Source organism: Camellia sinensis, chromosome 4 (assembly GCF_055761805.1).
Source record: "Camellia sinensis isolate YWXY chromosome 4, ASM5576180v1, whole genome shotgun sequence".
NCBI lineage: Eukaryota > Viridiplantae > Streptophyta > Magnoliopsida > Ericales > Theaceae > Camellia > Camellia sinensis.
In genome coordinates, this window is record NC_138964.1 from 32,746,636 (window position 1) to 32,818,724 (window position 72,089).

The 72,089-nt window shown below is 37.8% G+C and overlaps 1 protein-coding gene, 1 long non-coding RNA gene and 1 pseudogene across 4 annotated transcripts; 1 reads left to right on the top strand and 2 right to left on the bottom strand.

Moving 5' to 3' along the window:
* The first annotated feature begins 21,688 nt into the window (after positions 1-21,688).
* On the top strand, positions 21,689-25,183 carry LOC114309440 (metal tolerance protein A1). 3 transcript variants are annotated; one of them, XM_082924573.1, is made up of 3 exons: positions 21,736-22,079; positions 23,498-23,937; positions 24,025-25,183. In XM_082924573.1, the coding sequence occupies exon 3, from the start codon at positions 24,064-24,066 to the stop codon at positions 25,159-25,161; it is 1,098 nt and encodes a 365-aa protein (XP_082780699.1). In that variant the 5' UTR covers positions 21,736-22,079; positions 23,498-23,937; positions 24,025-24,063; the 3' UTR covers positions 25,162-25,183. The 3 variants fall into 3 exon arrangements, with proteins under 3 accessions (XP_082780698.1, XP_082780699.1, XP_082780697.1); XM_082924572.1 differs by lacking the exon at positions 23,498-23,937 and having other exon boundaries at positions 21,689-22,079; XM_082924571.1 differs by lacking the exon at positions 23,498-23,937 and having other exon boundaries at positions 21,773-22,079; positions 24,010-25,183.
* Positions 25,184-26,552: 1,369 nt separating this feature from the next.
* On the bottom strand, positions 26,553-27,054 carry LOC114309456 (ras-related protein Rab11C pseudogene; annotated as a pseudogene).
* An 18,291-nt stretch (positions 27,055-45,345) lies between these two features.
* LOC145823291 (uncharacterized) lies at positions 45,346-47,106 on the bottom strand. Its single transcript, XR_014365579.1, has 2 exons — positions 46,656-47,106; positions 45,346-45,529 (listed from the first exon to the last, which is right to left on the bottom strand). It is a non-coding gene; the product is annotated as an uncharacterized LOC145823291 (long non-coding RNA).
* Between the last annotated feature and the right edge of the window lie 24,983 nt (positions 47,107-72,089).

Sequence of the window (72,089 nt, forward strand, 5' to 3'; positions counted from 1 at the left end):
ACCAAGCTTCAGCAGCTCTTGGCTTGAAAAAAGGTGCTCCTAAGCCCTGCAAAACCAGCGCCAAGTGTTGGAAAGGATGGTGGTGGTGTGGTGCTATGTGGTGGTGTAGAAAGGGGTGTGGGATTTGAGGGGTTTTGAGGGTTGGAGTGTAGAGAGAGAGAGATGCAATGCAAAAGCCTTCAAGCAAATTTTGTAACCCTTCAAATGGGAGCTGGAGGGCCTGGATATATAGGCAAAAGAGGGGGGAAAAAAGGGGGGGAATGGAATTCAAATTTCCCCCCAAAAGTTGACCCCCCCGATACAAAATCTGGGGGGAAACAGAGGGCATTTTTGTAAAGTACCTGGAGAGAGGATCATGGCCGACCGGTTTCCTAGGGTTTAGGTGGCCGGTCGACCTTCCCCATGGCCGGTCGGCCAAGGGTCAAAAGGGTCAATGAAGGTTAATGGCCGGCCATGCCAAAAAGAGGGCCTCTCATGTGTGCACAACACAACCATGTGGTCAAAAACTGGAGAGAATGAACCAGGAGAGAGAAAAGACCACTTTTAGGAGGGGTTCAAAAGGGTCACACACAATTACTGGCCAGCCATATGATATTGGTGGCCTCCCAGGTGTGTACAACACAAATATGTGGTTTAGGGCTGGAAAAAGTGGCCTTAGGGTGGTCAACATTGGCTTTCAAGTGAGAAAAACGGGCGACGGAGGGCGATGGAGGAATAAAACTGGTTGTCAGAACAATTACTGGCCTCCCACCCTTCTACGACCTTCCTAACAATGAAACGGAGGTCCCTGCCAAAATTGAACTCAAACCGATGCAAAATGGAGGTTCGGGGGCCGAAACGCGCAGCCCGAGGCCCCGAAAACTAACTGTTAGGCACCGGAAGTGGTGTTCGACCACGAAGTTGGTTTTTCGGACCGCAATGTCCTTCAAAAGGGAGTAAATAAGATGCATGCCAAAAACCGGAGCAAACGGAGGTGGTTAAGCGGTCCTGAACTGAGGCACACGGCCAACGGCTCCGAAAAAAACTAGAAATCGGACTCCAAACGGGCAAAATAGCCTACGACCACGAAATGTAGCCTACGGCCACTGAGAGATGATCTATGAGACCTCTCTCTCCCTTCTGGAAGAGAAATAGAGATAACCGAGCCTAGTTCGTGAACCGAGGCAAAGCACGCAAGAGCCCCAAAGTCCGAAGGCAAGGCTCGCAGCCGAAACTTTGAAACCTCAGAACGAGCACAATATGCAACATCACCAAGCGCTCAATCGGTGGCGTCTGAGTCTTAAGGTCGGTCAAAAATGGGGTGTCTACAGTTGCCCCTCTTTGACAGAACTCGGAAGTCATAAGTGACGGGAGTGAATGTCAAAGCCCAGAGACGACCCATTTTTGACAAAGCCGAAGACTTAGACAAACATACAAAATAACAAAGATGTGCCCACAGGCGTGCCCGCAGGCAGGGGCAAAATGAAAAATGATATGCACAAAGCCAAATGTAGCTCATGATCATGCAAATGCAGCAAGCTGTAATGAGGCAAGTATTCGCAAATAGATGCAACAGTTTTAAGCAAGAATGCAAAGCAACAACTACATTTTATGCAGTTAGGAATGTAGAGAATTTATTCAATTCTCGTCGCGTCTCACACGGAGAAGATACGATACCTGCGCAATTTGTCTGGTCGCACCAGCCTCAAATGAACTGTACATACAATATTGTGCCTGCAAAAGAAAGAAACTCAACAAGCACAACAGATCTAACAACATAGGTTCAATGTGATATCGAATACAGACAATCGCGGTGCCAATGGAAAAGTGCATCGCAATGCGGGAAAGAACGCGTGTGACGACGCGAGTTTAAGCATGGAGGCTCGGTGATATCAAAGAGACGTCCATAACAATGCAAGTATGTGCATGAGAATGCAAGTCACATGCATGATAACGCAGAACAAGCGTAAACCAGCATGTATGTTTGTCACAAAACAACGAGCAAGGAAATGCGCGTTTCGGCGAGGGCGACTCGATCGCGGCCTCCGGTTCACCTCCCGGAGAGGTTACAACATGTTCAAAAGGATATATCTCACTTTCGATGAGTAATGATGAGACACGCATCGGAAGTTGAAGCTGAGGTTCCGGCAGAGCGATTTCGCGACACAAAGTGCACTTCTCTTGTACTTTTTCAGGTCCCGGGGACTCCAATCCTCCCCAAAATTTGCAGGGACCTTGAGGGGCATGTGGGGAACACCACCGGCCATCTTTATTGGGAGAGGGAGGCCACCGGCCAGTTTTTGAAAAGGGAATGGCCGGCCTGCCACTTTGCCAAATTCGGGGCAATTTTGTACTTTCACCCTCTTTTCTTTAAATCCACTCATCCAAACACTTTGTGCTCACAAGTGCAGCTCCGAAATCATTTCCCCTAGCTTCCCAAACCATTTTCTCCCTCAAATCTGTGCTCTATACGTGTTTTCCAACGTTCCACGCAAGTTATTTTCGCGAAATCTTTCAGTTTTGAGCACTTTGAACCGATTAAATTTTGATTTCGGGGCTTCTTTTCTCATTTTCGCCACTTGAGGTGAGTTTGTCTCAATATTTGGAAGATTTTCTCAGGAGTTGACTTTTGTTGACTTTTTCATTTCCCGAGAGTTGACTTTTGTTGACTTTTTCCAATTTTGGCTCATTTTTGCCCCTTTTGCAGATTTTCTGAAACAGCCAGTCATTTCCCCCACGGCGGAGGTCCTCCAGACGCCGGAGATGATCCCGATATCATGGCTTTGCCTCCGAGGGTTCGACCCTTCATACCCAAGAGGTACGACCCACCGGCACATATTCTTCCGCGGGCTATTTTCTATCACTTCACCGATTTCGACGAGCGAGCACCCGGGGATCTCCTTCTGCGGGAGCCAGAATATCACCTCCCCCATGAGGCACGAGAGGTATTTACTTCGTTTTTACCTTTTCTGTAACATATTATGAATTTTTCATGCATTCTGTTTGCACTCTGAACACACGGTTCAATCACTTGAATTCCTGAACACTCAGCCCATAAATTGATTGTGAACACACAGCACACATCGGTTGAGGGTTGAACACGCAGCCCACACACTGATTTTCTAAATACATAGTCCGAATTGAAGGTGAACATGCAGCACACACTGATTGAGAGTTGAACACGCAGCCCAAAACACTGATTTTCTGAACACACAGCCCAAATTAAAGGTGAACACGCAGCACACACTGATTGAGAGTTGAACACGCAGCTCAAAACACTGATTTTCTGAACACACAGCCCAAATTAAAGGTGAACACGCAGCACACACTGATTGAGAGTTGAACACGCAGCCCAAAACACTGATTTTCTGAACACACAGCCCAAATTGAAGGTGAACACGCAGCACACACTGATTGAGAGTTGAACACGCAGCCCAAAACACTGATTTTCTGAACACACAGCCCAAAACACTGATTTTCTGAACGCACAGCCTAAATTGAAGGTGAACACGCAGCACACACTGATTGAGAGTTGAACACGCAGCCTAAAACATTGATTTTCTGAACACACAGCCCAAATTGAAGGTGAACACACAGCACACACTGATTGAGAGTCGAACATGCAGCCCAAAACACTAATTTTCTGAACACACGGCCCAAATTGAAAGTGAACACGCAGCACACACTGATTGAGAGTTGAACACGCAGCCTGAAACACTGATTTTCTGAACACACAGCCCAAATTGAAGGTGAACATGCAGCACACACTGATTGAGAGTTGAACATGCAGCCCAAAACACTGATTTTCTGAACACATAGCCCAAATTGAAGGTAACATGCAACACACACTGATTAAGAGTTGAACACGCAGCCCAAAACACTGATTTTCTGAACGCACAGTCCAAATTGAAGGTGAACACGTAGCACACACTGATTGAGAGTTGAACACGCAGCCCAAAACACTGATTTTCTGAACACGCAGCCCAAATTGAAGGTGAACATGTAGCACACACTGATTGAGAGTTGAACACGCAGCCCAAAACACTGATTTTCTGAACACACAGCCCAAAACACTGATTTTCTGAACGCACAGCCCAAATTAAAGGTGAACACGCAGCACACATTGATTGAGAGTTGAACACGCAGCCCAAAACACAGATTTTCTGAACACACAGCCCAAATTGAAGGTGAACATACAGCACACACTGACTGAGAGTTGAACACGCAGCCCAAAACACTGATTTTCTGAACACACAGCCCAAATTGAAGGTGAACACGCAACACACACTGATTGAGAGTTGAACACGCAGCCCAAAACACTGATTTTCTGAACACACAGCCCAAATTGAAAGTGAACACGCAGCACACACTGATTGAGAGTTGAACACGCAGCCCAAAACACTGATTTTCTGAACACACAGCCCAAATTGAAGGTGAACACGCAGCACACACTGATTCTGAACACGCGGCTCACTTACTTTACTTTGTGCGCAGCCTATTCATTTTATTTGCACGCAGCTTATTCATTTTATGCTGAAACATGTATTCATTCTGAATGCAGGTGACTTCTCGCACTGTGCGGGGATATGGCTCTACCGCGGCGAGAGATTGGTACGCCGAGCTCCCGGAGGCTGTTCGGGATTTGGTTGACTTGGCGGGGTTTGGGCCCTTCTGTACTGGGCTATCTCGTTGTCCTGCCAGGAGGACGTTGATGGCCGCCTTGGTGGAGAGGTGGTGGGACACCACTAACTCCTTCCATTTTTCTGCCACGGGGGACTTGACTATGACCTCGTTTGACTTTGCCATACTCACTGGCCTTGACGTGGGAGGTTGGCCCATCCCTTACGACGAGGACATGGGCCAGTCGGAGGCTGCTTGGATATATTTGCTAGGGGCTCGCCCACCTGTTGATAGACCATCGGGGAGAGTCCGATACACCTGGTTCTCTTCCCATTTCCAGCGGGTGGAGATGGAGCCCGGGACTCCTGAGGAGGCAGCACAGTATGCCCGCGGCTTTCTGATGTTCCTCTTCGGGACCACTTTGTTTGCCGATAGGGGGAACACTGTTGGGCTTTATCTGTTGAGTGCTTTGGTGGACCTGTCACAGGTCAGACGGTATGACTGGGGTGGCGCCGGCTTGGCTACCCTTTATTACTACATGAGCGCGACCTCCCGCGGGCGGGGGGACTTACTTGGCGGCTATTGGAGAGCCTGGGAGGTACTTTCTGCCCTCTTGATTTACATTTCTGCTCCTCATTACCTGCACATTGCACACACGGCGCACTTTATACTCTGTATCGTGCACTTTGCCCTCAGCACTTCGTATTCTGCTTTGTTTTCCACAGTTGTGGGTCTATGTGTATTTCCCGATATTGGCCCCGGAGTTGGTGGTAGTGGGACCTCTCGTGACCCCGTACTCACTTGTATTTGAAGGCCAGCATCGGCCAAGACCTCGGGAGTTTCTCCTTTATCTGCGGCAGTACTTCGACATGGTGCGGTCGACGGAGGTATTTCAGAACTCTCAGTTCTTTTTGTTTTCATCTTTGATTTGTCCTGTACATTTTCGATTTCTGCTTGGTTTATGCGTCTGTTATCCATAGATTACATGGCAGCCCTGGGCGCCTTTAGGTGAAGGTCTCCGATTCCAGTTTGTCGGAGGGTGGGGTGTTTCTCAGTACAGGATCCTGTTCGAAGGGCCAGTTGGTAAGGCCTGGTTTTTGGGGGACCGCTTCTTGCGTCAGGTCTGGAGGTACACTTCTTAGGACCCTCCCTCAGCACCCCCAGTCGATATGCGGATTGCTGATAGGCTCTCTTCCTGGGATGTTGTTAGTGCTTTGCTGGGTACTGATGCTTTGCTACATCTTGAGGAGGGGGATTACACTACTTACCGTCACATATACCTGATGTCTCCATTGACGAGTGTTCGTACTCCGACGATAAGGCCTACTGGCATGCCATCTTCGAGCCAGGCCCGGGCTCGGGCTGTAGACGCCCTTTCTACCAGCAAGACAGGTACATCTAGAGGTGGGGGTGGATTGGTTCCACCGATTCCTCCGACTTATCCTCATCCTAGATGGCCGGACATGCCGACCGAGTTGATGGGGTGGCAATATGGGACTACCTCTCCGATTCCGATCCCGATAGAGCCTCCGATGCCCGGCCATCGATATATTAGAGACCCCGACTCACCACCGGTATATTTTATGGCTTTGATTCATTACTCAGATACTTGGGCATTCATTCCTTTACTGATACCCTTGCCTTTGCATCTGCAGCCCCCTGTTGAGTACATGGATCAGGTGCTCGAGATGGTAGCCTCACTTGAGGGGATGGTTCTGCGGAGGGAGGCGCAGTTGTCCATCATGGGCTTCCAGGTACCCTTTAGTTTTCTGGCGTTTATCATACTTCTGATGATATGTTGATTTCTACTGCATTGATAGGCTACTTGTGTAGAGCACATCTGACACACACCTCACTTATACACTGTGTTTACATGTACCCACTTCATGTAGTTTTCTTGTATCTGCATTTGATGTACATATTTGGACTAATGTATTTAAATTGAACTCTTTATTCTCAGATGCCCCCGGTATATGCTCAGCCACAGGCCGGGCCACCTGGGCCTTCTCAAGGAGGTGGACTATCCGGGCCTTTTCGAGGAGCTGGGCCATCCAGGCCTTTTCTAGGAGCTAGGCCATCTGGGCCTTTTTCGGGGAGCCGGAGGGGGGGTTGTCTCGTAGACGCAGAGCACACATTGTAGAGGAGGAGCCCGGTGAGGATGAGGAGGAGGAGGTTGCAGATCGTTAGTCGGAGACATCTGCTGACAGAGAGGACGGCTCTGGTCTTGGTTCCAGGAGTGGAGGCAAGGCTGAGGGGGATCCCGAGGATGACGACTCCAATTCAGATGATGATGATGGCGATGGTGGCGGAGAGTCTATTTCGCAGAAGAGGGCGAAGAGGGCCTCTTATTCCTGCTCTTGAGAGCACAGATGCGGTTGTTTCCTGTTTTATTTATCTTTTTGCTAGTAGTTGTAGCACATTGTACATTATTGGGCAGTTTTATTCTTTGTAAAACTTGTGCCTTAGTCTGTAAAATGTTGTAACAAGTGAGGCATGATGGAATGAAACAGCCTTTGAAAAAAGTGTTGTATTTTAAACTCTTAGCATCATATCGCATCATTTTGCACCATAATGAGATTGAATGGAAATGTGCATTGTGAATTTTGCCCAGTCAGGTAGTGAACCGACGCAACAACTTAACTTTCTAAGATATAACAAAACCTTAGCAAGTTTACAACTCGATAAGCAAAACACAATAGTGTTGACAACTCAATAAACAAGACTCAAACAAAAATTGCTTAAACAAAGAGTAACAACTCAAAAACAAGAAACACGACAGCTCGACAAACAATTCGATAAGCAAAAACGACAACTCGATAAACAAAACAACAACTCGATAAACAAAACTTAACAAAACAAAGTGTACTTCGGACGATCTAGGCAACGGAACGCATCCGAAACAGAGGGAAATAGAGGCCTTCGACACACCCGTTGCATGGAAATGCTTGAAACTTTCTCTTGGAGGGTAAAACAGGGCTAAAGACACACATTGGAGCATGGCCGGCTACTTTTGGGAGCCGGCCGGCCAGATTTATTGCAAAGGGAAGGCCACCGACCAGGTTTTAAAAAAAAAAAAAAAAAAGAAATGGCCGGCCTGCCAGAAAAGGTGGCCGGCCGGCCACTCAGCTCAGCAACCGTCAAATTTCTGACACTTGTCCCCCGAATAGTGTCTTTTCTTCTTTAAAAGCCTTAGCCCCGTGGTTCATTCAATTCATCTTAGTTTTGCACAAAAATGGAGGCATTTCTCGTTGAAAATCTCACAGCTTGGATCGCTTCTCTAGATGGTTCGGAAAAGTTGAACTTCTGGGGTTTCGGCTTGAATGCACTGTTCGCGCTGAGTCACACTCCGCTGCACCTTCCTTTCCTCCATGCCACGGCGAGGTTTTGGAACCCGGTGACGCATGTCTTTAGCTTTGGCGGGCAAGTGGTATGTCCAACTTTTGAAGATTTTCAAGTTTTGATGGAATTTGAATGTCATGAAGATATCTTGCCCTAGTTCCGCTTTGGCCACGCCCAAGCTTTAGGGCGGATGTGTGGACTCACCGCGCATGACGCTCGGTCTCTAATCTGTAACGGGGAACTGGATATCCTCGATTTGATTCATCGCTTTTCTGACGCTGGTGACCGCAGCAACCATTATTGGCAAGGTTTCCGGCAACACGCCCTTTGCTTGTGCCTGCTGTCTCACTTTCTGCTTTTCCCGGGCTTTGGCGGATTTAGCATTTGTCTGATTGAAGTTGCTCAAGGCTTGAAAGAAGGAAAGAGCTGCATTGCCATGACCTTGGCCGAGACGCTGATGGGCTTGGATGCTATCTATTGCCGGGAGACGACTAGATTTTCTGGGAGTCCACTGCTGCTGCAGGTAATGTTTCTCACCCAATCTTACATATGTATTTGCTCACATCACTCGGCCCTCAGGGTCGGTTTTTCTCACAAAAACCCTTTTCTCACTTTTCCCTCACCGTACATCTCTCTATTCTTTATTCTCTCATTTTTCATCCCTCCCCAGGTATGGTTGATGGACAAATTACAGGTTGTGGACTCTTGCCCAGCCTACTCAGCTCGAGGCTATTTCTTTCGACAGCGCCTAGTCGATGCCCCTGATGAAAGGTGGTGGTTTGACTGGATGTGCAATTTGTCTGCAGGTCGCATTGCTTGGCGTTGTCCTTGGCTCAATCTCCCGGCAATGAGCTATAGCATGTCCCGGCTGATCGGGATCCAGTTGATTGGTCTGACCCACTGTGTGTTCAACTTTCCGTTTTGGTTCCTGTGCCAGTTCGGTCATGATCAGATTTGCCTGCCAGAGGGAATTGAGTACCTGGTTGCTTTCCCGGTCCGAGGTGCACAGCTTGCCCGATATGCCACAGCATGGAGGACTAGAGAGCTCCTGGCCCCTGCTCTCACTTTTAGTTGCACTTTGTTTGACGAGTGTTGGGACTGGCTTAATGAGGAGGCACAGGTCGGGCCCAGCTTGGCATCAGAGGCTTCGACCAGCTCTGGGAGGGGGCGTAGGGATACTTGACTTGACTATGCCCCGGATTTGTTGCTTTATTAGTACTTTCAAGTTTTCTTTATGAATGTAATAAAAAGCAACTTTGATTGTATGTAAGAGTAGGAGAACTCTGTTTTGAAATCAATGAAATTGAAGGTTGTGGTACTGAAAATTTTCCGCTTTGGTCCAAAAATGGTCTTAGTTGTAAAGAGATTAATTTGAACAAAGTCAACTTTTATTAAAACTTTTCAAAGCCGTTTTCGATATGGATCAGAACTTGACACGCCTGAGATCTGTCACTGAGATGCACAACCCCGGATCCCTGCAACTGGAAAGTTGCCCCTAGTCTGAAGAGTACCACGGCACTGCATGGCAACGGAAAGTTGCCCCTAGTCTGAATAGCACTGCACCAGAGATTCCAATGGAAGCCCTCAAATGCTGATAGACAAAAATGACTGAGATGATCAAATGGATAGGGTTGATCGGGGAAAAGTTTATAGCTGAACTTCAGGATGAAGTTGCCTACGTATCCCGAAGATGGGAATCAAGCTTTACGTAGTTTAGGCTTAGGTTCACTCGAGTATTTTCACTCTCCTTTTACGCTCTAACTTTTGCCAAGGTCGCCCTTTGTGGGTTTTCAACCTTGCGAGCTCAGTTTTTATATTTTCCAATTTTTTGTGCTCTAACTTTTGCCTAGGTCGCCCTTTCGGGTTTTCGGCCTAGCGAGCCTCTCAGGGGTAATATTTCTTCAACTTGTCCATGTTGATCGGTTGGGAAAATTCCAGGCCATCTAGGTCCATCAGAACCACGGCTCCACCTGACCAGATAGCTTTGATGATATAGTGACCAGTCCAATTAGGTCTGAACTTGCCCCTTGGGTCGTGGATAGGAGCTCGGTTGTCCTTGAGCACCAAATCTCCTTCCTTTAGATTCCTGGACTTAACTTTCTTGTTGAAAGCCCGGGTAATTCTACGCTGATAACCTTGAACATGGTACAGTGCTTTCAGTCTCCTCTCATCAAAAAGCTTGAGTTCCTCAAACCTGCTCTACTGCCAATCTGCTTCGGCTATTTGACACTCAGCCAATACTCGCAATGACGGAACCTCAATCTCGATAGGTAGAACGGCCTCCATCCCATAAACCAATGAATACGGAGCCGCTCCGGTAGAAGTTCTGATTGACGTCCGGTAGCCCCACAGAGCAAAGGGCACCTTATCTGGCCAATCCCGGTAGGTTTCCACCATCTTCTGCAGTATGTGTTTGATATTCTTGTTGGCGGCCTCAACCGCTCCGTTGGTTTATGGCCGGTATGTGGATGACTTATGAAAAGCCACGTTGTATTTTTCCAACAAGCTAATCACTTCCTTCTTGAAGTGGGAACCATTATCTGAAATGACCTCGTTCGGGACCCCATAGCGACAGATGATGTTACTTCTGATAAACTTCTCAACGTGCGACGCCTTCAACACCGCATAAGACTGGGCCTCAACCCACTTTGTGAAATAATCTATCGCGACCAGGATGAACTCATGCCCATTCGACCCCTTCGGAGTGACAGCCCCGATCACATCAATTCCCCAGACTGAAAATGGCTATGGCGAAGTCATGTTGTACAGCTTTGACGGCGGGATATTCATGCGGTTTGCATGAATCTGACACTTGTGGCATCGCCGGACAAAACCGATACAATCCCCCTCCATGGTGGACCAGTAGTAACCCTGTCTGAGGATCTTTCGTGCTAACATTACTCCGTTCATGTGTGCACCGCATTCTCCTCCGTGGACGGCCTTCATCAGGCACTTCGATTCCTCGGCTTCGACACACAACTTATGCATTCCCAGATGACCTCTCTTATACAGCTTATCCCCACAGATGATGAACTGAATGGCCATTCTTCTAATTGCCCTTTTATCCTTGCATTTACCCCTGGCGAATATGCTTCCTTCTCCAAGAAGTTCCAAATGTCGTAACACCAGGGGTTTTCGTCCTGAACCTCATCTATAGCAGCAATCGACTCATAGGCTGGCGCAAATTTATGGTCAATGATGACTGGACGCAACCGGACTCCAAACGGGATGTCTATCATGGAAGATAGAGTTGCTAAAGAATCTGCGAACCTGTTGTTCTGTCTTGGAAGATGAGCAAAGTTTAGCTTTTCAAACCGAGGAATTAACAAGTCCAGGGTCTGGTGATACATCATCATTTTTTTTCTTTGACCTTCCAGTCTCCTTTTGCCTGAGACACAACAAGGTTTGAATCCCCGATGACGTCCAACCGTCTTGCTCCTAGTTCTAGGGCCGCTTCTAGACCGGCAATGCATGCCTCATACTCTGCTTCGTTGTTCAAGACTTTGAACCGGAGTTTGAAGGCTAGAGGGATACGGGAATTGTCGGGTGCTATCAGCAACACTCCTATCCCATACCCATACTGATTTGATGCTCCGTCAAAGTACATCGTCCAATACTCGTCGTTGATGTGCAAAATGGCTTCATTTGGGAATAAGTATTCAACTGCTTCACCTCCTTCCACTGGATGATCGGCTAAGAACTCTGCCACTGCTCTTCCCTTGACTGACTTGCGTGTCACATATTTCAGGTCGAATTCGGAGAGCAACAGCAACCAACAAGCTAGCCTACCCGTAAGTGCCGATTTCTCGAAAAGGTATTTGATGGGATCTAGTCGTGAAACCAACATTACGGAGTGAGCTAACAAGTAGTGCCACAGCTTCCTGGTAGCCTCTACCAAAGCTAAGCAAGCCTTCTCCAGCGGAGTGTAGCGGGTCTCGTAATCCAACATCTTCTTGCTCAGATAGTAGATGGCCCTCTCCACCTTATCCTCTGATTCTTGTACTAGTATGCAGCCCATTGTAGTCTCAGTCACTAAAAGGTACAATATCAACGGTTTCCCTAGCTCTGGTGGTGACAACACGGGCGGGTTCTGTAAATATTCCTTGATCTGTTCAAAAGAAGCTTGGCATCGGCCGTCCCATTGGAATTTCTTGCCTTTCTTCAGGAGACCAAAAAGTGGTTCACAAGTCAAGGTTAATTTCGAGATAAACCGTCTTATGAATTGCACTTTACCCAGAAAGCCTCGCACCTCCTTTTCAGTCCTTGGTGGTGGCATTTCTAAGATGGCCTTGATTTTTGAAGGGTCGACCTCGATGCCCCTTTGTGTAATCAGAAATCCCAGCATTTTTCCCGCTGTAACACCGAATGTACACTTCTGAGGATTTAGCCGCAATCGAAATTCTCTGATCCTTTGAAAGAACTTCCGTAAGGCGGTGTAGTGGCCTAGATTTACGGCAAATCGTTTTGAGAAAACAGATTTTGAAAGAAGTGTCAAACATAGACTGCTTTCCCAGATACAGAGTCGCCACCTAAATGTTTTATTTTGGGGAAATTTAGGAAACCCTGACTCGTTTGCCTAAGGCCACGTGTCCGTCATCACCAAAATTGCCTCGGCTCGGGAACTTGGGTACGATTAGGGAAGGTCACTTCGTGAGCACCCCCGCTTGTCCGATCAAAGATCGGCCTCTACTAACCATGATATCTGTTTTTGAAAACATTATGCGTTCTTATTCCGGTTATTAGCCTAGATTTACTATGTGGTGCGCACAGCATACAAGTATAGACTGGATCGTCTGAATTGGAACAAAACATTTCATGTTTATTTTTTAAAGTGGTTTGATGGTGCTATCGGCAAGTAGGCTAAGACGTGGATTTGCCACCCTCGGGTGAGCTTAGAAAAACATGATTTTGCTACTATCTAGTGGGCTTAAAACACACATTTGATGAATTGTTCCAATTCAAATAACCCAACCTTCACCCACAGGCATTCAGGCAGTTACATCACATAAGCAATTAGCCTCATGGTAAGCATGCTATTCATGGCAGTCACTCACACGCATGCAAGGATGCTAAAGCATAAAACTTACCGAGTACTCCAAGCCAAAACAGAAGCTAATTAGAAATCCATGCATGATCCTAATTATACGGAAATGCCTAATGCAACACATGCAAAAATGCAACTATAGCAGGTTCGGCTATTCTAAACATGGCATATGAAATGCTACAGCTAACATGTATTCAACTTGAAATTGAAAATACAATGCAGTTAGTATGATGCGCCGAGCCCGGTGCATGCAAAACAGATGAATGAATGCAAACATGCTATCATACTGTATGCTAATTGGAACATGCCCTAATCTAACCATCATAAGCGGGTAAATAAAAGGGAGAAAGACGTGGGGTTGGAAGACATACATCACACACACGCACACTTATTACAACATTGCCCTCGCGCAGAGGGTCCGAATAAATAATATACAGTCCCAAATGAATAATTACAGTCCAAATATGTACAAAACCCTAATTAATTAACAAATTAAATTAAGAAAGCAATAAATTGGCATGCAAGCCAGGGATTGCCTCAAATCTGCTCCGGATGATGAATGATGCATGCTCGGGTTGCCTTGTGCGGAGAATCCCTCGCGATGCCCCGGTTTGCCTCTGTTTGCAATTGTTCTTGGAATGCGTGCCAAGCTCCGGAAGGCTGTCGATTTCTGATTTGCTGTAACAGAGAGCAACAAAGGGGCATGGCAAAGTATTTTCACATATGTATGCATGACTACTCTTCAGGGAGTGTAGTCCTCAGTCCTCGTGCCACCAATCACGCATATCGATGCATGATGGCTGAGGAGTCGAATTGCACGACTCAATATGAAATGAATGCACATATAAACACAACAAAACCTAAACTCCATCATGGATAATTCGGAGTGTCGGTGACTGGGAATTGAGACACGTTCCGTCACTCGAAGTACGAAACGTCCCTCATTTCCCGTGCTCGGGCTAACTCCTATCCCAAACACAATGCGATATGCATGACATGCATGAATGCAACTAATATACAACCTAGCATGCACAATGCTATGGAATGGCATACACGATGCACGAGGTAACATGGCATACACAATGCGCTAACATGCAACCTAGCATACACAATGCTATGAAATGAAATGGCATACACAATGCAATATGGGCTTACACCAACGTGAGTGGACCTCAGCTGCACTCACATAGGAGGCCATACGATGAAAATGAGACAACTCGAAATGCGTGCCCACGTGCACGCGAACCAAGGATCGACCCTAAGGCACCAAATGCCACTCTAACAAGACATGGCAAGGCATGGAATATGGCATACTAGCATGCAAATTTCAGTAGCAAAATATGATGCAAAACGGCCCTAGAACATGGAAACATGGCACCCGATACATGGAATGAGACCCGAAACATGAAATTAGGTACATGGAATGACCTATGGCTATGCAAAGCATGCATTATTCGAACATGAAGTGTGAAGACAGAATCAAGAAAGTCCCAAAACAAGCATATTTACAGTTTTAAGCAAGGCCAAAAAGTGAACACAAATAGGGCTAAGTTAACATGCAAAAATGGCCCCAAAAGAGAGATAATGAAGCAAGTAGCAGCATCTGGCCCTAAATGGACAAGAGCCCTTCAACAAAGTTTAAGAGGGGCTCAAAATGAAGCACTTTACAGTTTACAACAAGCCACTAAAACAAACACAAGTATGGCTTAAACTATTGTGCAAGAAATGGGCTGAAAGGGAGACAAAGAAGCAAGTGATGGTTTCTGGCCTCAAACAGAGGAGGGCCCTTCAACAAAGTTGAAGAGAGGCCCAAAACATGGTATTTTACAGTTAGTGACCAAACCCAAAACAGTGCACATGCAAACTTAAAATACTATGCAAAATAAGGCCTGAAAAGAGGTTTAAACACAAAGAGCAAAAAGGGAGCTTCAAAAAGAAAAAGTCCCTTGATAAAACATGAATAGGGGGTCAAAATAAGGCTATTTATAGTTCGGACCAGAGCCCAAAAATACAAGCACAAGGGGCTAACAAAACATGCAAAAATATGGCCAAAAGAGGGATAAAGAGGCAAGTGACAAAATGAAGCCTCAAACAGTGAAGAGCCCTTAAGCCACTTTTCAGTTTATGAACAAGCTCAAAACAGTTTACAAATGAGCCTAAAATACTGTGTAAGAATGAGGCATACAAGAGAGGTAAAGAAGCAAGTGGTAGCTAGAGACCTTAAACATGGAAGGACCCTTAATTAATCATAAAAAAGACATCAAAACATGACTATTTTCAGTTAGGGTCGGAGCCCAAAAATGTAAGCAAGTATGGCTTAGATATAGAACAAAATAAAGCACAAAAGAGGGAGAATGAAGACTCACCCTTGTAGACCAAGCTTCAGCAGCTCTTGGCTTAAGAAAAGGTGCTCCTAAGCCCTGGAAAACCGGCTCCAAGTGTTGGAAAGGATGGTGGTGGTGTGGTGCTATGCGGTGGTGTAGAAAGGGGTGTGGGATTTGAGGGGTTTTGAGGGTTGGAGTGTAGAGAGAGAGAGATGCAATGCAAGAGCCTTCAAGCAAATTTTGTAACCCTTCAAATGGGAGCTGGAGGGCCTGGATATATAGGCAAAAGAAGGGGGAAAAAAGGGGGCGGAATGGAATTCAAATTTCCCCCCAAAAGTTGGCCCTCCCGGATATAAAATCTGGGGGGAAACAGAGGGCATTTTTGTAAAGTACCTGGAGAGAGGATCATGGTCGGCCGGTTTCCTAGGGTTTAGGTGGCCAGTCGGCCAAGGGTCAAAAGGGTCAATGAAGGTTAATGGCCGGCCATGCCAAAAAGAGGGCCTCTCATGTGTGCACAACACAACCATGTGGTCAAAAACTGGAGAGAATGAACCAGGAGAGAGAAAAGGCCACTTTTAGGAGGGGTTCAAAAGGGTCACACACAATTACTGGCCAGCCATATGATATTGGTGGCCTCCCAGGTGTGTACAACACAAATATGTGGTTTAGGGCTGGAAAAAGTGGCCTTAGGGTGGTCAACATTGGCTTTCAAGTGAGAAAAACAGGCGACGGAGGGCGATGGAGGAATAAAACTGGTTGTCAGAACAATTACCGGCCTCACACCCTTCTACGACCTTCTTAACAATGAAACGGAGGTCCCTGCCAAAATTGAACTCAAACCGATGCAAAATGAAGGTTCGGGGGCCGAAACGCGCAGCCCGAGGCCCCGAAAACTGACTGTTAGGCACCGGAAGTGGTGTTCGACCACGAAGTTGGTTTTTCGGACCGCATTGTCCTTCAAAAGGGATTAGATAAGATGCATGCCAAATACCGGAGTAAACGGAGGTGGTTAAGTGGTCCCGAACCGAGGCACACGGCCAACAACTCCGAAAAAACCGGAAACCGGACTCCAAATGGGCAAAATGGCCTACGACCACGAAACGTAGCCTACGGCCACTGAGAGATGATCTACGAGTCCTCTCTCTCCCTTCTGGAAGAGAAACAAAGATAACTGAGCCTAGTTCGCGAACCGAAGCACAGCACGCAAGAGCCCCGAAGTTTGGAGGCAAGGCTCGCAGCCGAAACTTTGAAACCTCAGAACGAGCACAATATGCAACATCACCAAGCGCTCAATCGGTGACGTCTGAGTCTTAAGGTCGGTCCAAAATGGGGTGTCTACAGGTCGTTACTGCCTGCTTTTCCTTCAGGTCCGTTTCTTGTTTGGTTGGTCTGTTGTTACCTCGGCTTCGCTTCGGCGAGCCGTTTCCTTTCTCCTGCTTTATTTCTTTATTTCCCGACATATCCTCCTCGGCTCTGGCATATTTCTCTATTCTTGCCATGAGTTCTTCCATGCTTTTTGGCAATGTCTTTGCCAAAGATTTCCGTAATGGGCAGTCATCTTTCAGGCCGTTCTTGAAGGACACAACCGCCACCTCTTGGTTGCAATCAGGTATTTGATTGAGCACCTCGTAGTACCTTTTTGCGTAGGCCCTAAGGCCTTTATCCTTGGCGATCTTTAAAGCCATCAGTGCGTCAATCCTCAAGGGCTGAAGTTTATTTGTCACAAACCTGGCCACAAATATCTCGGCCAGGCCTTCCCAAGTCTTTACGCTTCCCTTCGGTAGTTTATGGAACCAATCTGATGCAATTTTTCCAAAGGACGAGGGGAATACTTTGCAGAGCAACGGCTCGTTCCCACTATATAATGCCATTGAATTCAGGTATAGCCCAACGTAGACATTGTGATCTGACTTACCATCATATATTTGGAACCTCGGCATACTAAATCTCTTTGGTGCTTGAAATTTGCCCAGTTCCACTGAGAATGGTGTCTTTGGCTTAACCGGGGAAGTTACCTCGGCTTCAGCATTCTGTTGTTTCCTCTTGAGGTATTCTCTCAAGTCTTCTTTACTCCTCCCTGGAGCTCGGCTATCTTTGGACTTCAATCTTTTTGGCACACTACTTTCAGCCTCGTGGTGGGCTCGTTTTGATCTCTCTCCATGTGTTGTGTCAAAGCAGAGCGCCTGCCCTTGAACATGCTGATGTTCTTTGGGCTCTGGGTCCTTCGTCTAATACGTCATTCGGGACTCCTCTCGTCTTGGCTCCTCTTGTCCGACTTCCCTGGAAGGTCGGTGAGAGTGCCTTCCGCTCCTGGTGTGCTGAGGGACTTCGGGGATTGCTCTTCTTCCCCTCTTCTGTGTATTAGTTGCGGGCATCGGCGTATCCTGCAGCGGGTATGGTGGCTGCATAACATTATTTTGCATCATGAAGTTGACGACCGACTGAAGGTCTGCTAACTTGTTTGCCAATTCTTTTACTTCCTCATCCCTCCGTAGGCACCTATCCCTCCATACCTGAAGGTTATCTTCGTTATAGTACTTGCCTTGTTCTGTCCTCTTCGAAGTGTCGCCCTCCTAGCCGACGTCTTTCGCGCCGTGGGTCTAGTTATGAGTTTCTGCATTGTGGTTGTCTCCTTCAATGTCAAGGTCAATTGGTCTGCCACTCCCAGCAGGAGTGTCGCCCCCAATGTTTTCCTTCTGTCTGTTACTGGCCATCTATTCTTCTAAGTTTCCCACAGACGGCGCCAAATTGTGTGGGTAATTTTCTGACCACACTGCCCGCCTAGTAATTAGCTGGAGAGCACCGGCAGAATAGATGGTTTCAGCAAACCTGCAACAGAAAGAAAGGGCTCCGGCAGTGGCTCTTCCACCCGGGGGCACTCCGACGATCAAGTCAGTATATCTCTCAAAGATAATCAAGTGCTAAACTCACTATTCAAAGCATAAAACTGCGTCCCTTAGACCCACGGGGGTGCCTTATTTTTATAGCCAACTCAATCCTGATCTCACTAGAAGCTTGACTTCTAGGGACTCCCATTCAGCGCTTATTTTGGATTTCTCAAGAGATAAAAATAAACTCCCTAAGAGCTTTATCCTTATCTTGGCTAAGTCTTCTCTTTACTCTAGGACTCTTGTCCCTTATCTTTTATCCATTTATCTTGGATTTTGATATCTTCGGAGACAATCTCGGCCAAGCTGAGATAACCTCGGCGTCACAACCTGGACACGTGCTACCTCGGCTGACACGTCGGCGCCACCTTACCACATATTGGTATTCAGAAAATACATCCCCACAAATTCATATTAAAATATAATACAAATTAAAATTTATGAATTTAAATCCCCAAAAATGACCCGACCTACTTTCAAGAGATATTCACCTGGCCAGCCCGAGCATGGAAGATTGGAAAAGTGGGTCGGACTAGGTTTGACCCAATTTACAGATAGGGTTTATCCTTATTTGACCTTTATTTAACGAGGGATTTTATTTACATTTAAAAAATTATTAAATATTCTTAATTTCTCAATATACTCAGTTCAATTATTTGGATTTTATGTTACTCTCAGTACACCTTATAATTTTTTCTCCAATGACATTTGAAGGTACACCTAAATGAGAACAAACTCATCATGTTCAGATTTACAATACCGAACAATATTGTTTGATTCGGACTTTCAGATCTGAACATATTGACTTTGTTTGGACTTGAAAATCTGAATAACAATGACGTTAAACATGTTGAATATTCATTTTCACATATAAACAAAGAACAAAAATCAAGAATTATACTTTAATATTTATATGGATACTTACCTTTTTGTTGATGGGTAGTTTCAAAAAATAGTTTTCATTATTATTTTTATCTATCATTTGATTTTATTTAAACTTTCTTCTATTCGCAAAGATAAGAAACAATGATATTGATTATAATAGTGAGTTTTTGATGGGGTGGTTTGGAATTTTGGAATGAGAAAGAAAAAGAAAATAATTAAAATTTGAGAAAGAAGATGAAAAATACGTATATATGATTATAATGTATCATGAAAAAAAAAATTAAAATGTAATACTATTTATTATTCTTATTAATAAATTTACATTAAAATATAATAAAAATTAAAATCTATACTATATATTAAGCAAAATGGGGTTTTAACCCCAAGCCTTGTGGGAGCTCCAATCTCCCAATCTAAATTTTTTGATTTTTTTATTTTAAAAAAAAAAACCTTAGCATTTATTAACTTCTCCCAACTCCCAAGTCTTACCCTCATAATAACACTTTAATGCATTAAGAACAAGTATAAAAAAAATTCTTTGAAATCCAACATATATGAATTCTTTGAAAAGTCCGAACACATATGATTATTATCCCTCATAATAATAACACTTTAATGTATTAAGAATAAATATAAAAAAAATTTCTTGAAAAGTCCAACATATATGATTATTATCAAAATATTAAACTTTAATATAATATACTTTAATATAATATAATAAAAAAAGAAGACATTCAATTCCTTAAAAAGTCCAACACATATGATTATTATCAAAATATTAAATTTTAATATAATATAAAAAAGGAAAAAAAAGAAAACATTTAAAAAAAAAACATTTAAAAATCTCAATTCACATATATAGATAATTGTAAATATATTAAGAAAAATGGGGTTTCTAAACCCTAAGCCTTGTGGGGGCTCCAATCTCTCATTCATAATTTTCTAAATTTTTTATTTAAATCTCTTGATCAGTATTTATTAACTTTTTCCAATCCACATGTCTGAATTTATTGATTTGGTCAAAATCCCTGATTAGCATTTAAAATCCCTTCATGCAAATAATTATAGATACAGCCCGTGTATAGTTACTGCAGTAGCCTTTTTAATTTCTCCTGTACACTATGGTTAGTGATAAGATTGTTAAATTATTTTTATAAAAAATCTTAAAAAACATAATTTATATATTAAAAAAAATTAAAACAAATATAAATATCTATAATTATCCCGTGCATAGCATGAGTGATAGGCTAGTACTATATATTAAGCAAAAAATGGTTTTTAACCCCAAGCCTTGTGGGAGCTCCAATCTCCCAATCTAAATTTTCTGCTTTTTTGATTTAAAAAATAAAAAAAAAAATTTAACATTTATTAACTTCTCCCAACTCCAAAGTCTTACCCTCATAATAATACTTTAATGCATTAAGTACAAGCATGAAAAAAATTCTTTTAAATCCAACACATATGAATTCCTTGAAAAGTCCCAACATATATAATTATTATCCCTCATAATAACACTTTAATACATTAAGAGCAAACATTAAAAAAAAATTCTTAAAAAGTCCAACACATATGATTATTATCAAAATATTAAATTTTAATATAATATAATAAAAAAAAGAAGACATTTAATTCCTTGAAAAATCCAACACATATGATTATTATTAAAATATTAAACTTTAATATAATATAAAAAAGGAAAAAAAGAAGACATTTAAAAAAAAAACATTTAAAAATCGCAATTCACATATATAGATAATTGTAAATATATTAACAAAAATGGGATTTCTAAACCCTAAGCGTTGTGGGAGCTCAAATCTTTCAATCTTAATTTTCTAAATTTTTGATTTAAAAAAAAAAAACTCAGCATTTATCGATTTGGTCAAAATCCCCTGATCAGCATTTATTAATTTTTTTCAATCCACATGCCTGCATTTATTGATTTGGTCAAAATACCTGATTAGCATTTAAAATCCCCTCATACAAATAATTATAGATACAACCCATGCATAGTTACTGCAGTAGCCTTTTTAATTTCTCCCGTACATTATGGTTAGTGATAATATTGTTAAATTATTTTTATAAAAAATCTTAAAAAATATAATTTATATATTAAAAAAAAGTAAAACAAATATAAATATCTATAATTATCCCGTGCATAGCACGAGTGATAGGCTAGTCTATATATGAAGGAAAATGAGATTTCTAACTCCAAGTCTTGTGGAGCTCCAATATTTCAATATAAATTTCCTAATTTTTTGATATATTAAAAAAAAAAAAAAAACCTTAACATTCATTGATTTGGTCAAAATCTCATGATCATCATTTATTAACTTTTTTTTAATCCACATGTCTTTTCACATGCGTGCATTTATTGATTTGGTCAAAATCTTTTAATCAACATTTAAAATCCCCTCATATAAATAATTATAGATACAATCTATGCATAGTTATTGCAGTACTTTTTTCAACTTCTCTTAAACACTATGATTAATGATAAGATTGTTAAATTATTTTTATAAAAAAAATTTAAAAAATATAATTTATATATTAAAAAAAATTTAAAATAAATATAAATATTTATAATTATTCCGATGCCACGGTGATAGGCTAGTTTTGATTAAACGTATTTAATAAATTTTGAATGCAAAAAAGCGTTGTCAGCACATTGGTGTAATTATTTGAATATGAAATGAAACTCTGTCTCCTCTTTCATTCATTCAGGCTTGGTATTATGTTGGCTAAGATCGATCGAAACGAACCTCTTCTTGTTTTTCTCAATCGTCGTCTCTGCAAACCCTAGCTTTTCACTCTCTCTGCGCTTCGCATTTTCGAACCCTAAGCATGGCTTCCGGATCATCGGTTCGTAACGACTACTCTGCTGCGAACGGGTTCGATTTCGCCACCACCGATGACATTCTCAGCTCGTACGAGGACTACGGCAATCAGAATAATTCTAATGGAAGTTACTCCGATTCCGCGATCGGATCCAATTCTGCCAAGGTATTGTTCTCGTATGCTCGCTATTTATTGCTTTGATTGCGAGTCGAAATTGTATTGTGTGATTGGTAGTTTAGGGTTTCTTGGATTTTGATTTGGAATACTTGAGTAGTGTTTGAGAATTATCATTTGTTATTATGTTCTGCGTCTTTTCCTTGTGTACTGATTGGAATTAGCGTGGTAAAAAGTTCTTGTTGATTCCGTGTTGCTGTAATTGAATGTTGTGGTTTAGGAGGACTTCAATTTTTGTGCTTGCAAGGTCGATTTTGTTTGGGCTTTTTGAGCATTGTTTTATGCTTTTGAAGATATAAGGGTATGTGCTACATGTTAGTAAATGGAAGTTCTAGTTGATTAATGAGGATTAGAGTCAAGGAATGCGCATTACTGCAGCTTGCAGCTTGGCGAGGAGGAAGATGTCATTTGTGTGGCTGTGATTGTGGATTGGTGAAATTAAACTTTCTTTTTCATTTACTTGAATGGAGAAAACTCTTGTTGAATAACAGTGAACATGTTATGATCATATCAATGATATGTTCAATAATTAACATTCATCTCATATATTCAATATATAATAGGTGTTTGCCAACAACCAATTTTTTTATTTTTTTTAATTCTGAGACATCCTAATCCAGATGAAGCATTTCTAGTCAATTAGAACCAAGTTTTCGTCAACTAGGACTAAGTGTGGTCGATTAGGCCCCCTAAATTTCTACTAGCACCATAGGACCAACTTGGAACAACCATAACTTTATCATTTTGTCTCTGATTTGGGTGAAATTTCTGTCTAAAACTCTAGAAGTCTAGTTTCATTTGAAATTGGTTTCACTTAAAGATTCAAATTAGATCCTGAGTTACAGTTTTTGGAAGGTCAGGGAGTTGTAGCAAGTCTCGCCCTGAGGTGAACAAAGCTGGTAGCTTTTGATTGGGAGGGAAGGAAAGCGACCCCCAGAAGAAAGGAAGAAATGACTTGAAAACCAAGCAAGCTAAACAAGCTAAACGATCAACCAATCTTACTCTTGGTCAACCGAGATTAACCTGCTAAAAATATTCGAAGGTCTACTTCATGATCCTAGACGGCTCTACCCATGGCATTTTGGTTTTGTTGTTACTTGGCAAGTTGGCATCCTCCTTGTTAATGAAGTTTCTTATTGAGTTTTTCCTTAGCCTTTATCATTTGACTCTTTAATTGTGTGCTTTGAAGTCTTCAAGTCCTCGAGGCTTGTATGAGCTTTCCCATCCCAAATCTTTTTTTTTGGATATTCAATCGAAGTGCACCCTTGCTACAATACAAGTCATGGAATTTCCAAACAATGCTATTACTGGCACTTGCAAGTTACACTAATTGTAATCAAGAATGCTGCAGATCACTGGATTTGTAAATTTTGTTTGTATGATTTTTTTAAATAAATTGGATGGTACAGGTGCCAAAAAGCTTGGAATATTCACCATAAGTCGTAAAATTTCTCATGGGACTAGTTAAAGGTCAAGTAAATCCTGTTGTGCGACAATTCTCGAGAGATTTTAAAAAGAATCAGGCATCAGACATGTTTCTATGTGAATTTGATGATTTGCATACCTTGATCACACTCTCCAACAAAGTAGTTACTGGCTTGAAAATTTCTGATGGGAATGGTTTTGCTCCTTCAAGCATACAATACCAAATGTGATGGTACTGGGTTTTGCATAACACTTGGAAGCTACTGTTGGGCTTGGGGTTTATTAGAGACCATGACCAGTGATTGCTCCATCCTTAATTTCAGATATGACTTGTTCATTTTAAAAATTACATTTGAAAAATTCTACATATTCATTGGATAAAGAAAAAGTTGATGGTTTGGCTGAACTCTATTTATTTGTAAAGGTATTATATGGTGATATGCTTTTAATTTACTTTTACTTTTGGTTTTTAAATTTGTAATTAATTTAATCCAAGCAAATGGAATACCAGGAAGTCTCCAGTTTGAGAAAAGATCATCGTGAAGTTGAGATGACAGTAGCATTTGAAGAAAATAGTGATCCTCCTTTGCCGCTACATTGCAATCATGTTTGTGCATTCTCAACAAAAGAGTATGATAATTTAGCGTCAAACCAACGATCAAAATCGATAGTGAAACTATGCGGGCTTATAATTTTCTATATTATTATTATGGCAGTTGAGGTAGTAGGAGGCATAAAGGCCAACAGCCTTGCAATTCTTACAGATGCAGCACACTTGCTGACTGACATTGCCGGAATCTCTCTTTCCCTTTTCACTGTATGGGCTTCAAGTTGGGATGCCACTTCACACCAGTCTTTTGGATTCAATCGTCTTGAAGTCCTCGGGGCCCTTATATCTGTACAACTAATTTGGCTCATCTGTGGGGTTTTAATTTACGAAGCAGTTGACAGAATTCTTCATAAAAATGCAACAGTTAATGGGAAGCTCATGTTTGCAATTGCTGCACTCGGTTTTGTGATCAACTTCATTATGGTCGTATGGCTCGGTCACGGACATGGTCACGGTCACGCTAATTCTCACTGTCATTCTCATTCTAATTCTCATCATGCTTGCACAGATACAGATCATGAGAAGGAAGAATTATGCACAAGGGACAAAGAAGAGAGTGCTAGTTTGGTTGCTAGTATGCCAGAGAAGACCGAAAGACTGAACATAAATGTTCAAGGGGCTTACTTGCATGTCATGGCTGATCTGATTCAATCAGTTGGGGTGATGATTGCCGGATCGATCATATGGGCGAAGCCCAAGTGGTTTGTAGTCGATCTGGTTTGTACCCTCGTCTTTTCTATTTTCGCTCTTGCTGCTACTATACCAATGCTTAGAGACATTACTTGTTTATTGATGGAGAGGACACCAAGTGAGATTAATATTGCTAGTCTTGAAAATGGTCTTAAATGTATCAAAGGAGTTGATGATGTTCATGACCTGCATGTTTGGGCCATTACAATTGGTAAAACTGTATTGACTTGCCATGTAATAGCTGAGGCTGGTGTTAACTCAAATGAAATCCTTGTCAGGATTAAGGATTACTGTGAAAAAACATACGACATTCATCATGTAACCATACAAATTGAACAGGAACTATAAACTCTATAGTTTGTATTCTTTCTTTTCGAGTTCCTTTTTCTTTGTTTCTTTGCTTATATGAAGATAGTTAGTTAAACCACCTTGATTCTGTTAAATTTGAGATTACAGAATAGTAGTGTTTTGAGGATAAAGTAGTTTATAATTTATAATCCAAAAATAACCGGCCATTATTAATTTAATTGTTTTTTTTTATTATTTTTTCACCGTCTAAATATACTTGCCAATTTCAATAGTGGGTTTTTTTTTTTTTTTTTATAAATAAAATTAAATAAAGTGCCGTAAAATAAAATAAGAACACTTACCTTTATCTTCATCAACTACCTTTAGACCTCAGGATCCTAATACGCTTCCTCCCCAACAACTGTGCATGATAGAAGAGAGAGATTTGAACACATGACATAGTGCTCTGGCCATAAATTAAAGAGGTGAGTAAATTTTGGGCTTTTAACTCATCTTCAAACGGTAACATTTTATCAACCGTCCATTTCCTCCATTCTTTGGAAAAACTTGCATTGGGTAAAATTTTAAAATTATGATTTGAGAATAGAGTTGTATTTTAAGTTTATGAGTTTTGGAATTATGATTTGAATATAAAAAAATTATTTGGTTATGAGTTTTGAAAAGAGTTTTGAATTGAGTTTGTAATTTTTGATGTGACATATGATATTTGATTAAAAAACTTATAATTCATAATCAAACACACAATCTAAAATTCTATTCAAAATTCATAAAAAATTTTAAAAAAATTCCGAAATTTTTTTTATTTAAAATATAAAAATAACAGGTGTCAAAAAAAAAAAACGCGAACATTGTTCTGGTCAACCGGCTGGACGTCCGGGAAGATGACCGAGTAAATGTGTTTTCAACAATGTGTGTGGAATCAATTTTTAAAAACTCTCACCAAACACCACATTCAAACCAATGGGTGGAATTAGGATTCCAAAACTCTACCAAAGAGACATCTATCAAGATTCCCGAGCTCTACTTGGAAGTTGAATTGTCATCTATCAAGATTCAGCAGTTCCATTGCAAAAACTCCAAAGCAAAGATTCCAAAAAAAGCTTGGAGCAGATGACATGAAATGATGACGAAATAATATTCTCATAAAGATGGCATGGTTTTCATTACAAAAGTAATCCAACAAACATCAGTCGAAAGGGAACACTAAACTTACAATACCACCAATTTTGCCGTGCAGTATCTCCCATTTGAGATATTCAACTTCCCACCCAACAGCCGCCTCAGTATCAGTCATTTTCCGCTAACCATATTTTTAGTTCAACTGTCACAGGCTTCATCACCAACTTGGAAAAAATATTCCACGAGTCTCTATCTTGCCTAAAAATGGGGCGAAAAGGTATTGAATCATTGGTTCTTATATTGAATGTCAACTAAGTAGAACAGCAACCTCCCTTTGTATTCACTGATGCGTCGCTGACATTGCTAGTCGTCCCTTGACCAGGAATTGCAGTGGCAGTGGCTGCTTCCTTGGCTGCCAATGCTTTTTTGCTTATGATGTGGTATATGTCCGTCAAAATGGTTTGGAATGCTTTGTCGATGTTGAGTGCTTCCAATGCTGATGTCTCAAAAATGAAAGTCCTTCCTTCTCAGCCAAGACGTGACCATCCTGCTCTGAAACTGCTCTGAGATGGTTTAGATCATACTTGTTTCCAGCCATCATGATTACAATGTTTGAATCTGCATGGTCACTTAATTCACGGAGCCGCCTCTGGACATTGTCAGAGGTTTGCCTCTTAGTTATGTCATAGACGACAAATGCACCTACTCTTGGTACCTCTCCTGGCCAGCAGTATCCCATATCTGTGCCTCAACTGTGTTTCCCTCTACCTGTATCAGAGAAATTGGTAGAATATAAATTAGAATTGGCTTCATTTCTTAACCTACATGGGAGAGAAAAATTAGGGAGAAGAAAACTCATTTCCAATTTTGATATGAAACAAGTGCCACACATCTTGTAATATATATTCAACATGCGGGCATAATTTCAAACTGTACGTACAAAAAGTAAATTGCGAATCCAAACTATTATAGATTAGCATATGATTGTAGGTAAATAATTGAGCCAGCAAAGCCTTAATGAACTAACTGTGCTTGGAATGGCTAGAAAAGTCCGCTTACATGGTATAAGCAAATAATAAAGCTGGTACTTCTAAAATTCCTAGTTTTCTTGCCGGGGACTTACGTGTAGGTCCTAATAAGTGGACTTATTGTCCAATAGGTCCTATGATAATTAATCATATTTTTCATTAAACACTATTAAAAATGTCACTAATTGTTAATTTTTAACGACAATATGAAAATTTTGTCACAAAAAATGTTACCAGTTATAAGTTTTAGTTACAGTTTAAAAAAATCGTCAAAAAAAAGTGTCATTAATCCACAACTTTTAGCGACAATTTGAAAATTCCTCACAGAAAAAGTCACTAATTGTAAGTTTTAGCGACAATTTATAAAACCATAACAACAAAAAGTCACTAATTGTCAATTTTTAGCGACATATGTAAAATCGTCACAAAAAAAATTATTTTTAGCGACGATTTTACCAAGACTTATTTTCAATAAAATTTGATGGGAATTAAGTCTAACTATAAGGACGTATTGGTAGTTTACTGATTAAGGCCGAAATGTACATCATTGAGGCTGTTAATTAGAATCTCTTAATTTCACTTGTTGGTCAAACTGTATATTTTATGTGTGTTGAGTGTCAATCAGGTTGTACATCGTTGGAGCATAAATGAGCAAAAAGACAGAATTTGGGTAGAGTTGACTTCCCCGCACGTGCGTTGACTTTCCTGCACGTGCATTGACTTTTTTTGGGAAAGTCAAACCGACGTTTTAAACCTGTTTGGACGAGATTGGAAGTATAAAAAGGCAAGTAAAAGGCTGGATTAGGGTTCGGAAGTTGTTTTGACAAAAAGAGAGAGGCTAGGGTTTGGAAAGGAAGAGAAACAAAAGCTCCAAGATGTCTCCCATGGTGGTTCCTTCTCCTTCTACCTCCTTCCACTCCTCCATGAGTGGCTAGTCTTCTTTTCTAGGGTTTTGATGAAACCCTAGCCATGTAATTATGTAGTTTTCTTTTTGATTTTTAATTATGTAAAGGTTTGAACATTTGTATGGTGATTTAGAAGTTTGTTTTATATAATTTTCATTATTCTTTCGAATATTTGACTTTCTGTGATTGTTAAATGTTATCCATACAATTATTTTCTTTTCCTTCACATTCAAGGTATGGGACGAATCATACTACGAGGAACGAGTCGTATCACTATCTTAGTTTAGAGTGAACGGTTCGTATTACTTGAGTGGTTCGTGCTCGTACATTGAATGTGATGATCTTCTTGTTAAATGCTTTGAACTTGTAGTTGCGAAACATTAATCTGTTCAAACCATAGCATAATTGATTTCAATTGGAAATCCTAATTATGTGGTTAGTGGTGAATTCTCTACCCTAGGATTTTTTCCCAATTCAGTAAACCCAATTTCATTTATTATTGATGATTTAATTCCTTAGTTTAATTTACTCGTTATTAAATTAGGTTATAAACAACCAATCTTTTTATCAAAATTAATTTAGGAATTTGACAATTAAATTAGTTTAATTTCACAATAGTCCCTGTGGATCGATACCTGGACTTGCCATTATTCTGATTGAATTTGGTATAGTTTAGTATTTAATTTTGGTGTGTTCAACGACCCACCAAATTTTGGCACCGTTGCCAGGGACTTCTGGCGAAATTAGTTAATTTAAAGTTACATTCTTATTTTAATTTTTAGTGTAGGATTTTATGCTTTTGGTATTGCTAAGTGTGCAGAGCGTTTGAAATTGGAGCTATCACTGAAGTGCAAGCGGAGCACAGCCGAGCTTCAAAAATAAAAAAAAAAAACGCAGCGCTAAAGTGAGTAAACAGAAGCAAACACTCACAAGCAAAGCACCAAAGTGCTAAAACGGAAATCAAAGCTCAAACAGAGATTGGAGACAACGTCTACACGTCAAGCATCCGCAAGACGAGTAAAGCGTTTTCGTTAAACCGCTGTGAGTATTTCTTCCTTTGGTATTTTGCTTTCATACTTAGTGCACAGAGTCGGAACTTGTGTGTGTGTTTGGGTAGTGTATACACGGGCGTCGCTCTTGTCGCCCTGAATTGTGGAGTTTGGACCTTGAACTAGAAAGGACCCTTAGGAGACTTAGGACCTCTGCCCGTATTCCTAGGCTTGAATATTCATACATTGAGCCATTAGAGATGGCAGATCCTAATGTCCCGAATGTGCCCAATTGGACACTTAAGGATTATTTTACACCCACTGCATATACATCACCATCATGCATCCAATTACCCAATACCACTGTTGCTCATTATGAGATTAAGTCCAGCACTATACAAATGCTCCCATCATTCCATGGACTAACTCATGATGACCCTTATAAGCATTTGAATGAATTTCTGGAAATTTGCTCGACAGTGAGGATCCAGAATTTCACAAATGAGGCCTTAATGTTGCGATTGTTTCCATTCTCGTTAAAGGATAAAGCCAAACACTGGCTAAATTCTTTACCTGTTAATTCAATCACAACTTGGGACCAATTACAGCAACGGTTCTTGGAGAAGTACTTTTCCATAGGTAAAACCAACCAGCTTAGGCGAGCTACATCACAAACTTTGCTCAAATGGATGGCGAGCAATTCCATGAGACGTGGGAAAGACTTAGAGACCTTCTCCAACAGTGTCCTCACCACCAAGTGCCTAATTGGCAACTTGTTCAAACATTTTATTATGGCTTAATTGAGCCGCACCGCCAAATGGTGGATTCGTCCTGTGGTGGGACATTTATGTCTAAAAATGATGCCGAGGCATGACAATTGTTTGAGAACCTAAGTGATAATTCCCTTCACCATGCATCCGCAGCCCGGCAAGTTTGGCAACCCGTAGTTGGAGCCCCGAAAAGAGGGGGCCTTTATGAGGTCGGGCAAAACCTAGAGTTAGCACAACAAGTAGAGGCACTGTCCCGCAAGATGGACCAATTATTAGCTATGGGACATGCCCCTACCCAGCAAGATCAGCCTCAATTTCACGAGGCATGTGTTATTTGCGCGAGCCCTGCTCATGACTTGAGTGAGTGCCCTTCGGCATCTCAATTTCCGGAGTTAGTCCAAGAGCATGTGAATGCGGCTCAAGGATTCTCCAACCCGGGTAATGATCCATACTCCAACACATACAATCCGGGATGGAGAAATCACCCTAATTTCTCATGGAGACCCCCTTCACAAAGCACTTCTTACAATCCGCCACCACCAAGGCAGAATTTTAATAATTTTGCCAACCAATCGCCCTACCGACCACCGCAACCTTATCGACCCCCACAACCGTACCGGCAACCACAACCCCCGCCCGTTTCTCAGGGCAACTCTGCCTTTGAGACTCAGGTTTTGGAAGTTCTCGCAGAACTTAAGGGGTTAGCACCGGTAGTTCACTCCCATACTCACTCTATTGCCAAGCTAGAGGCCCAATTGGGTCAAATGGCCAATAACATGAATCGAAGAGAGGAGGGAAAATTACCAAGTCAAACTGTGGCCAACCCTAAGGGACAATACGGGGCAGAGAGTTCGGGTGGGAATGGTAAGCAACATGAGCAAGTGCAGGCGGTGGTTGCTTTAAGAAGTGGTAGGGAGTTAGAGCCTCAGTCAGTTGCGCCTGATGCAACTAGAGTTAGGAAGGGTGACCACGGTGGTTCACCTAGAGAGAATAAGGGTGAGGGGGAAACACTTTAGAGGGATGACTTAGTCTCTAACGCTTCATTTGAGCCCAAGGCACCATATGTGCCTAAGGCACCTTTTCCCCAGTGGCTTGATACACTGTCCCCTTTTAATAAGAATGCGGTATCTATGGAGGCAATGATGGAGGTCTTTAAACAGGTAAAAATCAACCTCCCCCTGTTGGAGGCAATTAAGCAAATACCATCATATGCCAAATTTTTGATGGACCTTCGTACGCAAAAGCGTAAATCTAGGACACATGTATCCCAAAAGGTCCTACTCACGGAGCAAGTAAGCTCTATCTTGTTGAATGACACACCTCCTAAGCTTAAGGACCCAGGTGCCCCAACCATTGCATGCATTATAGGGGACCACTTCATTGATAGGGCCTTATTGGATTTAGGGGCTAGTGTTAATTTGTTGCCGTACTCTGTGTACGAGGAATTTGGGCTTGGCGAGTTGAAGCCCACTACTGTTACTCTTCAGTTGCCTGACCGGTCCCTCAAAGTGCCACGAGGCATGATTGAGGATGTGCTAGTTAAGGTTGATAGGTTCTACTTCCCTGTTGACTTTTTGGTTTTAGATATGGAACCGATAGCCAGTTCAAGGAAACAAATCCCGGTGATTTTGGGTCGACCTTTCTTGGCTACGGCCAATGCATGCATTAATTTTCGGACCGGGGTTATGGAAGTTTCATTTGGTAACATGCAAGTGAAACTTAATGCTTTCCAAGCATCACAACAACCTCATGAGAGAGAGGAGTGCTTATTAGTGGATGTTGTGGAAGAGATTGTTGAGAAGGCTTTGCCCTCGATTCTTGTAGAGGACCCTTTGGAGGCTTGTCTAGCTCATTTTGGGTTTGAAAATTTTGATATAGATTGGTCAGTTGAGGAGGTGAATGTCTTGCTTAATTCTTCTTCTACACCGGATTTTCCTCCATGGAAAGCCCGGTTTGAGTCACTTCCTCTTCTGTCGAGAGAGCCTGCCACACCATCTTTGGTCACACCATCTACACTTGAGTTGAAGCCACTTCCGGCCACACTCAAGTATGCATTTTTAGGGCCCCAAGATACTTTACCGGTCATCATTGCATCTGACTTGACTACAGTGCAGGAGACTCAGTTAATGAGTGTTCTCGTGGCACATCAGAGTGCTATAGGGTGGTCAGTGGCTGATTTGAAAGGGATAGATCCCTCCGTGTGCATGCATTATATACACCTAGAGGAGGACACCAAACCTTCTCGCGAAATGCAACGGAGACTGAATCCTAACATGAAAGAGGTGGTGAAGAAGGAGGTTTTGAAATTGTTGGATGCGGGTATCATATACCCCATCTCAGATAGCAAGTGGGTGAGTCCCACACAAGTAGTGCCCAAGAAATCGGGCATCACTGTTGTTGAGAATGAAGGATGAGAGTTAGTCCCCACACGAACCACTACTGGGTGGCGAGTGTGCATTGATTATAGGAGACTAAATTCCTCGACTAGGAAGGACCATTTTCCCTTACCTTTCATTGACCAAATCCTAGAGCGGTTAGCGGGGCAGGGTTTCTATTGTTTTCTTGATGGCTATTCGGGGTATAATCAAGTCCCGGTGTACCCCGCTGACCAGGAAAAGACCACATTCACATGCCCTTTTGGCACTTTTGCTTACAGGCGCATGCCCTTTGGGCTGTGTAATGCACCGGCGACCTTCCAACGGTGTATGATAGCCATTTTCTCCGACATGGTGGAGAAATTCTTAGAGGTTTTTATGGATGATTTTTCGGTGTTTGGACCGTCTTTTGAGGAATGCCTTAGGAACTTGACTAGAGTGTTAGAACGATGTATTGAGGCAAACCTAATCTTGAGTTGGGAAAAGAGCCATTTTATGGTTCGTGAGGGTATAGTGTTGGGACACATTGTGTCCCCTCGAGGTATAGAAGTTGACACGGCTAAGGTTGACCTCATTGCAGGCCTTCCTCCACCCAATTCCGTGCGTCAAATTAGGTCTTTCCTAGGGCATGCAGGTTTTTACCGTAGGTTCATCAAAGACTTTAGTAAGATATCACGTCCTTTGTGTAGTTTACTAGTTAAGGACGCGCCTTTGTCTTTGATGAGGCATGCTTAAAGGCATTCGAAACACTAAGAATGGCCTTGACTACCGCCCCAATCATGAAATCACCAAATTGGTCTCTTCCCTTTGAAATCATGTGTGATGCCTCCGATTATGCTGTCGGGGCTGTGTTGGGCCAAAGGGTCAATAAGGCACCATTTGCTATATATTATGCTAGTCACACTCTCTCGGATGCTCAATTGAACTACACTACTACCGAGAAAGAGTTGCTAGCTGTGGTCTTTGCCTTAGACAAATTTCGGTCTTATCTCCTAGGTTCCAAGGTCATAGTCTTCACTGATCATGCCGCTTTGCGGTATTTACTATCTAAGAAAGAGACCAAACCTAGGTTGATTAGATGGATTTTGTTGCTTCAAGAATTTGATTTAGAGATATGTGATAAGAAAGGATCTGAGAATGTGGTGGCGGATCATCTCTCCCGAATCCTCGTTGAGTATAATAGCGACCCTCTTATTTTGCATGATTCGTTTCCGGACGAACAACTTTTTGAGCTTTCACAAGCGAGCCCCCCGTGGTTTGCACATATTGTGAATTACTTGGCCGTTGGGCAAACTCCGCAGAATTGGTCTAAGCAAGACAAAGACCGATTCTTTTCACAGGTCAGGTATTACTTTTGGGAGGATCCGGAGTTGTTTAAGTATTGCTCCGACCAAGTAATCCGACGGTGTGTGCCGGAGAGTGAGGTGCATAGCATTCTTACATTTTGTCATTCTTCTGCATGTGGCGGTCATTTTAGTGGGCATAAAACGGCCACCAAGATTTTACAAAGCGGGTTTTATTGGCCCACAATTTTTAAAGATGCCCATCAATTTTGTAGAACTTGTTTGCGCTGTCAGCAAATGGGTTCGATGTTTCGGTGTGACATGATGCCAATGTCCCCTATTCTTGTGGTAGAAATATTTGATGTTTGGGGGATTGATTTTATGGGCCCTTTCCCGTCGTCGTTCGGGTTTGAGGACATTCTCTTGGCAGTAGATTATGTGTCTAAGTGGGTGGAGGCAATAGCTACCCGAACAAACGATCATAGAGTGGTAATCAAATTTTTGCATGAAAATATCTTTAGTCGTTTTGGGTTTCCTAGAGCCATAATAAGTGATCAGGGTACACATTTTTGTAACCAGTTCTTTGAGTCGGTAGTTAAGAAATACTCTATCACCCATAAAGTTGGCACTCCATACTACCCTCAAACTAGTGGCCAAGTAGAAGTCTCAAATAGGGAGGTAAAGCACATAATTGAGAAAACGGTGAGACTGGATAGGAAAGATTGGTCACAACGGTTAATTGATGCATTATGGGCTTACCGCACTGCTTATAAGACACCCATTGGGATGTCACCATATAGGGCGGTGTTTGGCAAAGCTTGTCATCTCCCGGTTGAACTAGAGCATCGAGCATTGTGGGCCATAAAGAAGTTTAACTTCGATATGGCCGCGGCTGGGCTCACTACAACAAATTCTAACAGCTACACACACAAAAAAAAAAAAAAAAAAAAAAACTGTCGTACCTATTGGCTAAAATGTTGGCTTATTTTTCCTACGAAGGAAAATATCATAAATGCGAGCGTGCCAGCAAGGATTGAAAAATCCTTACAGATTAAATTCAAGCCAATTATCAAGCGATTGTGTTGACGGTTCTTTTGCCTCAACGAAGAGGACTTCAAGATTGCCAAGTGTAAAGAAAAGAAAAATTAAAAGAAGAATGGGGAACGGAGAAAGATGATTGAGTGAACAATCAAAGTAATAATTACTTACCTCTACTCCTATGCTTCGAAAAGAAAGTGCATAAAATGCTTCGAAATGGAAATGCTGAAAATAAATGCTTCGAAATATAAATCTATGTTAAACTACTCCTAAGATAAGGAAAATAACAAGAAATATTGAAATCAAGTGTCTTTGATTATGAATTCTGGCCCCTTACAATGTAGCCATTAATGGCTATTTATAGAAGAAAAAATACAGCAATAACTACTTAGTAACTACCCATTTCTTCCATCTTCATTCTTGTCTTGCCACGTGTCCTTCCACTCATCCACTTTGTCCTCCCACTCATCCACTTTGTCCTCCATATTCTCCATTATCTCTATAACTTCTTTTAACTTCCAAATGAATAAGAGGATGCCACGTGTCCTGCAAATATATAAATAATAAATAATAATAAAAATTGCAGATTTATGGTGTTAACATTACCCCCCGCGGCCCTTAAAAATGATGTTTATTTGAATTTTTGAAGGGCCGAACCAAGCACATGACTAACCTAAGCAGCAAAGTGCCTCGAATGATGTAACAACACCAATAAAGTGCTTCGAATGAGTATGAAATTATGACAAGATGACTCGAATTATTACTAGTAACAAGCTTCGAAAGTGATATAAAGAACCAAAATCATTCTTCGAAGGTCGATGGAACCGACCAAAGACGAATTACATCCTCAAAAATACTCGACAAAGCTTCGAAGGTTCATAACCTTCATTATTATTTCTTCGAAGCTGTTGTTGATACAAGATAGAGTGCTTCGAAGCTTACAAAATTATAGCAAAACGGCTTTCGAAGCAACTTATGGCAAAACGGCTTTCGAAGCTGTTTTTGGCCAACATTGTGGTTATTCAAAACTTATATGTTCTGGTTCACACAGAATTAATGAAAATATTAATTTTGTGCTTCGAACCAATTATTAATTCTTCGAAGACACCAAAACTGTTGTTCTTCGAGCCAACTTATGATGCCAAAAACAGGCATTATTCGACAACTAATTAATTGTCATTTTACATATATTTGAAGAGATGTACACATTTCGAAAGTTTTCAAAGTTTTATACAGTTTCGAAGGTGAAGTAATCAACCTTCGAAACAACTCTTGATGTTTCGAATGTATCTTCAAAGCTTTATACAGCTTCGAATGTGAAGTAATCAACCTTCGAAACAACTCTTGATGCTTCGAATGTATCTTCGATGCTTTGATTGTGTACATACAAACAACTGGCCATCAATTTGAAAAGATAAGCCATTCTCAACCATTTATTTAAATGCAAAGGCTTTTTCTAGCCAAGTTCATGCATTTTAAATGGTCATCCCTTGTTCTTAGTGCTTCGAACTCATAAGAACAATTTGTTAATTTTATTAACCACATCATCATAATTATATTTTGATGTGAACCACAAATCCAAAAAGGATTTTGAACACCAAAAGTCATGGTATAGCGCGACCATGAAAATTCATACTTTTTGACATTTTGAAAAATATCAAAAATTTTGAATTCATGAACAGTGGCTTGTTCATTATTCTTGACCATGTTTGGTTTAAAAACATGACTTTCGCCAAATTGATTTTCATAATTCTTTGGCAAAGTGGGTTGTTTTTCCATGTTAGCCATTAATGGCTTATGAAAATCTCCCATAAGAATGTTATTTTCATGACTTGACTCTCTAAAAATTGGTTTTTGGACCCCCCGAGTCATGTATGAAATATCATTCTTAGCCAAATTTGGCTTAAAAATATGCTCTTTCGTTATGTTAATTTCATAATTTGGCTCTTTAAAAACGGATTCTTGAACCCCCCGAGCCATTGACGAAATCAACTCCTTGCTTTTGCTATTTTTAACCATGGAAAAATTCTGAAAAAATTCACCAATTCCGGCCATTAAGGCCTCAGTTAAAGACTTGGTAGTGAGAGTTGATAACTCATCATTCCATTGGCGAATTTCCATATCAAGTTGATGAATTTCTCCAATTAAATGGTGTCTTTTTTCTTCCACCAAATAATATTGTAAGGGATGAAAATTTATTTCATCAAGAAAATGGATCTCTTCTTGAAGATCCAAAATTTCTTGCTTACGCCAATAAATTTCATCTAGGCTATTTGAAATGGACAAATCCAATTCATTTTTCATTTATTACACTTGACGTCCCACTGGGCGTGCCAAAAAATATTGGCTAAAATGTTGGCTTATTTTTCCTACGAAGCAAAATATCATAAATGCGAGCGTGCCAGCAAGGATTGAAAAATCCTTACAGATTAAATTCAAGCCAATTATCAAGCGATTGTGTTGACGGTTCTTTTGCCTCAACGAAGAGGACTTCAAGATTGCCAAGTGTAAAGAAAAGAAAAATTAAAAAAAGAATGGGGAACGGAGAAAGATGATTGAGTGAACAATCAAAGTAATAATTACTTACCTCTACTCCTATGCTTCGAAAAGAAAGTGCATAAAATGCTTCGAAATGGAAATGCTGAAAATAAATGCTTCGAAATATAAATCTATGTTAAACTACTCCTAAGATAAGGAAAATAACAAGAAATATTGAAATCAAGTGTCTTTGATTATGAATTCTGGCCCCTTACAATGTAGCCATTAATGGCTATTTATAGAAGAAAAAATACAGCAATAACTACTTAGTAACTACCCATTTCTTCCATCTTCATTCTTGTCTTGCCACGTGTCCTTCCACTCATCCACTTTGTCCTCCCACTCATCCACTTTGTCCTCCATATTCTCCATTATCTCTATAACTTCTTTTAACTTCCAAATGAATAAGAGGATGCCACGTGTCCTGCAATTATATAAATAATAAATAATAATAAAAATTGCAGATTTATGGTGTTAACATTACCCCCCGCGGCCCTTAAAAATGATGTTTATTTGAATTTTTGAAGGGCCGAACCAAGCACATGACTAACCTAAGCAGCAAAGTGCCTCGAATGATGTAACAACACCAATAAAGTGCTTCGAATGAGTATGAAATTATGACAAGATGACTCGAATTATTACTAGTAACAAGCTTCGAAAGTGATATAAAGAACCAAAATCATTCTTCGAAGGTCGATGGAACTGACCAAAGACGAATTACATCCTCAAAAATACTCGACAAAGCTTCGAAGGTTCATAACCTTCATTATTATTTCTTCGAAGCTGTTGTTGATACAAGATAGAGTGCTTCGAAGCTTACAAAATTATAGCAAAACGGCTTTCGAAGCAACTTATGGCAAAACGGCTTTCGAAGCTGTTTTTGGCCAACATTGTGGTTATTCAAAACTTATATGTTCTGGTTCACACAGAATTAATGAAAATATTAATTTTGTGCTTCGAACCAATTATTAATTCTTCGAAGACACCAAAACTGTTGTTCTTCGAGCCAACTTATGATGCCAAAAACAGGCATTATTCGACAACTAATTAATTGTCATTTTACATATATTTGAAGAGATGTACACATTTCGAAAGTTTTCAAAGTTTTATACAGTTTCGAAGGTGAAGTAATCAACCTTCGAAACAACTCTTGATGTTTCGAATGTATCTTCAAAGCTTTATACAGCTTCGAATGTGAAGTAATCAACCTTCGAAACAACTCTTGATGCTTCGAATGTATCTTCGATGCTTTGATTGTGTACATACAAACAACTGGCCATCAATTTGAAAAGATAAGCCATTCTCAACCATTTATTTAAATGCAAAGGCTTTTTCTAGCCAAGTTCATGCATTTTAAATGGTCATCCCTTGTTCTTAGTGCTTCGAACTCATAAGAACAATTTGTTAATTTTATTAACCACATCATCATAATTATATTTTGATGTGAACCACAAATCCAAAAAGGATTTTGAACACCAAAAGTCATGGTATAGCGCGACCATGAAAATTCATACTTTTTGACATTTTGAAAAATATCAAAAATTTTGAATTCATGAACAGTGGCTTGTTCATTATTCTTGACCATGTTTGGTTTAAAAACATGACTTTCGCCAAATTGATTTTCATAATTCTTTGGCAAAGTGGGTTGTTTTTCCATGTTAGCCATTAATGGCTTATGAAAATCTCCCATAAGAATGTTATTTTCATGACTTGACTCTCTAAAAATTGGTTTTTGGACCCCCCGAGTCATGTATGAAATATCATTCTTAGCCAAATTTGGCTTAAAAATATGCTCTTTCGTTATGTTAATTTCATAATTTGGCTCTTTAAAAACGGATTCTTGAACCCCCCGAGCCATTGACGAAATCAACTCCTTGCTTTTGCTATTTTTAACCATGGAAAAATTCTGAAAAAATTCACCAATTCCGGCCATTAAGGCCTCAGTTAAAGACTTGGTAGTGAGAGTTGATAACTCATCATTCCATTGGCGAATTTCCATATCAAGTTGATGAATTTCTCCAATTAAATGGTGTCTTTTTTCTTCCACCAAATAATATTGTAAGGGATGAAAATTTATTTCATCAAGAAAATGGATCTCTTCTTGAAGATCCAAAATTTCTTGCTTACGCCAATAAATTTCATCTAGGCTATTTGAAATGGACAAATCCAATTCATTTTTCATTTATTACACTTGACGTCCCACTGGGCGTGCCAAAAAATATTGGCTAAAATGTTGGCTTATTTTTCCTACGAAGGAAAATATCATAAATGCGAGCGTGCCAGCAAGGATTGAAAAATCCTTACAGATTAAATTCAAGCCAATTATCAAGCGATTGTGTTGACGGTTCATTTGCCTCAACGAAGAGGACTTCAAGATTGCCAAGTGTAAAGAAAAGAAAAATTAAAAGAAGAATGGGGAACGGAGAAAGATGATTGAGTGAACAATCAAAGTAATAATTACTTACCTCTACTCCTATGCTTCGAAAAGAAAGTGCATAAAATGCTTCGAAATGGAAATGCTGAAAATAAATGCTTCGAAATATAAATCTATGTTAAACTACTCCTAAGATAAGGAAAATAACAAGAAATATTGAAATCAAGTGTCTTTGATTATGAATTCTGGCCCCTTACAATGTAGCCATTAATGGCTATTTATAGAATAAAAAATACAGCAATAACTACTTAGTAACTACCCATTTCTTCCATCTTCATTCTTGTCTTGCCACGTGTCCTTCCACTCATCCACTTTGTCCTCCCACTCATCCACTTTGTCCTCCATATTCTCCATTATCTCTATAACTTCTTTTAACTTCCAAATGAATAAGAGGATGCCACGTGTCCTGCAATTATATAAATAATAAATAATAATAAAAATTGCAGATTTATGGTGTTAACATTACCCCCCGCGGCCCTTAAAAATGATGTTTATTTGAATTTTTGAAGGGCCGAACCAAGCACATGACTAACCTAAGCAGCAAAGTGCCTCGAATGATGTAACAACACCAATAAAGTGCTTCGAATGAGTATGAAATTATGACAAGATGACTCGAATTATTACTAGTAACAAGCTTCGAAAGTGATATAAAGAACCAAAATCATTCTTCGAAGGTCGATGGAACCGACCAAAGACGAATTACATCCTCAAAAATACTCGACAAAGCTTCGAAGGTTCATAACCTTCATTATTATTTCTTCGAAGCTGTTGTTGATACAAGATAGAGTGCTTCGAAGCTTACAAAATTATAGCAAAACGGCTTTCGAAGCAACTTATGGCAAAACGGCTTTCGAAGCTGTTTTTGGCCAACATTGTGGTTATTCAAAACTTATATGTTCTGGTTCACACAGAATTAATGAAAATATTAATTTTGTGCTTCGAACCAATTATTAATTCTTCGAAGACACCAAAACTGTTGTTCTTCGAGCCAACTTATGATGCCAAAAACAGGCATTATTCGACAACTAATTAATTGTCATTTTACATATATTTGAAGAGATGTACACATTTCGAAAGTTTTCAAAGTTTTATACAGTTTCGAAGGTGAAGTAATCAACCTTCGAAACAACTCTTGATGTTTCGAATGTATCTTCAAAGCTTTATACAGCTTCGAATGTGAAGTAATCAACCTTCGAAACAACTCTTGATGCTTCGAATGTATCTTCGATGCTTTGATTGTGTACATACAAACAACTGGCCATCAATTTGAAAAGATAAGCCATTCTCAACCATTTATTTAAATGCAAAGGCTTTTTCTAGCCAAGTTCATGCATTTTAAATGGTCATCCCTTGTTCTTAGTGCTTCGAACTCATAAGAACAATTTGTTAATTTTATTAACCACATCATCATAATTATATTTTGATGTGAACCACAAATCCAAAAAGGATTTTGAACACCAAAAGTCATGGTATAGCGCGACCATGAAAATTCATACTTTTTGACATTTTGAAAAATATCAAAAATTTTGAATTCATGAACAGTGGCTTGTTCATTATTCTTGACCATGTTTGGTTTAAAAACATGACTTTCGCCAAATTGATTTTCATAATTCTTTGGCAAAGTGGGTTGTTTTTCCATGTTAGCCATTAATGGCTTATGAAAATCTCCCATAAGAATGTTATTTTCATGACTTGACTCTCTAAAAATTGGTTTTTGGACCCCCCGAGTCATGTATGAAATATCATTCTTAGCCAAATTTGGCTTAAAAATATGCTCTTTCGTTATGTTAATTTCATAATTTGGCTCTTTAAAAACGGATTCTTGAACCCCCCGAGCCATTGACGAAATCAACTCCTTGCTTTTGCTATTTTTAACCATGGAAAAATTCTGAAAAAATTCACCAATTCCGGCCATTAAGGCCTCAGTTAAAGACTTGGTAGTGAGAGTTGATAACTCATCATTCCATTGGCGAATTTCCATATCAAGTTGATGAATTTCTCCAATTAAATGGTGTCTTTTTTCTTCCACCAAATAATATTGTAAGGGATGAAAATTTATTTCATCAAGAAAATGGATCTCTTCTTGAAGATCCAAAATTTCTTGCTTACGCCAATAAATTTCATCTAGGCTATTTGAAATGGACAAATCTAATTCATTTTTCATTTATTACACTTGACGTCCCACTGGGCGTGCCAAAAAATATTGGCTAAAATGTTGGCTTATTTTTCCTACGAAGGAAAATATCATAAATGCGAGCGTGCCAGCAAGGATTGAAAAATCCTTACAGATTAAATTCAAGCCAATTATCAAGCGATTGTGTTGACGGTTCTTTTGCCTCAACGAAGAGGACTTCAAGATTGCCAAGTGTAAAGAAAAGAAAAATTAAAAGAAGAATGGGGAACGGAGAAAGATGATTGAGTGAACAATCAAAGTAATAATTACTTACCTCTACTCCTATGCTTCGAAAAGAAAGTGCATAAAATGCTTCGAAATGGAAATGCTGAAAATAAATGCTTCGAAATATAAATCTATGTTAAACTACTCCTAAGATAAGGAAAATAACAAGAAATATTGAAATCAAGTGTCTTTGATTATGAATTCTGGCCCCTTACAATGTAGCCATTAATGGCTATTTATAGAAGAAAAAATACAGCAATAACTACTTAGTAACTACCCATTTCTTCCATCTTCATTCTTGTCTTGCCACGTGTCCTTCCACTCATCCACTTTGTCCTCCCACTCATCCACTTTGTCCTCCATATTCTCCATTATCTCTATAACTTCTTTTAACTTCCAAATGAATAAGAGGATGCCACGTGTCCTGCAATTATATAAATAATAAATAATAATAAAAATTGCAGATTTATGGTGTTAACAGTACCTAAGACATGAACTTAAATCACAATGAGGGAGGAAAGTGAATAGGAAGAGAAAATTTATAATTTTCCTTTCAGTAAATCATAGGTTACTACACATTACTTCATCTCAATTTTCATTTCACTCTTGTTCACGTCTCTACTTTATCCCTAGATACATAGATATTTATAGTATACTAAGAACATGAGCCAAGTAATGCACATGAACCAAGACATTAATCAGTCATGACCCTTCTCCTCATAAATAAACATTATTTGACTACATATATAAACATGAACCACTTCATGCATGTATCATGTATGTATAGATATTTAATTATCTAAATCAAGTTTACTTCTCAACATATGGAGATTTACCCGAATAGCTGATATTAAAAAAAAAAAAAAAAAAAAAAAAGCCTACTGTGCTACAACGTACAACCACATGGTGTCAGCATTAAATTTCAAACTTGGAGCAAGGTGTAAATCTACATAAATGAAGTTTGCCATACTGCAAGTTTGCAACAACTTACTCAAAAAGCATTTAATGTCCGATATACACAGGCACAAAGTTATATACATATGTGTGCAATATTCATAATATCAATGATTGATCACTGAATTTGTTCAGCTCAAATTCATTTGAAAGAGATTCTTCCCAAGAAGAGTTTTCAATTCGGGCGAATTCAAGTTGAACAAATTTGATGGATGTAGTTGTATTGTTTATTATAAGGGTCAAACTTTTTTTTTTTTTTTTTTTAATTTCTCCAAAATATTAAGATCATAGTACAAATTTGAAAAATTAACTACGATTGTATTTTATTAAGTAAATTATAAATACACTTCTTTAGTTTTGCTTAAAATAGAGATTGTCTTTTGTGATTTGAAAAATTATAAATATTTGTTAGAATTTTTTATTTAAAAAAATTAATAGAAAAAGTGAAATTTCTAACTACTCTTCTATATAACAATAAAATTTCCTGAATTATTAATTAAAATATATTTTTGTCCTCATTAAAAATTATTAATTTGTTAGATTTTTATAATTGACAATCCCGTTTGACAAAACTCTATTCAGTTGTAATTTGATTCACTCTTTTGTTTCAAGATTGCTAGAACTCCTTTTAGTTGTAATTTTATTCGCTTTTTTTTTTTTTTTTTTTTGTCATTTAATAAGGCTATGAGTGTTTAGATACAAATCCAATCGGCATTGTGCTTTTGTTGGGTTTGATCGCTCGAGCAGTGAAGAGGAGCATCCCGTATCTCTGTTTGCAAACTAAACTTCTGGGAAGTAAGTTTCACCGCTTGAGTGGTGAATGTTGCGCTCGAGTGGTCAACGCATATGTTTTGTACCGTTTTTACTCACACTGCTCAAATGATGAAGTATGCACTTGAGCTGTCTTCACAATTCAGTTTACTATAAAATGTGCAATTTGCTATTTTTAGGATTCATGTCATCCAGAATATTAAAGAGAAAGAAAAGACAAAGTGTTTTTATTGGAGGTTGTTTTATGAGTTTCATTGGTGTATAAAAGGTAATCGATTGATCAACGAATTACAAATTGTCAAATATCAAAGGTTGTTCTTATTATTTTGTTCACAATAGAGAGAAGTTTTCTTTGGTGGATTCCGGGAAACTTGAGTTTGAAGCTTTGGTCGATTCAAGAGTAGCTCATCGTCGTGAATTCAACAATGCCGTTGTGGATTCAACATTGGGCAAGACAATTTTTAGGTGAAGATGGTGATGAAAGAGGCACATCAGGGTCAGTTCAATTTAGGTGTAAATTCACTAGGTAATTTAGGGTACACTTGTGTAATTCATTTTTGTCATCTTACTAGATTGTTTTGTGGTTTTGGCCTGTGATTTTTTTTATCACAATTGGAGGCGCTCCAATTGTGATTTTCTCCACATTAAATTGTTATGTCGATTTGTCTTTGATTGTTTGGTTAAGATTGTTATTCATTATTTAAAATTGAAACATAATCACAAATCAATATCACAAAAAATTAATTTTTTTCATAATTGACTTGATAATTTATTAATAAAATGGATTATTTGTTATGTGATTATAAATTTGAAGAGCGGACGTAATTTTTAGAGTCATAGGGACAATATCTATTTTAAGCAAATCTAATTTTGATTTATCCTATTTTATATGTTGCCTAGTAAGTTTTAGGGTAAATTACAAACATATCCCCTAAAATTTATTTAAAATACGAATTGCCCCTATAATTTTGGAAATGACATTACATTCCTTCAAATTTCTAATCACATAACAAATGACACATTTTATGAATAAATTATTAAATCAATTAATAGTTTTTGGTGTAAAAAATATATTTCAATTAATAATTATGATAATTTTATTATTACAGGAGAGTAGTTCAAAATTTCATTTTTTTCATTAATCCTATTAAATAAAAATTCTGACAAGTGATATTTGTAATTTCTAGAACTATATTGGACAATTCGTATTTTAAGCAAATCTTATGAGGTATATATGTTTACCATAAGTTTTATATAGATTTTTTTCTTTTTTCTTTTTTCTCTGTTTTTTTCTCTTTTGGGCATCAGATTCATTGAATCAATATATCTTAAAGTATTTGGTATGAAATGTAATAGTACACATATAAATGTTATATACCCTAAGAGTGGGGTAAATTAGGGATGTGTAACGCCCTCAAATAATTCACATAAAATGACTGATTAATCCATTCAATCAAATGATCTTAATTCTCCAATCACCACCCTACTGATAAAACCTTCTACGTTTATATTCCATATCATATGAGAGATTTATAAAAGTGTCCCACGTACAAATACATATTCAATCTCCTTTACAGCATAAATCTATAGCTTGCGAGACAAGTAAAATAAGAGGAACAAATGCAAAATAAGGCCCCTTGGGCTATAAATTCCAAAGCTTAAGCTTGGTTATAGATGAAAGTTTATCGAACCCATACACGTAAAACCCTTGGCTTGTCAAAACATACAGAAAAAAACAAACAAAAGAGTCTTGCACTCTCGAACATTCACTCGCCTCCAGTTAGGTGGAATCACCACAATTTTTCCTGCAACAAATCCAGTAAGGGTGAGCCATAAGCCCAGTAGATAATTCTTAACAAAGTATATTCATTTTATACAACCTTGTGAAATGGATGAAAATGAAATGGATGAAATGTCATGACATGCACAGAATCAATGTCTTTCTCATTTGAAAAGTTCATGCTCAATGCTCATTTGGAAGTACAATCAAAACCAATCGTTTCATTATAATTTCAAAGAGGGTTGGTAAATACGACTTAGATAATCCCTAAACTGGTTTCTGCAAATAGGCATATCAAGCACTACCAATTGCCACTTTATCGACTCTTAAACAGAAAGAAATTTGGAATCTACCGCGCAGGTTTCTAGACTTTCACCAAGGATCTCAAGCCAATTTAATTCTCAAATTATACCTCCTAGTCAGACTTACCACTGTATTTACCCCAAAACAGTTCAATAACAACATTTCTCTTGCAAAACGATTTCTTTCCCAAGGAAATATTCTCAAATGCTAGTTCAAAAGCAATGACAATAAAAATGAAAATGAATGGAATGATAATGCATGATTATATCAACATATTATAATTATCAATTTCTTAATTACACCACACAATCTTCCATTGTGATTAAGTTTTCCATATCTTTTCTCAACATTTTAACTCACATGTATTCCAAGAGATAAATAACAATATTACATTTCATGTGCTCGTTCTTTCAAAATACTCAAGATAATATGTTATTTTACCCTTATTTTTTTATAATAAAAAAAAGGAAAAAAAAAATCAATCTTTCCCCATTTCTACGGAATTACAGCATTAAGTGTGAGTATAACAATTTCTCCATCATATCCACAACAATATCATACCAAGCATGAATTTATAATGTTTCAACAATTTCTCCAAATCTCCCATTTTCTAGGGTTTCACAAAAAATTTAGGTTTCTCTTATTATTTGAAGGGGTTTTTCTCAAATATCACCCACAATCATCAACATAGCTCACACTCTAAAAAATTTGAAGAAATATTAGAGAACCCACTTTTAAAATCACCAAGAGTTCTTGATTTCAAAATCACAACTCAAAATATAAGAAATTTGCTTCAAAACAAAGATAGACTTGTAATTATATATATATAGCTCTAAGAACATCCCTACCTCAAGTTATGAACAAAGAGAAGAGAAGAAACCTCTAAAATTGACGGTGTCGAAACCTGATCTCTACCACACAAGATGTAGCCCTTGATAAGCTTTCCAAATTTGATGAAGGAACTTGGGTCAAATATTCAATGGAATTAAAGAGATCAAAAATTTATGATGGTGGTTGAGTGTTTTGTGAAGAGAGGGGAAAGGAAATGAATTTTAGAGAGACAGAGAAATGATATAAACGAAAAGGTACTCACTTGAAAGGAAGAAAAAAGAAAAAAAAAAATTATGACAACCACTTTCTGGCACATGTCGGTCCCTTGACCGTACATTCGATTAATTAAGAATGGAACTCTATAAATTCACCTCTTTACCGCACGTGCAACACCCATTTCAGCATGTGCGATACTCTCCTTGCATGTGCTATCCACACCTACAATTATCTCATAATGCAACCATTGCCCCTGCTTCCTTCCTACACATGTGGCATCCCATCCACACGTGCGGCTACACTCCCCACATGCAGTTTTGCTTATCAAAGAGATCTTAAGCTTGCCTAGATGTTTTCCTCCACTCTAGTCCCTCCTCCGCACCCGAAACATGGAAATTTTGATTCCTAAGACAAGATTAGACCCACACAAGAAATTACGAAGTGCAACAAACTCATGCGGTTGACGAGACCTTGGATTGGCTTCGAATTTCCGAAAAAGAGAAATTAAACATGATTAAGAGGAGAATAAAGTAGGTTATATACCCGGGACATCATAGGATGGATCCCTTTACATATTTCTATTGAATAATTCCATATTAGTTAAGGTCCTTGAATTTCAAATTTTTGTAGGATAAGAAAAGGTTTTGAGATAAATGGTCAAAAATACTCTAAAACTCAAAAAACACTACACACATTTTAGATTATGTCTCTCTCTTATTTTTCTCACTCTTTGCACATTTCTCTCTCTCTCTCTCTCTCTCTCTCTATCTCTATCTCTCTATCTATCTAAATTGCTTCAACCATTTTCCTATCGCCGCTATTACCGCTACTAACGTTCATAACCACCGTCTAGATCTAAAACAAATTGCCTCCATTCCCATTTACAATCCATATTTGAACCGAGTGTCAAGGTGTCATTCATAGCTACAAACTCGTTGTTTCCTTTTCCATATCTACTACCACTGCTTCTAGATCTATTATGCCACTTCCAGATCCATCACTACCGCCATCTAGATCTAAAATAAATTGCACTGTTAGTAATCATACTCTAGAACTTTGATTTCTATTCTTTCTCTCTACTATTTTTCTATTTCTTTTTTTGTTCAAAACAGTTCTATTTCGCTGTCACATAATGAAATTTCATCATTATAGTAAAATTTTACTTTGAGAAATTTCACTGAGTCGAATTTTATTGTCATGATGAAATTTCACTTCGTCAGAGAGTCATCAGAGAATTTTATTGTGCTAAGACAGTGAAATTTCACTTCGTCGGAGGTTTGTCAAAAATGGACTGGCAGTGGTCACCGAAAAGTTGTTGCCGGTGGTTGGAGGTGGTCCCAAAAATTAGAGGTAGCAGCTAAAAGTGGTAGTGGCAATTTTGATTGGAGGTGGTGGAAAAATAAAACATGACTAAGGATAGTTTTGTCTAAAAAAAAAAAAAAAAAAAAAAAAAAAAAAAAAAAAAAAAGTTAGTATCCTTACACTAGTAAATATATTTTAATTGTTCTTAAACTAATACAAAATATTTTGTAAGGAGTTGAATAAAAAAAACCTTAAGAGTAATATATTTCATAATATTAAATATATATTTTTACCCCGTGTATTAGTATGTATAATGTATGTGTCTTGGTTTGACAACCAATTGAAGTCACAAATTTTTTTTCAAATTTTTCTATTTTTAGTAAAAAAAAATTTAAAATTTCTTAAAAAAGTAAAAAATAAATAGATTTTAATCTAAAGAAGTTAATTAAAGACCCCCAAAAAAAAAAAAAAAACGAGTCAATAAAAAGTCAAAAAATTAATTTTTTTTTTAGCTATTTTTTTATATTTATTTTCTTATTTTCATATTTGTGTAGTTGAGTAAAACCTAAAAATATAAAAACTTAAAAAAATAATAGAAGAATAACTAGAAAATTCAAGGTTAAATATATTCTCTGAGATGTGCTTAAAATACGAATTGTTTCTATAATTTTTGAAATTATAAAAATCTTATTGTCAGAATTTTTAATTTAATAGAATTAATATAAAAAATGAAATTCCTAACTACTAGGGATATTTACCAATAAATCTCATCTCACAAATAAGTACTCCAATCGTTTGGGAACAGGCTAATTTAGTAACTTTTTGGCTATTTGGCTAAAATATGAGCTAAAAAAAATTAGTATATTTGGGATGAATTTTTAGCTTTTTACGAAAAGATGTGCAAAAAGTAGAGAGAAAATAGAATCTTTGACTTTTTGGTATAGGTTATTAGCTTTTTGGCTAATTTAGACCTCGTTTGGGAACCTTCCTTTTTAGCCAAAAAGTACAAAAAGTTACTAAATTAGCCAAAAAGCCAACAACTCATACCAAAAAGTCAAAGATTCTCTTTTCTCTCTACTTTTTGCACATCTTTTCTTAAAAAGCCAAAAAGTCATCACAAACATACTAGTTTTTTTAACTCATATTTTAGCCAAATAGCCAAAAAGTTACTAAATTAGCTTGTTCTCAAATAGTAACTTTTTGACTTTTTGGTTAAAAGGGAGGGTTCTCAAACGAGGCCTTAGTCCCAAGTTTTTTCTATGGATTTGCTAAGTCTGATTAGTGGAGAGTTTCTTTCCGTACAGTCCCTTTTTTTTTTTTTTTTGGGTAATATTTTGGTGGACAACTATACCCTTTTATTAATATGATAGGTACGATGTGATACTCCAATGTGGCGAGTATGAATGTGACACTCTAACGATGTGACAGTCCAAAAAAATTAAAAACTTCTTAGTGTACTTTTCTTAAATGTGACAACGTGCCGGGAATGATGTGACACTCCAAAACTTTTACTCAAAAAAAATAATATAAACATCGTAGCGTACTTTTCTCAAATGTGACAACGTGGTGAGTATGATCTGATACTTCAAAAAAAATAAAAATTATTTATTGTACTTTTTTCAAACGTGAAAACATGATGGGTATGATGTGACACTCGAAAAAAAATTAAAAACTACTTAGTATATTTTTCTCAAACATGACAATGTAGCGAGTATGATGTGACAATCTAAAAAACATAAAAACTTCTTAGTGTACTTTTTCTAAATGTGATAACTTGGCGGGTATGATGTGACACTTCAAAAAAAAATAAAAACTCCTAACGTGACAATGTGTGGCGGGTATGATATGAAATTCTAAAAAATAAAATTAAAAAGTCTTTAGTGTACTTTTCTCAAGCATGATAACGTGGCGGGTATGATGAAATAATCTAAAAAAAATAAAAATTTATTAGTATACTTTTTTAACATGTGATAACGTGACGAGTATAATGTGACACTCTAAAAAAAATTAAAAACTCCTTACAATACTTTTCCCAAATGTGACATCTAATACTCCAACGTGGCAGATATGGTGTGACACTCTAAAAAAATTAAAAACTCTTTAGTGTACTTTTTCCAAATATGACACTCTAATGTGGCGGGTATGATGTGACACTAAAAACTCTTTAGTGTACTTTTTTTAAATTTGACACTCCAATATGGCGGGCAAATGTGTCATTACACATCCAAAAAGGCTAAATGGATCACAGGAAAAAATATGGAACTATATGGATTACAAGTTCAAAATATGGGACTTATTGGTCACTCTCCCTAACTACTATCCTATACAACAATAAAATTACATGAATTGTTAATTAAAATATATTTATGATATCATTAAAAAATATTAATTGACTTGATAATTTTTTAATAAAATGGGTCGTTTATTATTCTATTAGAATTTGATGGGCCGGGATTTTTTTTCTAGATCTACAGGGGAGCAATTTATATTTTAGGTAAATTTCAAGAGATGTATTTATAATTGGGTCCATCGTTAGTGGGCCCACTTTTGGATTTTGTTTCAATAATTCGAACCGTTAAGGTTCGTCGAGAATATCATCCATGCAAAAAATTATGTCAATTGAATAACAACAATGTTTTTGAATTAATTTTGTATAAAAAATTTAAAAAAAAATAGAGGGTAAGAAAATAAGCAATTCATACAAAATTGATCTAAGCACATTATTTCTATTATCTAAAATATTTAATTTTTTATATAAATAATATATTTAACAAATTTTAAAATATAAATAATTCATATCATTAAAATAAAATCCAAAAATAAACACACTAGCAGACTAGACAGTGTAATCTTGATCTCTAAAATTTATCCAAAAAGAATCCCAAAAATCTATGAAGGTTTTAACACAGGTATGCGCACACATGGGGATGGGCCACAACAGTGTCCTAATAAAGGGTGACAGCCCCACATGCTTCAATCATGAGGTTATCTCTTAGAGTGGGTTTGTTTGGACAAATTTAATAAGGGGTATTGAAATTTATCGAATTATTACTTTTGAGATATATTGTCTCTGAATTATTTAATTAGACTAGATTTGTATTCTATATTTATTTAGTTATGGGGTTAAATATTTGCATTGGACTATTCTATTAAATCCTATGTTTGTTTCGGATATTATGAAGAAGGATAAATGCTAAAATGACTATTTTATCATTTTCAATTATTTACTAAGTGATAGCAATATTAAATATATCTTTAATATTTTAATTATTTTTACCTAGATTAAATAAAAATTTATTTTATTTTATTTTTTCACAATTAAATAAATTTATTTTTAAAAAATTAAATACCAATAAAAATATATATTATTTTTTAATTAAAATTTTAAATAAATTTATTTAAAAAAATAATAATAACTAAAAAATGAAATTAAATAAAACATCTATTAAAATTTAAATAATGAAATTAAATAAAATATAAACAAAATTTTATAATAAAAATCAATAAAATATCTATAAAACATTATTTTAAAAAATTAAATAAATAAAACATCAATAAAAATTAAATTAAATTATTTTATTTTTAATTGAGATATTTAAATTTTATTGAATTTTACTAAATATAATACATAGTTAAATAATAGAGTGTCAAAATAATCATTTTACCATCTAATCTCATATCCTCTCTTATCCCCATTTATGTCCCACCTCTCCTATGGGACACAATACTCTAACATATTTAGAACTAATAATAAGAAGTAATAATTTTAAACTAAATAATAGACTACTAATATGGAGAGACTATTAATCTAATCCCATGTCTCAGTCTCTCCGGAGAACTAAGCCTCTTGGGGTGTGTTTGATTGGACGGACTGGAAAATGGGGGATTAGAATCCATCGGACTTGAGTCCTGGGACTGTGAATCTCTCGGACTATTTGGTCAGATTGGATATGTATCCTGTGTTTGTTTTTTCATGGGATTAGATGTCTGGATAGGACTATTTTCAATGAATCCAACGTTTGGTTGGACGGACTGGATAGGATAAATGAACAAAAGACTATTTTACCCTTTTTCAATTGTTTACTAAGTAATAGCAATATTAAACATATCTTTAATATTTTAATTATTTTTAGTAAACATTAAACATACTAATGGTTAAATTTTGTTTAAAGATATTTAAACATACTAATATTGATAAAAAAATTTGACAGGTATAGATTATTTTTATTTAAACAAATAAAAATTTATTGTTGAAATTAAACATACTAATGGTTAAATGTTTAAATTTTTATTTAAACAATTAACATTGAAATTATTTTGATGTACAGATTATATTTAAACAATTAACAATTAACAATTAAATAAATGTTGATGTACAGATTATGTTTAAACAATTAACAAATATTGATGTAATTAACAATTAATAAATGTAGATGTAATCAAATGTTGACGTATTAAAACATAATTTAATAGATGTTAAATAAATATACATGTTGATGTACAGATGTTGAAATAATTTAATAAACATGTTGATGTACAAATGTTTAAATAAAACATAATTTAAATAAATGAAATTATTTATTGTTGAAATTAAACATTTAATTGTTTAAATAAAACATCTATTAAATTTAAATAATGAAATTAAATAAAACATAAACAAAATTTTAAAATAAAACATCAATAAAATATCTATAAAAAATTATTTTAAAAAATTAAATAAACAAAACATTAATAAAAAGTTAAATAAAATTATTTTATTTTTAAATTGAGACATTTAAATTTTATTAAATTTTATTAAATATAATACATAATTAAATAGTAGAGGGTCAAAATTGTCATTTTCGCATCTAATCCAAACAGTGATTAGTCCCCCCAAAACAATCCCACCCCCCAGGATAGGATAGTCCCCCATATGGGGGACATGGAGTCCGGCCGGACATGGAATCCGCCGAACTAAAAAAAAATCAAACGACGGATAAGGAGGGAGACTGGACATAGAGTCCAAACAGTGGATAGTCCCCCCTTATCCCCCAATCAAACACACCCTTGTTGTGTTGGACTGTTGTTTCCACCAATTTTATAGGTCTTAAAGTTGAAAACTAGCCTCTCGTTGTGGTCAGACCAAACCAACATTTGGATTGGCTCTTTTTATGAATAATAAAAGAAATTATACTTATTTTAAAAAAAAATAATTAGATTTTTATTAAGACCAAACCAACATTTGGATTGGCTCTTTTTATGAATAATAAAAGAAATTATACTTATTTTAAAAAAAATAATTAGATTTTTATTAAGAAGATGGTTGTGGGGGTGAAGGTTGAAATTAGGGTAAATTACATTTAATCCCTTCAATTATTATTATGTATCACTTTACTCGTTTAACAAAATATTAGAATACCTAATTCCCCTCTTCTACTAATTTTTTTCAATTTTGATCTTTATGACGAAAACATCTTCATCAATAGAATAAATTATACTTTACCCCTTGAATCATCACCCAATATTTACACCCTCAATTAAAAAATTATACATTTGTCACTTTGAAATATAAATTTATATCAATGTAAACATTTTGTTAAGAATATGTCTCTTAAAGATATAAAAATATAAAAAATAAATAAATTAATAAAAAAAACATGCGGCTTACACACAGCATTATAGACATCCCATTCTGACTGCCCTTAAGACTTGGGCGCTTCATTCCGAACACTCAATTGATGATGAAATGTTATACTGCGTAATCTTTCGAATTTTCAGCAAAGGAATTCAATTTTGAACTTCAATTCTAAACCTTGCACCGAATTTGGACCAAACCTTGTTTTTCTAGCCTGACCACTCAAAGAGCAGGTAAGACCAAAAGTTGACTGACAAGCCATATTTTTTTGGCCGGCCATACATCCTCTTGATCGGTCGGCCATGTTCAGCGAAACAGATATTTACAGCAGCAAGCTACTCCCATGCATAGGATTTGGCCATCTGCTCTCTTTCGAAGAAATTTTCATCAGAAGGTGGCTGAAAATCCATAAAAAGACCACATCACCTCAAAGTTTAGGGTTACAACAATTTCCCGAAGGCTTAGAAGATTGCCCAAAGCATTTCTCTATCTTCTTGAATATAGATACACTATAGATACACCATTGAAGCTCAAACTTAAAACTTCTTGCTGAAGTTTTGGACCTTATTTCAGATACTTGAGAGTGTTTGGATTGAAGTTTGCTAACTAAGAAACTTTTCCTCTTTTCAAGAGATTGATCTTTGAACTCTTTTCATTGCCTTTTTTGTTTTAAATACTATTTTTCAAAGTTGTTTTAGGCTTAAAAATGTGATTTCAACCTTGTTAAAAGTGGAGGGATTAGCCACCCTTCCATAGGCTTATCCATAGTTGTGCTCTCTTTGTTTTCTCTATGCTTTTGCTCATTTTCTTCACTTTTAGATTAATTTCAGCACTGTTTTAGTTAGTTCTTGTGTGAATATGGATTGAATATAAGTGTTTAAAGCTTTAAATAGATAGCTTAATTCTTGAATCTAGCTCTTTTCTTCAAAGTTGTTGTAAGCTCTCTTCTAGTTCTCTCTGTAAAGCATGGAAATGGATGTCTCATCCATATGCCATAAGTAGAAAGATGAGCATACAACAACTCTTTATAGCTTTCATTCATTTACTTAGTTTTGTTTTGATTTTGCTTTCAAAAATAGCTTTCTCTAAACCTATTCTCTCCAAATTTGAGTATTACTTACTCTTATTTTCCATGAGATATAGTAGGTTTTATCCATCTCGTCTTCTTAATTTGCCTTAGCTTTGTATTCATTGATTTATGTCTCGTTGCTTCATTAATCATCATCTAAATACCCTTGGGATGTTTGATAATTTGTGAAACAAACCTACTCTCTCCTTGAAAATCTTCATGACAGGAGGGAATAGGAAGGATGAACATTCTTTGGAAACCTTTTGTTTTTGCTCTGTTCCAGTTCTGTTGCAACAGGTTTTTCTCCATAAGAAGTTGCCAGCCAACCACTATCTTGTATGGCCGACCAGTTTATCAGGCCAGTTGAGCACCTTGTTTGTGCAACAGTGGTGTTTTTTTCAGCAAAATAGAGCAGATCTTGAGGTCCAAAACAGAACTATTTTTCTGACTGTGAACAAGGCAGTTTCTGGCAGTAGATAGAAGGGGTTTCTGAAGGATGTTCTTACTTGCACATGTTTGTAATAAGTAGTTAATTCATTCATATTTGTAATAAGTAGTTAATTTATTTGTATTTGTAATAATTAGTTAATTAGGCCATTCGGACCCTCTTGTGAAAAGTGCAAATTTGTAACACTTGATGTATGTCTTCTAACCTCCATTTCTTTCTCTCTTTTATTTAAATGCTTACCGTAATTGTATAGCATCATATATATATATATATACATATATATTTATCATTTCCATACTTTGCATCCATTTTTGCATGCATTAAGGTTCGGCTCTTCATCCTTGAAGTCGTTACCAATTCCTAAATGATTATGTGCGCAACCTCATGCTTTGAGTTGATTCTCGTATCATGTTAGTAGCCAGATCTAGTAGTTACATTTTTGTATGTGTTGCATTAGTCATGTGCATTGCTTTAGGATCATGCATTTTTCTAACTATCTTCTTTTGTTCGGCTTGCCTCGTTTGAGTACTAGGTGAACAATTTTACTTTAGCATATCATATATGTGATTGTGTTGCCATGTCGAGCATACTACCATGAGGCTACTCGCTTACTTGAAATATCTCTTTGAATGCCTGTGGATTAAAGCTATTTTGCTTAGATTGGAAAGATTTTGATTATTTTACATATAAGCTCACTTTTCCTTTGAGTTGCACATATTCAAATCTCTTTTCAAGAAAGCATGAAATCAAAGCATTCCAAAGTAAGTGACATGGTCTATACTTATTTGCTCCACATAGTAATTTTAGTATATTACAGAACGTGAGCATATAATGTCCATAAAATTCACATCATAATTTAGTGAGTGGGGTACTCAATTCATGACCTTCCTCTCTCATACCTAAGTTCCTGAACCAAGACACTTTGGTTATAACGGACAAGTAACCTTTGACACGAGACACGGGTTTCTCAAAATTTTCAAAAATATTTAGGTGGCAACTCTGAAATCTGGCAATGCAGTCAATTTTAAGCATCTCTGATGATTAATGGATTTTCTAGGATTTGCCAAATTTGGACTCTCATTCATTTTTTCTATTTCCCATTGCACTTGTGAAACTAGATTCAGAACCACGGGAGTCGGAACTGTAGGGTAATCGCATCTGAGAAGACTAAAACTCTCCGAGGAGTGCAAAAAACCAGCTACAAACATCTCGAATGGAATGTTTAAAATGACATTACTAGTTAGTTTGATTTAGTTTTTATTGAAAAATACAAAAATATACCCTTTTTATTTTGTATTTTTTCGTTTTTTGTAATTTTTTAATTTTTTTGACTAACATGTAAAAAAATACTTAAAAATATGAAGAAAAAAAAGTGCAAAAACTTATTTTAGCTTAAAAATCAAATACTTTTTCTTTAGTTGAGGAAGTAGAGTGATATTGAGTGATGGTTCAATGGGATAAAGTGTAATTTACTCCTAAAGTGGTATTTTCATCATTAAGGTCCAAATTAAACAAAATTAAGTGATGGGGAGAAGGGTAAGTATTACAATTTTTAGTTGAAGGTTGAAAAGTAATATGGAACAGTAGCTGGCAGGGGTAAAATGTACTTTGCCCTTGAAATTATATTGTTTGAGGTTATAGATAGGAAAAAAATTGAACCATTAATTCTGAATAAAGTTTTGACTAAAATTTTTGGATTTAGTATTAGAACATCTCTAATGTTTACTCTTTTTTTATATATTAAATTTGAGTAAAAACTTCATCTGATATCGTGCGTTCTAATGGAGCAATTTGAGATTCATCAAACCATTGGTCAATAGAGAGGACAACCGAGGGGGATGTCCAACCGGTCGACCGACCAGTGTAAATTTTCACCGACTAGGGTAAATTTTCCAAATTTTGAAACAAACTTTTCCAATGAAGTGGTCAGCTGGGAGGACAACCGGCCGGACATCCGGCTAGTCGTCGGGTGGTCATGCATTCTCCAACAACCACTTATAAAGCTAACAGTTATCTATAATAATTTGGTGAAAGGTTCTAGCTTCCTCAATTTGATAAAATTAATTGAGATATTCTTAATTTAATATTGATTTGATGTTAACATTGGAACATCAATTTTGTATATTTTTCATCAAATTTAAATTTGATGAAACAAAATATGAAGCGTTGGAGACACTCTTACTATTTATTCATGTGCACAAGCACAACTTTTCCATGAACATTTTTTTTCTCATTTTCTTTTTTTAAACTTAATTTTAATATTAATTCTAAAATAGTCTTGTTTAGTAATTATGTAAATATATATTTTTTTCTCTTAAAAATAGAAAGATTGATAAAAATTAGAGGTACCTCCCCAAACCGAAAATACATGAAATTCTTTCTCGGGAGCTTTTCAAAAATTGTTTTATTTTTTTAGTGTTTGACTCTATGAAACATTGAAAACAATTTATAAGGAAGAAAAAAAAAAAAAAGAGAAAAGAAACAGTAGCTAAACTAGTTTTGATTATATTTTGTATGAAATTTGAAAATTGTCTAGCATACTCAAAAGTTGGAAATACAAAAATAAGCAAAATTAGTGCATGAATTTTCAGAAAATATTAGAATTGTCAATGCTCATGAAACTACTTGACAACAACAAAAAAAGATTCTATAACAATTAGGCTTAATTTGGTTGATAGATAATACATGAAAGTGAAAGAAAAAGGAAAAAAAATAATAATAATTTTTTTATTTGTTTGTTTAGATAGAGAGTTTTAAAATGTAGGGATGTAAGAAAAACAAATGGAATCAAGCCAACCGATGGAAACTAATCAAATTTCAGTTTTTGGTATATTTTTCATAACATATAGTCTGTTACCAAATATTATATTTAAATACTTTTATAATATAATTTTTGAACATTATATGATAAATAACAAATATAACACATTTTTCTAATCAACATTAAGGAGAGCAATATTTATAGAGCAACTTTCATACTTTTTCTTCATTTAGTTTCAATGTAATATTCTATAAACCTCTATAAATCCCTCTAAAACCTTATGCAAATTTCTCTTCTACATCAAACCGATAAAATTGAACCGTAGCATACAGTCTGTATCAGTTTCTCAATCATGAAAACCGAAAAGATCGGTTCAGTGCTAAATATGCTCTCAACATCAACTACACTGAACTGTTTACACCCATACTAAAAAGTAATGGAAACTAAAGTTTTCTGTACAATTCAAATTAAATTCTTAATTAAGGTTTGGGGTGGCTACTGCGCACCATGCACAGCAGCCACTGTTACATGGCCAATAGGACCTTTTTCGGTGCAACTTATTGTGTCTGGTCGCTCGAGCGACACTTCTTGTGCTCAAGCAATCTGTGCGTATATCAATTCGTAAAAAATCACTTTTGAGTTACTTTTTCATATATATATATGTATATCTCTCTCTCTAAAACTCTACTTCTCTCACCTAGATCTGTTGAGTTCTTCACCCGTGTCCCTTTGTTAAGAAGGTAGAGCACGCCGTGGGTTTTCTTTTGATTCGAACAAAGTTGGGTTTTGGCGTTTTTGTAGTTTCTCCATTCTCTCTCTCATCTTCTAAGCTTGAGGTAGGGATTTCTCTACACTTTCTTATGATTTTTAACTTAGATATTTGTGTTTTGAAACAATATTGTGATTTGGGGAAAGTTTTGAACAAATCTAGGGTTTTGGTTAAAACTCAAAAGAGGGGTTTTCTAATGGTTTCTTGAAAATGGCTGTGAGATTGAAAATGAGGTTAAGTTGTGATTAAATAGTTGTCTTTAATACGAGGAATTGATTTTGCAAAAAGATGGGATTTTGTCCTAATTTTATCAAATGTTGATTTTATATAAATTATGGAATTGGTGTTGGAAATGTGAAATTGGATTGGTTTTGATAAGGATGGTGGAGTTGGGTATGTACTACCACTCACATATTAGAATTTGGAAAGTTTATCTTTATGAAAATTATTCATCTGTTTAAAGATATCTGTCTTGGGCTATTGGTGGAGAATAGTTATGATTGTTGTAGAAATTGCATGAGAATTAGGAGAATTGAAACTATGTTATCATCCATTGCATTAAGCATGGTTGCTTCTTTAACACATTTGGAAATATGTTTTTTTTTTTGAGAAAAATAGGTGAATGGTGCATTTGGGTAGGAGTGTAATTGTGATATTAAATTGGCCTGTGTATCCTTGGTGAAAGACCAGAAGCCCGCACCGTTAGGTGTCGAGCCTTCCGGTTAATACTGATAAAAATGACAAATTGGTAGTACTTGTATAGTTTACTTGCAAACACATCCTAGAGATTCACAGTGTTGTATTCATTGCCTTATTTTCTATTATAAATGAAATGATATCATGAGCATTACATAAACTTGGCATTGCACGGTTTTAGAAAGAGAAAATAAAAATGTTTTGGCATGAGCATTACATATGCATTCACCTTATATCTTTCTTAAGATTCATAAACTATGTTGGATTATTTCTACTAGGTTTTGACTCACTCTATGTGGGAAAATCATTTTCAGGTACTGATGATATGCCTCTGCTAAGACAATAGCTTGGGAGGACTTGGAAATAAGAGCATCATTTTATTTATTTTGTTGTATTTATTTGTACAATCCTGGGGCTTTAACTATATTGGATTTAAATCCATTTTATTGTAACCAAGCGCTGTCTTGGAAAAAATGTAAGCATTTAGGGCATTTCTAATTGCTTGATATTCATTCTATTATGTAACATATGCTATAGATTCAAGAATAGGTTTGTGAATGTATATCTACATATGTTGCTCTTTTGTAAACTAAATTAAAACTAATAGAAGATAATTACATATTCTTGTGTTGTTATTTAATGAATACGATGGATGGTTTATGGTCTTTTAATTCGGGGCGTGTAGCTTGCTTTTTGTGTTCCTTTCAGATACTATAGCCCTACAGTTCGGACTCCTGTGGTTCTGAATCTGATTCCACAAGTGCAATGTGAAATAGATAAAAACAAATGAGTCCAAATCCGATAAATCTTTTGAAAAATCGATTTTGAATAAAAAATGCCATAAATGGACTGTTTTGCCAGATATTACAGAGTCACTACCTAAATATTTTTGAGAAATTTAGGAAACCCATGACTCCTGCCAACGGCCACTTATCTGTCATCACCAAAGTGTCTCGGCTCAGGAACTTAAGTACGAGAGGGAAAGGTCATGAATTGAGCACCCTACTCGCCCGATCAAAGATCGGCTTTACTAATCATGATGTGATTCTTATTTACATTATATGCATTAGGCTATCTTTATTAGGTGATGCACATAAGTATAAACTAATTTGCAAAAGTTGGAACACTTTGATTTTATGTGTGTTTTGAAAGAGTTTGTGAATGCGTCACTTGAGAAAGTGGGCATAAGTGCACATTAATCAAATCATCCCAAGTTAAGTAATTTAGCCTTCATCCACAAGCATTCAAATAAGTATATCACTTAAGCACTTAGCCTCATGGTATTATGCTTGATATGGCCACAATCACACGCATTCAATATGCTAAAGCATAAATGCTCACCTAGTACTCCAAGGCAAGCCCAAAAGAATAAAACCATTAGAAAAATGCATGCTCCAATATGCGAGTGACTAATGCAACACATACACAATGCAACTACTAGGCTCAGCTACTAGCATAGCATGTCAGTCAATTTGATAGCATGCGGTGAAGCACATACTCAGATAATTAATGTACAACTATAGAGTTAGAATGATGTATCGAACCCCATGAATGCAAAACATATAGATGCAAGTCATGGAAAATGCTAAATGAAACATGATGCTACATGCAATCCATCACAAGCAAGTAAATAAAAGAGAGACAGAAATGGGGATTAGAAGACATACACATTATTACGATTTCGCCCTCGTGCAGGAGGGTCCGAATGAATGTCCTACCTTAAGCTAATTATTACAAATTGAACAATCTAACTAATTAATTACAACATGAAATTAATTAACTAGGCTATTATAAGTTCAAATGAATGAATTGATCTAGGTACAATATGTTACCATATACTATCATTAACACACTTTAATGATCCATGGGGAACGAAGAATTGTTCATGCATGAATGCGAGTTTCCACCCGAAAATGCTCTCTGTTTGGCTGCCAGAATGTTTCTGTTTTGCAGTTGAACTATTGTCACCCCAGCCTCTGCTCTGTTTTGCCATGAAAATGGCACTGCTGATCTAAAATTGGTGGTCGGTCGGCCTTGAAAAGTGGTCAGCCGTACAGTGAGGTGGCCGGTTGGTCACTAGTTTTTGCCACTGCCCTGCTGCAACAGACATAAAACAGAGCACAAACAGAGTATTTTCAAGAGATGTTTGTCCACTCTTCCTCTCCTTATCATCATACAAATCAAAGGAGGGGTAGACTCGGTTCGCAAATCATCAATCAAGGCGAACTTATGGCTTGATGATCTATGACTCGAGGGACAAAGTTTCAATAAATGACAATTAAAGACCCACTAAAACCCCTTCCCTATCATGGAATTGATCAAAGGAAGTGGTAGACCTTGAATCTTGAACTATTTTCATCACTAAAGGTATGAAATGACTCATGGCTCAATGGGTTCAATTAACGTCTAATTGAACCCAAACTATTTTTATTATCTTGTTCCATTTTAGTGTCAATTTTATTGCCTCTTTTAATTACTTTCCATTCCTTAGTCATTTTAGTCAAAAAATGATAATTAAGTTCACTAATTGGAGAGAAGTGTCAAACAAGAAATTATTTTGAGCATGCGAGATATATCATGCCTTGGTAATGAACCTCCGAAGAGATTAAACCATTAAGCATGGAAGGGTCTCTTTCTCAAGCTTAAACAACACTCGGTTGAAACAAATCTCAAAGAAACAAAAAGCCAAGAAAAAATGGAGGTTGCAGAGGTGATTATGTATGAACACAAGTATGAAAAGTATGAAATAAATGCTATCAACTCAAATAGGTTGGCAACTAACGCCTAAACCATCAAACCTATGAGGACCACTGCACTACAAGCCTACTGTACAAAGCTTAAATCAAATGAACAACCTAAAAGTCCTAAAATATCTAAAAACAGTGCTGAAATAACATGGAAAGCTAGGAAAAGTAAACTACAATATTGAAGAAATGAAGCTAGTAAGCAAGCCTAAAGAGGGGTGGCTAACCCCTCCACTTTTTGGACCTTAAAATCACATTTTTAGCCTCTGAAAAACTCTGAAAAACAGTGGTAAAAAGCTGGAAAAAAAAGTTGAGAAAGAAGTGGGAAACACAAGGGCAAGAGCTTAGAGAACAAGGTTCAAGAAAGGGTGATTAGCCCCTCCACCTTTGATAGTTTTAAGCCACAAGTTTCAACCCATAAAAACAGTCCAAAAATAGTATAAAAATAGCAAGAAAAGATAAGGAAGGAGTAGTGTAAAGATAGTCATGTAAAGATAGTCAAAGTTATTCCTTTTGAAGAGGAGTAACTCTTTTGTTCACAAACCACAAGGTATTTTCTTTTAAGGGTTAAGATTTGAGCTCAAGAACCTCAATAAGAAGAGCCAAATTTTTGGTTTAGAAACTATAGAGAGAGGGTGTGTAGATTGCAAGATAGAGAGAGAGAGAGAGAGAGAGAGAGAGTGTGTGTGTGTGTGTGTGTGTGTGTGTGTGTGTGTGCGCTATACAAGTTTTTGGCATTTGGGAATTTTTCCTAACCTAAAACCAAGAGTGGTGGTCATCTATATATAGAAAAACGGGTGCCTCATTTGGAAATATCTATATTGAGCCAGCTGGTACAGTGCATGCACCTGTGGAAACAGCTGGTAACAAATATCTGCAAATCTCTGCTCTGCTGGTAACCATGGTCGGCTGGCCATTCACCAAAATTGACCTATGGGGACACCTGTCTGGCCAATCCACTCAAAATGGCCAATTTTTCATCAACTGGCCCGCCGGCCACCTTTAGTGGTCGGCCTGCTACTTAGTGGCCGGCCGGCCACAAAAAACTACTCTTAATTCCAGTTTCAAATGTGCATATCTCCTTCATCCAGACTCGGTTTTAGATGATTCTTGAGTCTAAATTGAAGCCCCGAATGTCTACTTCCCAATGGTGGTGGCCTCACATCTAAATTATTAGTGTACAAAGAGATATGCCTAATTTAGTGAAGGCTACTCATTTCTTTCTTAACGGTTTGATGCTCAACCTTTTCCTCAACTAGTTTTTTTCCATCCCCTCCTATTTTTTTCAACTCCAAACCTATAAATAAGTTGTTTTTAAAGATTTTTCAAAGAATTCACCTCCCTTTCATTTATTTCCACTTTGTCCTTACTCGATTTACGAAAAGTGCAATATTTTAAACAAAATACGACCCTCGAAATATCATAGAAACATTTGAAAAAAAGGGTTTTGAGGTCTAAAATAGTTTTGGTCAAAATAGGGTGTAAGGTTTGGACTAGAGCTCAATACTGAAGCTTCTTGCTGAAGAAATCAAACGTTTGTACAACATATCTTTTCATCATCGAATGATCAACTTGAGACGCCCAAGTCTTAGGGGCGGTCAAAAATGGGGTATCTACAGTTGCCCTTCTTTGACAGAGCTCGAAGTCATGGAATGACTCAAGTGAATGTCAAAGCTCGAAGATGACCCATTTTGAAAAGACCGTAAGACTTAGGGAAAGCAATCAAAATGTAGATATAGTTGGTTGAACCCGAGGGTTGCCTACATATCCTGTTGCAAGGACTCAAACTAGTGTAGTTCAGGGGCAGGATGCAAAATGATATGCACAAAGAGTGCACTTGAAAACTGGACTTATACGCTTCGCGAAGCCGGTTATTTTGAAAACTCTTGATCATGCAAGACAATGCAATGAGAAATAGCAAGATAACAACATATGAATTTCAAGCTTAAATCAAAATAGGTCCAGCCGTGTTTCACGTGAAAGGAGGAAAAACACACTCTAACCATGTTGAAATCGTGAGAAGAGGAAGAGAAAAATCGCTCAGGGTCGTGCTTCCGTACACCCTAAGATGCTCTAATCACGTTGAAAACATGAGAAGAGGAAAAGAAAAATCGCTTAGGGTCGTGCTCCCGCACACCCTGAGATAAATTTTAAACACGCTAAAATCGTGTAAAGAAAAGAACACTTTAACTACTCTGAAATTGTACGAAGAGGTCCTGAGATGATGCGCTGGATGCAAAGAGTATGATGAGATTATGCGATAAATGCACAGAGTATGATGAGATTGTGCGATGGATGCATAGAATATGATGAGATTGTGCGATAGATGTACAGAGTATGATGAGATTATGCAATAGATGCACGATGCGATATGATCATGCGATAAATGCATGATGAGGTATGATCGTGCGATAGATGCACGATGTCGTGTGTGTGACAAACAATGTAATGTATTATGTTTAGAAAATGTAGTAAACCAGCAAAGCGGTGCTTTAGAAAGCACCTCAAATGGCGAGTGGCGATGAACCGCTCTACGTTTACAGGGTTTCTCAAACTTCCACCTTCAACTGAGAGTTCAAGGTCCACAAATGTTGCCAAGAGAATCTGCACGCGGAAACCACGAATGTCGTTTTTCTCCTTGATCATACTTACAACTTTCCTTATTCTCCAACTAGGCGGCAGACTAGGTTGATTCAGTATCCAGAATTGAGACACATACAAGCTACCTCAACCTATGAGGCTACCATACAGATTTCAAGTCGAGGATACACCCCTGGGTATTTAAACCAGACTTTAGTCTCGAAAATTTCAAACATTTGTGTTCTAGGCATCGCCATTCAAACTCTAGTTTCCACCGTCGCAGTTCGTCTCTTAGAAACTCATTGCAAACACAACCAAGATGCCTCTGGTGGGGAATGGTGTTTTAGGGAGAGCATTTTGACCGCATTCTCACTTGAAGCAGGCTTGAACTTAAGCTTGAGGTGCACTCATACTCCGGAGAAATCACAAAGCCTGCGAAAGTGCATCCGGAATGCAATCTCGGAATTTTTTGAAGTTAAAACAAACTCAGATGCTCTAATTTTTCCTCTTTTTCTTCTACTTTGTAGTCCAGAACCTATGTAGCGTTAGATAGGCCCTTGTTCTATTGCTCTCTCTTTTGATCGAGTTGGACCATGCAGTTTTATGAAAGAACGAATTGTGTTTTATAAATCATGTTAAGAATAGCACGCCACTCTAAGGACAAAACGATTTATTTTTTCAAATTGGAACTGAGAATGAGTTCTTAATCGAGTATTGAGCCTATGACTAACCACAGTACACCATGACTCAACAAAGGAAAAACAAAGTAAAACAGCCTAAACACATCTATTTACACTCAAAACGACTCAAAACAAGAATCGAGACAAACAAAAACAACAAACACAACACTTGGATGCTTTCCACCGGTGAGAGACCTCTCGGTTCAAGGGGAGCCCACTGTTTCTCTAGGTATTGTTTCCCATCCTTTCTTATTTATGGTTCTCACATCACTTTGGCCCTCAATCTCTATTTTCTCTGAAAAGCCCTTTCTTTACTTTTTTCTCTCAACGCACATCTCTCTATTCTTTAATCTCTCTTATTTTTTATCCCTTCCCAAGTGTGGTTGATGGATAAGCTGAAAGTTGTGGACCCTTGCCCCTAGTACTCTGCTAGATTCTCCTTCTTTCACTCGCAACTAGTGAGCTTTCCCACAGAGCGGTTGTGGTGCGACTAGATGTGCAGCAGATCTACAACTGACATTGCTTGGCGATGCCCTTCACTTAACTTGACCGATGAGTTACAGCATGTCCCACCGACCAGGTATACAATTGATTGGTCTCACACATTGCGTTTTCTACTTCTTAATTCCGATTCAGACGCCAACTTGGGTGTGATCAAACTCGTCCAAACGAGGGGATCAAATATCCAGTTCATTTTCAGTTCGTGCTTCACACTTGGCTCGATACCTTAATGCTTGGAGGATGAGAAAGCCTTTGGCCCCTACTGCTAGATTCAGTTGTGCCCTTTCTGGCGAGTATGCTGACAATGGGAAAAAGACAGAAAACCTGACTCAACTGTGCCCCTAGTTCATCACATTGACTATATTTTTTTTGTGTTTTTGGCTTTTGCTAAAATAATTTTGACCAACATGAGAGTTAGATTAACATACTTGTTCGACTCTCTACTTTGAAATCATGTAAGTCAGGCTATGAGCACTAAAAATGTTCCTTTTTTGGGTCCAAGAAATGGTCCGATTTTGGAAAAATGGAACAATTTTCGAGAAAATTAGACAACTTCATTAAAAAATCCTCAAAATTGCCTTACAAATGGCCACTGCTCAACCGACGTGGAATTAACTCTTGAGATGCACAACTTCATATCTGAACTTGATTTGTCTTGTAGCTGAATCTCTTAACGGAATAGGACATCTGAATTTGAACAAAGATGAGCCAATTAGACGTGGATAAGATAGCCGAGTTGAACAAGCCAATCAACATGGATGAGACCAGCAAGCTGAAAATGGTTGGGGCTAAACTTCAGGATGAAGTTGCCTACGTATCCCAAAAATGGGAATTAGGCCTTACATAGTTCCTGGGGTAAGGTGCACTCGGATATTAACACTCTCCTTTTGCACTTTAACTTTTTCCAACTCTGCCCTTTCATATTTTTAACCTTGTGAGCTATTTTTCTTTCTTCTTTTTTCTTTTTTCATTTTTTCATTTATGTTTCCCCTTTTTTTTCATGCTCTAACTTTTGCTTGGGTCACCCTTCCGGGTTTTCGACCCAGCGAGCCTCTCAAGGGTAAAATAGTTTAACTTGTCCATGTTGATTGGTCGCAGGGTCTCTAAGCCATTTAAATCCACAAGAATGGCTACTATCCCTGACTAAATAGTCTTGATGATGTAAGGACCCATCCAATTGGATCTGAATTTTCCCCTAGTGTTGTGGATAGGAACTCAATTGTCCTTCAGTAAAAATTTTCTTCGCTTCAATTATGGGATTTTGCTTTCTTGCCAGTCTTTATTGGTTTGAGAAATGACCCAGTTTTGAATCTTCGAGCATATCTGACCTTTTTTTCCCCTAGTACAAGGGTTTCTTCTCATCCGACTATGCAAGCTTCCTTTGATCACATCTGACCTTCTTGCCTCTAGTTCAAGGGTTGCTTCCAATCCGACCATACAAGCCTCATATTTTTGTTGATCGTTGATCATTCTGAATCTAGGTTCAAGGTTTGAAAGAAAATGGGTTGAGTCTTGAGGCCGAGAGTGATCCTATGTTGTACAATCTTAAGATCAATTCCAAGTATGTCTTCGTGGGACCACGCAAAAATATTTTTGAAATTTTTTAATAAAGCGACCAGTCACTCGTGCTCCTCTCAAAATAATGCATAACTAATCTGGACCAAGCCAGGATCCTTCTTAGTACCCACATTAACAGACATAATCTCATTTATTAAGGGCTTAGCACGCCTCTTTTCCTCTCAGTCGATCAAATTTTACAAATCCCAAGGAATTCCTCCCTTTTTGTTTTCGCTACAATGTTAGAAAAGTTTTGAAAAAATTTGGTCAATGCAATGATTTAAAGGCATAGAGAAGTATGTGAAAATAACTGCAGTTTCATTCAGAACTTTTGGCTTAACTGGCTCAATGATAGAAACAGACTCAAAAGAAAGAGTTAAAAGACAAACAAAACAAGATAGTGATGTTCGAGTTAACACCCCCGAAATCACCGAACTCTGACACAACAAGATTGACTCAACACCCAGTTCAAAAAGTATAAACAACATTTACAAATTGCTAAAATCAGTACATGCCATCCACTATGTCCGAAGCAAAATAAGCGCCATCAGCAAGTGGTTCATTCCCGATCACAGAACCAGACGCATTATTTCCCAAGTCCATTAATCCAGCGCCGATAGACTTTGTAGGACCTGATAGAGTGATGACCTTGTTGTCAATCAGATCTTATACTTCAAGGCAAAGACGAAAACATCGATTAGTGTCATGGCTGGTTTGTTGATGTAAGGCGCAGTAGTTGGCAGCATTATACTTAACTAGAAGGGGATCAGCGAGAGGCCGAGGATCAAAAGGTTTGAGATACCCTTGTCCTATGAGGATTTGGAGAGCTTTGGATAAGGTCATGAAAAGGGGATTGTAGGTGCGGCTACCAGTCCTACAAGTATTGACAAAAAGGTTTGCAGGTATTGATTAGGTTTGGAGGAGACCTCCTATAGGTGTAAGATTGGAGCTGGAAGGAGTATTTCTGGTAAGGCATCCCTTTTCATGGTTTAGCCCCAGATTCAAAGTGCCCCTAACTTGAGCAACAAAAGTGTCATCCACAGTCTTTGCAACAACTACAAGCACTTATTGTTTGTTCAACCCTTTGGCCTTCAAAGCCTTAGTAGCCCACTGGAGATATGCATAGGGATCAATACTTGCTCCGACCTTCTTTTTGCCACCTACTTTGGCTTTGCCCAAAGATTGGATGGCTATATCGAGATAATACCTATTCATTGTTGACTTGTCATTACCCAAACTTAAGATAGCTTCGGGTTGGCCCTTTGCAATCGCAACTCGCCCCAAGATTGAGGAGCTTTGGGTCATGAAATTTCTGGCACGTGATGTGGTCGATGATGATGGAGCCAAGATCCCAAAGGCTAAATCTGTCACAGTTCTCTGAAGATCTTTAATCATGCTCAATAGCTCAAAAGTAGTGCGCTCGACCATTGGTGTTTGTTGTGTATTTAAACCGACTTGGTCTTGATGAATTGGTTGGACTAGGCGCTTTGGAGTTGGTTGGACTGGAATTGGGCTATTGTGGTGCTCAATTTTGGGGGTTTGAGGTGATTGGGGTTCGAGTGCATCCATCATACATAAGTCCATGCTTTCCAGAATGAACACCTCAAGCTGGTAAATGGGCTGGGGTGATATATGTGTTGGGGTTATAGGTGGATGGTAGTGTATGGATTAGGTTGAAGTCTGGAGGTAATGGGTTAGTGGTGGCGTGAGGTCTTTTCGGTGGATCTATAATCTCTTCGTTAATAAGATCCTGAATCTTATAACGGAGGCGGATGCAACGGTTTGCGTCATGACCGTGTTGTTGATGATAGACACAATATTTAGCAGGGTCATGTCTTGGTGGAAGAGGATTTGGAAGGGGTCAGGGTTCTAGGAGCTTTAGGTGCCCTTTTTCTAGTAGCGTTTTCATGGCTTGAGAAACATTCATGTAAAGATGATGGAAATTTCGGGCTTGGGGTTGAGTTGAAGTGGTTGGTCTTTGGCTATTATCAGGAAGAGAGTTTTTTATGAGAGTGGTGACAATGTTTACTTCTGAGCATTTTGCAGTTGTGCTACCACTGGTACTAGGATTGGAACTGCAAACAACATTCTTCCTCATAAGCTCATTATCTTCCACAATAAGCTCTTGTTTGACTGCATCCTTGATTTGAACCCCAATTTCATGGAGGTCCTTAAAGTTGAATATCATTTTCTGTAATATCTCAGCTTGCCAAGCCATATCTTGCTGCAGCGAATCTACTGATTGCTAAAGACGGATCAGTAAATCCTCTAGATTTGTCGGAGGCTGAGCCATAATAGGGGTAGATGGTTGTGCTCTGAACATAGGTGATCTGACTGGTAAATGCTGGAACAGTGGAACCGGTGAGCTCTGTCTGGCCCATCTTTGCCTTGCCATCGGCGACAGTGAAGCAAACACTAGTTGTCCCTGAACTAGGTCCCCCACCTTACAAAGTCTATCGACACGAGTCAAGAGTACCTGGGGGATATCGGAGCCTTCTGAAGCTATGGTTCCAGGACTACCTTGCAAAAGAAAAAACAGACAGCACCTCAGCCCAAATTCATTAGAACAAATATGATCACAGTTGAATGAATGCACTCCCCGCTAAATTCTGCCCCATAAACTAATACCAACTGTACCACTGATATGAAGCACCTATGTACAATTTCACTGCAAAACACATACCAAGTAAAGAGAGCCAAAACACCTCTATGAAGGGGGAGGGTTACCTTGTCCTAGCTTTTGGCATGGTCTAGGGTTTTACTACTTTAAGCAAGTAGTTTCACGAAATCCTGTATACGGGTGAGCATCATGTCCTAAGTTGGAACAATCACTATGGCTTTATTATATGCATCTACGCCGATTGGTCAAAAGGGCACCTTAGCAAAATTATCTAATATACCTCTCACACTTAACACCGAGGAGTGAAAGGAGGATCAAACGGTACAGCTATAATCCAGATTCAAGGGTTATGTTTCCAACATAGCAGAGCCCACGACCGGTCAGCCTTCTGGAAAGTTTTTTAGGTAAGCCTCCGACAAACTGCCCAGGAATAGGAGATAGAAAACGCAGTAACCTAGAGTACCAATGCAAATGCAATGCAAAGAGCATATATGTGTAAATAAAATTTCACATCATGAATTTCAAGTCAAGTTCTCTACTTTTCCCCGCAAAGTTGCCAAAAACTATAGCTTGCTTTTCGTGCTCCTTTTGGATATGATAGCCCTACAGTTTAGACTCTTGTGGTTCTAAATCTGATTCCACAAGTGCAATATGAAATAGATAAACACAAATGAGTCCAAATCCGACAAATCTTTTGGAAAATCAATTTTGAATAAAAAATGTCAAAAATGGACTGCTTTGCCAGATATTACAGAGTTGCCACCCAAATACTTTTAGAAAATTTAAGAAACCCGTAACTCATGCCAAAGGCCATTTATCCGTCATCACTAAAGTGTCTCGGCTCGAGGAACTTAGGTACGAGAGGGGAAGGTCATGAATTGAGCACCCTACTCGCCCAATCAAAGATCGGCCTCTACTAATCATAATGTGATTCTTATTTACATTATATGCTCTTCTTTTGATTATTAGGCTATTTTTACTAGGTGATGCACACATGTATAAACTAACTTGCAAAAGTTGGAACACTTTGATTTTATGTGTGTTTTGAAAGAGTTTGTTAATGCATCACTCAAGAAAGTGGGCTTATGTGCACATTAATCAAATCATCCCAAATTAAGAAATTTAGCCTTCATCCACAGACATTCAAACAAGTATATCACTTAAGCACTTAGCCTCATGGAATTATGCTTGATATGGCCATAATCACAAGCATTCAATATGCTAAAACATAAATACTCACCTAGTACTCCAAGGCAAGCCCAAAGGAATAAAACCATTAGAAAAATGCATGCTCCAATATGCGAGTGACTAATGCAACACATTCACAATGCAACTACTAGGCTCGGCTACTAGCATGGCATGTGAGTCAATTTGATAGCAGGCGGTGAAGCATGTATTCACATAATTAATGTACAACCATAGAGTTAGAATGATGTACCGAACCTAATGCATGCAAAACATATGGATGCAAGTTATGGAAAATGCTAAATGAAACATGATGCTACATGTAATCCATCATAAGCAAGTAAATAAAAAGGAGAAAGAAATGGGGGTTAGAAGACATGCACATTATTACAATTTCACCCTCGCACAGGAGGGTCCAAATGAATGTCCTACCTTAAGCTAATTATTACAAATTGAACAAGCTAACTAATTAATTACAACATGAAATTAATTAACTAGGCTATTACAAGTTCAAAGGAATGAATTGATCTAGGTACAATATACTACCGTATACTGCCATTAACACACTTTAATGAGCCACGGGAACGAAGAATCGTTCATGTATGAATGCGAGTTTTGACCCGAAAATGCTCTCTGTTTGGTTGCTAGAATGTTTCTATTTTGCAGTTGAACTGTTTTCACCCCAGCCTCTGCTCTGTTCTGCCATGAA

What these genes read in the sequence shown, in the direction of transcription:
- LOC114309440 (XM_082924571.1), top strand. Translation starts at nt 21,921, where the DNA reads ATGGCTTCCGGATCATCGGTTCGTAACGACTACTCTGCTGCGAACGGG. An exon ending in TCGGATCCAATTCTGCCAAG is followed by an intron (nt 22,080 to 24,009) that starts GTATTGTTCTCG and finishes ATTTAATCCAAG; the next exon opens with CAAATGGAATACCAGGAAGT.